The sequence below is a fragment of the Festucalex cinctus genome, chromosome 12, assembly GCF_051991245.1.
Source record: "Festucalex cinctus isolate MCC-2025b chromosome 12, RoL_Fcin_1.0, whole genome shotgun sequence".
Classification (NCBI taxonomy): Eukaryota; Metazoa; Chordata; class Actinopteri; order Syngnathiformes; family Syngnathidae; genus Festucalex; species Festucalex cinctus.
This window is the reverse complement of record NC_135422.1, coordinates 22044754-22111642: the sequence shown is the minus strand read 5'-3', so window position 1 is coordinate 22111642 and position 66889 is coordinate 22044754. Positions and strand designations below refer to the sequence as shown.

The 66889-nt window shown below is 44.1% G+C and overlaps 1 protein-coding gene across 2 annotated transcripts; it reads right to left on the bottom strand.

Annotated features, from left to right (window-relative positions):
- Positions 1–7389: 7389 nt before the first annotated feature.
- On the bottom strand, positions 7390–47351 carry LOC144031924 (uncharacterized). 2 transcript variants are annotated; one of them, XM_077539460.1, is made up of 8 exons: positions 47263–47351; positions 43618–43923; positions 43097–43390; positions 12617–12865; positions 12350–12484; positions 12138–12194; positions 9464–10008; positions 7390–8316 (listed from the first exon to the last, which is right to left on the bottom strand). In XM_077539460.1, the coding sequence occupies exons 1-8, from the start codon at positions 47318–47320 to the stop codon at positions 8071–8073; spliced, it is 1890 nt and encodes a 629-aa protein (XP_077395586.1). In that variant the 5' UTR covers positions 47321–47351; the 3' UTR covers positions 7390–8070. The 2 variants fall into 2 exon arrangements, with proteins under 2 accessions (XP_077395586.1, XP_077395587.1); XM_077539461.1 differs by lacking the exon at positions 12350–12484.
- Between the last annotated feature and the right edge of the window lie 19538 nt (positions 47352–66889).

The window sequence follows — 66889 nt, the reverse complement described above, 5'->3', positions numbered from 1 at the left end:
TGAGCAAATGTGCGTGCAGAATGTCGTCGTGATTCACGTCACCTCCAAATCCAGTCCCGGTCCAAGACTATGGTCAAGAAGATGCTTTGTCTCCCTCACGTTCCAGGAAGTGGACGGTCTGGAGTTGAGCCAAATCCCGTTGCTTGTGAAGTTCAAGGTATTGTTGTCATCGTCTGCAGGCACCAGCAGGCTGAGCGTAAACTTTGCAAACACAGACACACAAATGTCTGCTGATGGTGTTTCTCTTCTTTTTTGTGCGTTTGTGTCATACCATTCTGCCACCTGATTTGCTCGTCCTGTGATGGTGATGCTGTTGTTCACATGGAGGCCTTCCTTCAGCTCAACGATAAATCAATCAGGCTGCATATCAACAATTAAAAAAACAACTAGCAAACGCATTTTGCGAATGTGCTGTCATGACATTGACTCTTCTTTGGCATCTGCATCTTCACTGAAGACCCAAGTTGGAGGCATTTTTCACCCACGCCTGCTCCACCTTGGAACGGATGGAGACCAGTTCGGCACCAAGACCCCTGCAGGCCTGTTGAGCTTTGGCCGATGTTTTTTTGTTCTTAAAATGTTTGTAACAGAACCCTGCAAACTCCCCCCAGTCAGGTCCTGAGCATCTCGGATCTGCAGGTGAAATCACGTGTGAGTTTGTCATCAACAGTAATAACATGAAGAAAAGGTTCATAAACTCACCTCCGTCTGCGAATGTGAAGTCTTTCAAAGCTGTTGAGTCGTTACTACTGCAGATAGTAAAGTGACAATTAGTTGGACCACTTAATGGGACTTTACAGTGAAAGTTGGCCACTCACCCTATGGAGGTGATCACGTTCCTGGTCGAGCCAATGTAGACGTTTCGTTCCGGAGCTTTCATCACAATACAGTTGCCTCCGATGTCGTTCCAAATGACACCAGCGTGAATCACGGCCCCGCAGATACTTGAGTCCTGCACGCACATAAAGTCGCATTTAAAAACAAGCACTCAAGTGGCGGGTCATGCAATTGCAAACCTCATCGTAGATCACCGTTCCAAAGACTTTGTGGTTGGATTTAGCACAAGCTGGTGGACAGTGAAACCTGTGTCTTGTTAAATTGACGACAGGAAGGACTGTCAAGTGAGACTCACGTCATTGGCTTGAAGTTGAGGCTGCTGAACTTGCTGGCACAGGTCATCGAATCTGTCGGGCACAAGGTGAAATCAAAGCAATTTTTTTCCCCCAGCACAATCGAGGCGGAATGTCTTGCTTACCGTTAAGCGCACATCTTAAGACGTCAAAGCGAAGGCCAAAGCCATCATCCTCCCCCAGTGGCAGGATGCGGATGTACCGAGCTGACGAGGACGTGCTAAGCAGGTGAGTCCCTCCACCAATAAACTAACAGAAGAGAACATTTCCTTGTTTGGAATGACAAGTTTGGAAGTTGGAGTCGGGTTGACTGCTCACCTTCCCGTTCGGATGTTCAGTCCAGTTGCTCCCGTCAACACTCAGCTTCATCTCAAGTTTGCTACCCCAGAACCTAGATTCAGTTTGATGACACCCCTGGGTCACGATCCCAATCACCTTTCTCATGTGACCAAGGTCCACCTGGATCCAGCTGTCGATGGCTGGAGGAGACAGACATGAGATCGATCAGGACACCAAACTGCCATCTGGATTGCTGTCAATGTTCTACATCCAATCTTTTGACGGTATCCAGTAGGACTCCTCGTTCAGACGGGCTTTCTTGGGGGTGGCGTCATCCATTGAGGAAGAGGCTTTAAACTTTGAGTCTGTGATGCTCCCGTTGGCGATGTCCAGACTGTCAAGACACACTGAAGACAGCCAAAAGTCATTTTGTTGTGGAAAGGATGCACAAATAAACAGTAAGGAATGTCTTATTTTCAACAGACAAGTTAGCAGGAATTAATGACAAACATACTATTTTATTGTCTAGAAAATTTGATATTTCTTGCAGTTTGACTGCAAGAATACAACTGGTTTATTCTAGTCACTCAGCCAAATTCTCAACTTTGCCTGTTCTCAACAAGAAACAAAGGGACATCTGGGTCCATTTGGCTTGCCTAATTTGCACCTTTGCTCTAATGTCCCAAACAAAGGGGAGGTGTTGCACTATTGTTTTCAATGTACCACATGAACAATGGGACATCTGGTTCCATTTGGCCTGCCAAATTTGCACCTTTATTCAAGGGATGATCCTGAGGATCTGATAAGGGTGTGAATGGGAGTTTGGGGGTGTGCTGGAATAGGGGATAGGTTACAGTCAGAGACATAGTGTTTTATGATACTGGCTGGCTGACCTATTTCTCAGATGAAAATGGAATTTCTCAAAAACACTTGTCCAATTTGTACATCATCGTGTCACTTGTGCACATAAAAAAAAAATCAGTGTTCCAGTTCTTTGAACAAGTTGCAAATGCTTTATTTTGTTTTGATACAGATTCAGTCCTACATTTTCTACAAGTCACACATACATACATGTTATGCTATAGCAAATGTTTGCATACAAAGGACACACAAATAAACAATAAGGAATGTATTATTTTCAACAAACAAGTTAGCAGGAATTAATGGAAAACCATTTTATTGTCAGGAAAACTTGATATTTCTTGCAGTTTGACTGCAAGAATACAACTTGTTCATTCTAGTCACTCAGCCAAATTCTCAATTTTGCCTGTTCTCAACAAGAAACAAAAGGACACCTGGGGTCCATTTGGCCTCAGCATCAGTTGAATATTGGGGTGTGTGATACTGGGGCACATTCCAGCATAATGGCTATGTAGTGGCTGCCTTTACATATGATAGGGGGCTAACTGACTCGTTAAAAAGTGCAGGGACAAATGGACCTCATCTGGTATTCGAAGAGGGAAGGGCCAACCGCAACCTCCTTGGTATGCATTCCCAGATGATAGGTGGCGCTCGAGCAGAAAAGGTAAGAGTGAGACAGGTGGAATATATGTGTAGAGGAAGCCAGCGCCTGATGTTTTTTTTTTTTTTTAATTATTATTATTATTTTTTTACTAGCTAGCCGACAACAAATTCCACCCATGAAACTTATTTAATCACTTTGAAAAATGAAATAAAGTAATTAATTAAAAACAATAATAATCAAAGCGTTTTGTAGCATTTGTTTCTCACACTTACTCATATACTATCCAAATAAGAGTTGTGAAGCAGCTCTTCATCATTGTCCATTCACAGTTGACAGTAAAACTGACACATACAACATTCTATTGTATATTCTATTCATTGTGACTTTTGAAATATTTTAATGGACATTAAAATGTAGTATGGAACTCTTCTTTCCATGCCAGAAATGAAGGTCTTTGTTGAAGTAGCCCTTCTCGTGGCTAAGATCCTGTTCCACTGTAGACAGCAATGTAATTGAGCCAAGTTGCAGAACCACAATTTGGTGCGATTGCTTGAAGATGAGATTAATCAAGAATTAATTTCATACAATCACGGCACATTTTTGATTGATTATCCTGCCCATCCCATTAATGGGTATTTTTTTATTTTAAATGTGTTTGTGTTTATTTTGAAATGGTCCTACGCTGACAGATATTTAAATAACATGCTTAGCGGCCCCAGAAAATCTTCCCATTACCTCAACCCCACCAATCCCCTGTAAGTTACGAACCTATATGAAACCTATTACACGTTGCACCCCCTACAGCAGAGGTGTCCAAACTTGGTCCTTGAGGGCCTGAGTCCTGCAGGTTTTGGATGTTTCCCTGCTCCAACACCTGTTCGAATGAACGGGATCATTATTGTTAAATACAAATTATCAATCATTGTGTTGAATTTACTTAACACCATTATGTAGAATTTATTTAACACTGTTTTCTTGATTTACTAAAATGGTAGCGTTTAACTATGAAAGCAAATCAAGGCATGTTAAGTTTTGCTTCACGTTTACTTACTTTGTTTGGTTTGATGCCTGACTCTTGAGTGACCATGATGAAGTGTCCTTGAGACAAATATTGAGCACCCAGTTGCTCCTGATGCTTCTCCGTTAGTAAGTACTGAGAAATGTGTAGCAAAACTCAATATGCCATGATTTTTGCTTTAATAGTTGGAAAAGCACTACCATTTTAGTAAATCGAGAAAAGCAGTGTTAAAGAAATTCTACCCGTGTTCAGTAAATTCAACATAATGGAGACTGATCATTTTTATTTAACAATGTGTAGCGATAATTGGGTCGTCTTTTTGACGAATTAATCATCTGAACGTTACAGAGGTAAATTCTAATTACCTCGATAACCTCTAGGGGCACCACGTTGGCTTTGCTTTGGGTTAACAGGAGCAAACAACGACCAAAATCCTTTCTTCATCAGTCATTTATAATCTAAAATCGCCACACTCGATATTCAGTGGTTTGTTGTACTAACAAAAGAATAATAATCCACTCGGAAACACAGATGACTTAGGCGGAATAGAGTTAATAAAACATGCTTTTATTCACGATTGCTACACTAAAGAATCAAGACACTGCCTATGGCTAACTATCCTACCGTCAGAAGAAAAGAAATAAAATAAAGCTAATGAAAATAAGGAAGGAATTCGAATGAATAAGGAAACAGGAAAAGAGAAATTTAACTTGCCAGATCTGTGATATAAATGTAAGTTGCACACAGTGATATGCCGAATTGGGGAATCAAACGTGCACTTACGAGAATGGGTGCTGCGTCGAACGAGCAGAAACAGGCGGTCTTTGAAAAAGGGGGAAAAATAGTCAATGTTCGTTCAAAAAGGCAAGAAAAATAAAAAAGGGGCTATTCCATAGGTGACCAAGGGAGCCGCTCGGGGGCTGACGTAGTTCCGCGGCTCGTCCCTTGATTGGTCGGCGAGATGTTTCTCCGGCGAGGTTGGTTCTGCCGGAGAGCTGTCCGACTCCAGGTGTTGGAGCTCGGTTCGCGGCGTGCCTGCATACGGGGACGGCCAGCCGTTGGAGGTGGGCTTGTACCGCGAAGGGGCGCGACCGAATAGCAGGTGAGATGCAGTGCGGCATAGTGGCACAACCTTGTGTCCGGCGTTACGTTGCAAGTGTACCCCGGGGGCCGCGGAGCTCGCTGCTGGCGGGGCAGTCACCGATGGAAAAAAAGGGGGAAAACAAGGAAAAAGGGAGTAAAAGAGTCTCTTTGGGGTCAGCGTTGCAGTTTGCACCTGCTTTGGCGTGGCGTGGAGCGAGTGGCTGCTCTCGTGGCAATGGTTGCTGCCAGGAACAAAAGGGGGGCCACGTGCTTGACAAGTTTCTTGGGACAAAGAGTCAGTGGGAAAGCTGGGCAGCTTGCAGGCAGCAGGTGAGGATGGCGAGAGCGAAGAGGGGCAGCGTGGAAGCGGGAGAGAGAGATCGGGAAGAGAGAGAGAGCGGGGGTCCCCTCGTCTTTTTAAAGCCTATGGGCGGAGCTTCGGTAGGCGGTGGCAAACCCTTCTGCTCGCTCACGCAGACTTTAAAAAGCAAATTATAAAAGGGATTAATAATTTGGCATTAAATTTTGTCAGTTTGGCAAATCAGTTTTCCCACACAACACGTTTAGCACATATATCGCAATTAATACATCATAAACCAATTTTTGAGGTAGTTCCCACTTGCCTAATCTGACTGAACTGAAAGATATTGATTACCTTTCATTCCTTATGGAGTACAAATGGAATAGGACACACAAAGACATAACATGAATCATTCGTAGTTCAGTTATCTGTCAAGAATTATCATGGTATAAATGTGTAAAATGTGGTTACTTGTATGTATTGTCACTAAGGATAGTTCCAAGTTTCACCCCTTGACGGTGCTGTTGCTCCATCTAGACGTTCCAGGAGTGCCCCCTGGAGGGGCGACGCCAGAGAGTCCCCCCTGGTTGATAAGAAAGGTCATAAACATTCCTTTGGTCAGTCGTTTGTATATTCTAAGTAGGGGTGTCAGGCGATTAAAATTTTTAATCGTAATTAATCACATGACTTCAATAGTTAACTCGCGATTAATCACAAATGTTATATTTGTTCTAAATACAATGAAATGGACAATAAAAATAGATTTTCTAAGTTTTCATACTCTTGTTGTTAACATAAAAGTGGGAAAAAAGTTAAACTAATAGAAATACAGCAGCATCTTTTAGTCATTCAGACCGAAATTTAATAATCATTCATAAAAATTAAATAAATGTGTGATATTGATTTGTATTGAGGTAAATAATCTGCCACTAGATGGCATAATTGTATTTGTAAGACGTTGGTGACAGCTCAGTGCATTTTTCTTTTTTCTTCTTTTTTCTTTTCAGCTATCTAATCTTTAACATGAAGTCACTTGTGAAATTGTGCACATTTTTAAAATTGTAAAATACAACTTGACCCCAGTCTCCACAAATATATGCATTATTGTCATATTTAATACTGAAAAATTATGACATGGGCATGTGGACTGGAATTCCCCCATTACAGGCTTTCCAAGTAAGGGACAGTCATTGATCGCGCGTTAAAAAAATTAGTGGCGTTAAAGGAACTTTAAATTAACTCAAAATTAACGCACTAATTTTGACACCCCTAATTCTACGTCATTGAAGGTGTTTTCTGGGACCCTGGGAGGTCGGGCTTGAATAAACTCTTTCGGCAGACGCATAAATTCCTATGTCACCTAGTCAGCGGCTTCAAAAGAGCTTTGTTTGTGGTTGAGTGACCACCTGCAGACCTAACCAAGATTAGATCCTTCCTGAGCTGTGGAATGTTTATGCAACTGCAGAGAGTTTACTTTGAAAGAAGCAAACAAACAAAAAATTAGAGGGTGGCCTGGGCCATAGGCCATAGTTGTTACAAATGTCAATTCAACATAACAGCATTGTGTAAATTCAACACAACTGTATAATGTAGTCTTAAATTAAGAACATTAGCTAAATTTTACTCGCCCAACATTCATCCAATTTAAATGAAATAGATGTGTGGGAATGGTTGATGTAACCATGTAATTTAAATCTATTGAAGCATTTCTGCACGCACCCCAACAGGGGGGGGAAAAAAAAAAGAGAGAGAAAGACAAGTAAACTAAAAAGTAAAACAAAGCACATTAGCACATCATATTTTATCATGCAAATGTGGTCAAAACAGGTAACAATATATATATATATATATATATATATATATATATATATATATATATATATATATATATATATATATATATATATATATATATATAAAATCTGTGAGCCTACTGCCCAGCGCCAGCTGAGATAGGCGCCAGCACCCCCCGCGACCCTTGTGAGGAATAAGAAAATGGATGGATGGATGGATGGATAAAATCTGTGAATTAAAGGACAAAGTGAACAGTTGTGTGTTTTAAAATAGCAAGTATACAGCTTTTATTTCTAGACAACATATATGCGTTTGGGACACTGCACATTCTATGCAAATCAAACTAAATGAAAACAATTTAGCATTAGAGAAAATGAAGAAAAGTGAACACTATGCTGTTAAAAAAAAAAAGCCAGTCAGAAGATCAGCTTTCAAATCACTATTTACTTTTATAAGGACTGTTTCTGCTTCACATTTGTATTGCATGGAGTCGGTCCACTTCTGGACAGTTTCCAGAACATTCTCTAATGTCGCTGCATTTCCTTGCTTGTCCTCAGAAATAACTTTTCTGATGTCATCCCACAAGTTCTGTACTGGAGTAAGGTCAAAGAACATTGAAGAATACCTTATGTTTTTAATTTAATGTGAATACTAGGGAAAAAAAAGTAAATGTAATTATGAAACCGAAGTAATATGTACAAGGGCAAAAAGTGATTTTTATCAGTGTGTGTAAACACAGCATGAACTGTACGTCTGCCATCTAGTGGTGAATGATGATATATCCAGTTCTGCTCACGAGAACTCGTAAGTGCCCATAGTTTACATATCACGTATGGAATTATTATATTTTAATTGATATTAAAATTAATTGGCTATTAATTATTTATTTTTTTCTGTCTTCAGAATGATGAATTGATGTGTGTTTTGGTTTCTTTTTCCTGCGCTAGTGCCTTCCCTCTTCTGTTGTCATCTCGTCGGCTGTATTGTTCTTCTCAGCATCTCATTTTTTCAACATTTTATACAATTCTACAGCTGCTTCTTCATCTACTGGAGCATTCCAGCCATTTGTAATCATAATGCGGTGGAGAAGATCATAAACTGGTTTGACAAGGGGGTTATCCCTTTTAGGCATACACAACTTCAGGCAATGATCAATATCCTTTGACGGGACTGGTCGGAGTTTGTCTCTCGCAGCTTCTCTTGTCTGCTGTGAGTTCCACATTCTTAAAAGCACATTCAGTTTATCCTAAAGGCACAAAAAAAAGGCAAATTAAAACAATTTCACTTAGCTCATCAGTATGGGATTTTATCATAATTTTAATATGTATACAGTATATATTTCCATTTTTTAATGGTGCATGTTAAAAGTTAGTAACAGTCATGTTACAATATGTATATTATATAACTATATATAACTATGTTGATATGGGGCCTTATTTTTGCACCCAGTGCAAGTCTAGAGCAAAGCACAGTCTTAACAGTGCATGGGTGGGATTTTCTTTCTTTTGGTATTATTCTAGATTCTACACAGGTAGAATGCGGCGTTTGTGCCGTTGTGGGATGTAACGATAGAACGCAAGTGTGATTATACAGGTTAAGTGCAAAATCTCCCGTTGCAGACTATAGTCGTCCGTGCATGTGTTGTGGGCAATTGGAGAACACCTTGCACCACCGATTATGTGTTTGTGTGACCGCCATCCCCCACCCCGATGTGCCCCATGTTCATAGCATAGGGGTACGATTAATATATTTTTAAGATGATAATGAACATAATGCGGCACGGTGCCTGACTGGTTAGCACGTCCTCCTCCCAGTTCTGAGGACTTGGGTTCGAGTCCAGGCTCCGGCCTTCCTGGGTGGAGTTTGCATGTTCTCCCCGTGCCCGCGTGGGTCTTCTTCGGGTACTCCGGTCTCCTCCCACATTCCAAAGACATGCAGGGCAGGTTGATTGGGCGTTCCCAACTGTCCTTAGGTGTGCGTGTGAGTGTGGATGGTTGTTTGTCTCTGTGTGCGATTGGCTGGCAACCAGTTCAGGGTGTACCACGCCTACTGCCCAAAGCCAGCTGGGATAGGCTTCAACTCCCCCCGTGACCCTTGTGAGGGATAAGCGGTCAAGAAAATGGATGGATGAACATAATTATTTCAATTCATGACTGAAATAGGATGACAACCACCACTTAGACCTGTTTTTATAAGTTTAAAATCAAGTCTATTTCTCTCAAATTGCCAGATGCGCTGATGGCTTGGTTGTGCTGTCTGCCAGAATGCCAGGCAAAGTATAACGCGGTATACGAAATTCACAAACACGCTAAATTCGACTTGCCCTGGCATGAAAATGAAGATGCGCCCGTTTTTATGCGAAATAGGGCCCATGGTGTTTATTTGAAATTTACCTGGATAAGTTTGCAAAAGAAGAACTGTATAAGCTTCTTGTCCAAGTCACTCCCTGTGAAGTGTCCATCAAGTCGAAGATTTGTAAAAATGTTTGTCCAGTTGTCAACACTGTCTTCACATGTGCTCGGCAACCATGACTCAGTTTGTTGATTGGTTGTGCTACATGCATCAATGAAGCTTTGTTCCCCTCCATAGAGGTCTCTACCATTACGTCGTAAGAAAAGCTGTATTTCTTTGATTTTTTTGTTCTCCATACGTGGGTCAGCCTGCAGCCGCTGTGGACACCCTCCAATACGTTTCACCGTCTTTATGAAGGAGTCCGCAAGGTCTACAGGATCGCCGTTGACAGGTTCAGCTTCCAGCCACAATATGTGGTGACTGAATCCATCAATGCAGCCATGAATTGTAATACCATACGGCTCCAGTTTATCACATGACTTCAGATGCCATAAAGCGTGAGGATGTCTGATGATGTCGTTCTTTTTAATTTGCAGTGTGTCACTCATTTTTTGTCGTGAGACATGTTCATATGTTCTCAACGGTTCTGTGAAGAAAGACAAAATGGGTCTGTTACTAAAATATTTATCACTGATTTTTTATATTATAATCGATAAATTAACTTAGTTCTATATTTGAAATAAACTTAATGACGTCATATAAGGTGCCGTCTGGGCCATAATTCAGGATTAGCTCTCATACGTATAACTGAAAAGCACCACTGAAATGTTTGCTGCTTATACACACTAGTCAAATGTGTTCATGTTCAAATGTGTTCACTCGTCAGATGTGTTCATGTACTAGTGAAATACGCTCATAAACACCACTGAAATACTTTTATAAACAGTACTGAAACGTTTTTGCTCACACACACTAGTGAAATCCGTTCATAAATACAACTCAATTGATCTTACAAACAGAACTGAAATGCATCCACGCATACATGTGAAACATTCTCATACACGCTAATGAAATACGTCCATACATGCAAGTGAAATTCGTTCCTCCATCGCTTCGCTTTGGGACCAATCGTTTGACAGCACTAATATATATATATATATATATATATATATATACGAATTTCACTTGCATGTATGGAGGTATTTCATTAGCGTGTATGAGAATGTTTCACATGTATGCGTGTATGCATTTCAGTACTGTTTGTAAGAGCAATTAGTTGTATTTATGAACGGATTTCACTAGTGTGTGTGAGCAAAAACGTTTCAGTACTGTTTATACAAGCATTTCAGTGGTGTTTATGAGCGTATTTCACTAGTACGTATGAACACATTTGACTAGTGTGTTTAAGCAGCAAACATTTCAGTGGTGTTCATAAGAGCCTTCCAGTTATACGTGTGAGAGCTAATCAATCCTGAATTATTATGGCGTTAGATTTGTGCCACAATTCCGCAAGCGTAATGGGAAGTACCGTGTGCAAAGGGCGTGTTTCGTGCGTAACAAAAATGTGTTTCGTACGTACAAAATGTGTTTCGTGCGTACAAAATGTGTTTCGTGCGTACCAAAAATGTGTTTCATACGTACAAAATGTGTTTCGTGCGTACAAAACAGTCCTCGCGCACGCTTGCTACGTCTCTCCTCAACACGTACAAAACTTTGATTTACGCTTGCGATGCAAGGGTCGAGGCGTAATATTTGTGCCACAATTCTTAACCAATCAGGAGTCTGACAGGAGAGCAAATCCTGATTGGCTGTTTAATATCCAAACAGGCAGAACTTTGACAACGTGTCGTCACGCCGCGTTGCATCATGGGCGCTTCTTCGATTTTTCTTTTTTGTTTGTTTTGTTTACTAGCACTCGGTGCTTTCCTGTTTGTATTTTATCTGCATTTCTGCTGACTTTTATTTACTTAACAAAAGTTTTGTTATATTACGGGGTGAAGCAGCTCCCAACTGCTTTCCTGCTTAGCGGAAAACAAGTTTTAGCCCTCATGGGACCGTTGGATGACCGTTGGGGGGGGACGCTAACGACTACTTTCAACATTTTCATTACAGTAAGTAGCATAAAAGTAGCATCTTTTAACTTGGCCACTATCACACACAGGCTTCCAAGACAAGAAAAATTGTATGTGATAGTTACATACATGACATTGGCAATGCATGTGCATAGTTATGATGAAGAAAAAAATCGCCACCCCCTTTCTTTATCTTCTTGTGCATTTTTAGTGCCTAGTGCCACCAAATGTATATCGTGTAACTAACAGACAGAAAAGAAATACATGGAATGTCCAAAAGCACTGTTAACTCAATGCCATAGTTACTGATTTAAGTGCGTTAGTGATATTGATTAGTTATGAAAATCGTGGAAAATTGCATCGCAAGTGTAAATCAAAGTTTTGTACGTGTTGAGGAGAGACGTAGCAAGCGTGTGCGAGGACTGTTTTGTACGCACGAAACACATTTTGTACGTACGAAACACATTTTTGGTACGCACGAAACACATTTGGTACGTCCGAAACACATTTTTGGTACGCACGAAACACATTTTTGGTACGCACGAAACACATTTTTGTTACGCACGAAACACGCCTTTTGCACACGGTACTTCCCATTACGCTTGCGGAATTGTGGCACAAATCTAACGCCATAAATTATGGCCCAGACGGCACCTCATACGTCATTGCCTGTAGTTATACAACCAGTGTTGATTGCTCATACTTGGTTCTCTTGTACTTTGGCTTCTTGAAATCCTTTCCCTTATCTTTTTAGCTTGTGCTGCAAGAACAAAGACACGTTTTCATTTTTTTGGTGAAAAAGAGCATGTGTGTTTCACGTTCAAAACAACTATTAATAATCAACCATTGAAACATCCTACAGTAAGCATGAAGTCATTGTCTGTCAAATGTATTTGTGTATACAGTACTGTATACCTAGAAGTTCTTTTCGTAACGCCAAGCATAGAATGATGATAACGATGATGAAGATGATGTTTATGGTGATGAGGACAATTCGAACAACAGTTGTTTTGTCTGTATGGATGTCATTTTCAACATCTAATGGCTTGTCTGCACAAAAGTACAAATGTTAAACATATTCTAAGAGCTAAATATACATTAAAGTTAACATGACATTAAATTAATGTTCTAACATCATTGGAATCTTCCAGTTGTACGATTACTAAGGATTGCTACGATTACCCATGAAGCACTCGCTGGCGGCGAATGTGGCTGTTTGCTTGGTCAGAGGGTTGCTCACGTCACAACGATAAACTCCATCATCAAATTCACCCATCAGGGTTATTGTTAGATTTGGACCAGGCTGCAATTTTCCACGTGAGCTCCATTTAAACTCCAACAAATGAGGATGTTTGGAGTCTGTTGAGCACACAAGCGTCGCCTGTTTTGCGTCGTTCATCACACAGATTATGTTGGGTTTCGTTATTTTGTCTGTGAACAAACAAGCGACATTAATTGTGATTGTGAATGGACAGTTGAATAACCATGCTTCTCTCAAATTTGAGAGGTTCTGGGAGCATCTCCTTCCCTTCTTCAGGTACTTCATCTTCCTCCCACTTTCCCAAAACATATGTAGCCAGTGGCACCTTAAGGGGTCGCTGTTGTCCAATCAAATTCGGGTTAAATGAGAGCAGGTGTGCGTATGTGGTTTAGAAACACCAGATTGAGTGGAGCACCGGAGTGACTGCTGGGCTCGCACGTAGGTGCTTACGAAGTGAAACTGTTGGTGAGTGATTTAAATTTTTGTTTGTTTGTTTTGAGTGTGATGTTGTCAAGTTTTTTTATTTATTTATTATTATTATTATTTTTTTTACAGTTATTTTATGATTATAGTTCTTTTCAGAGTAATTAAAGGCTTCCTTTTTATTTTAGTCCGCCTGACCGTTGACCCGTCTTTGCTGGACTGGCAGGGCTGTGAAGGGCGGATTAAATATTTTATTTGTATTTAATTGTTATTCTCAGGTCACTTCCCTTAGGAATAGCAGTCAGTTCTGGGCCGATTCTGGCTGTCTACCGCCAGTGTTGGCTGACAGCCGGACAGATTAACTGTGTATACTCCAAACTCGGCCCAGATGAGGATACCACATATTTATAATCCTCAAGTCAAGTTGTTACTGGGCCAAGGGTATTTATACTGTTCATGGCCCATGACCGTGATGTGAGTTTTGGCCCACTGGTTTTTCTTCGTGTGACGATACACAAGTATGATGCCGTTGCCAGGCCAGAACAGACATTCATCCACCAGCCCGCCACTACACCCCCCCCCCACACACACACACACACGCACACAAAAAAAAAGCATGCGGCATATGCGCATGCTCCATGGCAAGGAATGTTGGTCTTTGGAGTACAGGTACTACTCGTATGCGCTGCGGCGCTGGATGCCGTTGGCGTTTACTCGCTGGATCCAGAAGTGACGTCGCCGGCGGCTAAATTCAATTGAACACATTCATTTTTGTGCGGCGTTTTGACGACAAGTCAGGATAGTAGTCACACAACTATTCTTTTGGAGCCATGAGGAAACCGACTGCGGTAAGTCACTTGTTTGTTTTGTTGTTGTAGTTGTTTTGGAACGGAGTTTTCTTTTACTAGCCTTACTTATTTAACGCTACTCTATGTAGGATTTCCCCCAAAAAATATCTTAACAATAGCCTTTTTATTTGACCATTTATGACTGAAACATATTGTAATTAGTAGATCAACATCTTCGCTGTTCACAATGGGGACTCCTACAAGCCTCTGGCCAATATTATTTAGGAAGTGTCCGGTCCGAATCCTTCGAATTTCCCGCCCTCTGTCTGCGGGATGTGACGTTATTCGCGTCATCGTCAGTGGTTTCCTGTCGCGCGAAGACGGAACTAGTACAGATTTTCGCTGCCCCAGACACCCGCTGTTACTCCGCGGAAGGCTGCTTAAAAAAAATGAAAACAATGTCAAGTGCCACGAAAAAAATAAATAAATCTAAACTTGATAGTGACCGACGCCGGGCAAGAACGAGAGTGAACATTGGTTTGACATTTCAGCGGTGGAGAGAGTTGAGATTGGACTTGGATTAGAAAAGTGATTCACAGCTGGCTTTCTTTCTACTCGAAAAGGTAAGAAGCGAGTATCCTGACATTTAGAAAAAAAAAATGTTGTTTTCAAATAGCAGTAACCTCAAGATCGATCACTTCTCGGTCGTAACTATTGGGGTGAAAGTGAGGTGGTGTTGTACCGTCGGCTCGGACAAGAGGCAGACGGCCGGGCCGAGATTTACGTCCCGGCGGAGGCCGTCTCCACCCTCCCGCCGGACCGACGCTCATGGGAGATATGTCGGGAAGGGGGGGGGGGGACGCGGGCGGCTGTCCTCTCCAAGAGTGATCGTATATTTTGCATCCCGGGTGTCGGAGAGTCTTCGCCTGTATTCGCTTTGAAGGAGAAGTTCCACAACTCAAAAGCTAGAAGGAAAAAGTAACAGAGTGCCGGGCCGAGATTCAAGCTGTAGACAAAGAGATTTATTTGATACAGACATACAAACAAGACATACTGTATATTCTGGCCAGAAGGGATTAAAAATCCGTCGAACAAAGGGATGCACTGGTTTTTATAGCCTTACTAGGATCCATCCCCCAAACTTTTCCTTGGGCGTAACATCTTAAGGCAGCTAACGGTATTGGACAACTACAAAATGCAGTACTGGGTGCAGTGCTATTTTTTGACCATTGGGGGCACTGTTACTCCACGTAAACTTAGGCTCGCCACCTTTGGCCTAATTTAAAGCTGACCTCTGCATGAACTTCATGGTTACGCAAGCTCATGTGTACCTTCCTGCTCATAAATCTTGCGGACAAGACATTTTTATGGGATGCAGCTGGTGTTTTGGCTCACTCACTCACATGTAGCACGTGTAGCTCACGTGTTCGGAAAACCCCTATCTCACAGAATGCCTTCAAGGCCAGCCAGAGCACGCGTGATCGGAAAGCCCCTACATATATCTGCTAGGTCAGAAGAAAGGAAAATGTGTCAGAGCAGGTTTGGGTCAAACCAGGTGGCCTTGTACAGGGATGGGGGGCATGAATCTACATAGATAACTAAAATTATATACTTCATTCCTCCCTTTCATGATGTAAACACATCATGAACAATCAATGTCAAACACGGTCCCACCTATGTGTTAATCCCAGTAAATATGCGTGCATCAAAGTTCAACAATTTCGAAAAAAATGGTTATTAAATGGGATCCACTGGTAAAACACACAGAGCATAGCTATTGTAGAATTTTCTTTTGAGGCAAAAACCTGAAAATGAGGCTAAAAATGTCCAGGTGTTGATGAGGTAGGAATGTTCAACTGCGGCGATCGGTGGGGCAGTAAGGGAAGTGCTTTCAATTTTCTTAGGGCAGGGCTCATGCTGCCCCAATCATCAGTCAAAATATTCAGGCCCAATCTGTACAGTCCGGCTGATTATGATTTTGCGCTGCCCGGGGCTTATTGTGCCCCATAAGAACAGTGTATTGTGAAAATGTGGTTGGTGATATCTGATTGTATCAGAAGAAGGGATGTGTCAGAGCAGATTTTGGGTCAAGCCTTTTATAAGGGGACTGCTGGATGGGGCATCAGGTGAGTGATCCTGGTGGGGGTTTGGGGAAAGCTCACCTGGGGGCGTGGCATTTCTGGCGGTGGAGGGTCTGGTCGTGGTCAAAAAGGTGTGCTTGGTGGTGGTCCTGTAGACGTTTGCTGTTTGGCGGCTGCTCCTGGCTGGTTGGAGTTGAACACTTCTCAGCAGGAACTGGAGGTGACGACGGTGCAGGCGCTGAAGGGAGCGCTAGTTGAGGACCTCCGCACAGGGCTGCTGGTGGTTGCGCTGGAGGTGCCTGGGGCCCACGGCTGATTGCACCTGAGTCAGTTGAGGGCTCACAATTGGTATCACGGGCTGCTATTCGGGCCATTCAGCAGCTGCTATCACCAAGTCCCCTAGACAAAAAATCAAACATGAGAACTTTTCCCAATCCGTTGAACTATGTAAAATTTTGAAAATTATATATATATAAAAAAAAAATTCCTTACTTACATTCAATTCCCCCTTTTGACACATACGTCATGTGTCAACACAAACGATACCAGAAGACTCCTGGTACTCAGACTGGAACCAACTTACCGTCCACAGCTCGGGATCGGCACTCACGAAAACACAGAAACTTAACCTGAAAGCACTTATTTACTTACTACACCAAAAACACATTACAACACAAACAAAACTACAATGGTAAATAGAAATCAAACCATAAGAAGTCATTTCAGACACAGATCAGATACACAAAGCTGTAAGGTGGTTCTAGAAGATCTCTGACCTGCAAGACCAGTCTAGCATAGGACAGCACAACATGTCGGAAAAACATTGATATCGCGATAATGGCCCATGCAATGTTTAATCTGGAATTTTACGCTTTGCAGAAATTCAACCAGTCAGACACCAACTAAAAAATGCAACAACCATCCAATAGTTGATAACTGAGAGGTAATTACCCTTAAATATACAATTAGTTCGCCTATTTTGGTGCATGAAAAGAATTCGTTTAATTCTTTCAATTCTTACATCAAATTACAAAAATGTCAGTTCTTCAGATACATGTTAAATTGCTATATTCAGCAGCCATATCGCATATCACGTTATTCCAATATCGTGCAGCCCTATTAACATCCATCATAAATAAATCAACTATCAATGACAAAAAAGCAATAAAACTGTAAGAAAATCGGGGTTAGGGAAAAAACTTCACAAATCAATCATGATGAGTCTGTTGTGCTGCAGGAAAAGGGGTTAAACAACAAAACAATATAAGTCACAGTCAGTCTGTCCCCGTCAGGTCTTCATAAAGTCAATAACACTCTTAACGTCATATAAAGTCGTAACAGCTCAGAAGTGGCACAATCATCCGAAGCCACATCATTAAAATTGGGCCTTCTCCATATGACTATTTTGTCAGTCAAATGGTGCCCTTAAATTGTCACGATCATAAACAATCCTATAATCAATATTAAAGTCAAATTTTCACTAATCCGCCATTATACTCAATTAGACTAGTCAGAAAATATACAGTTACGGGTGAGAGGCAATTACTCTCATATTGTGATCACAAACACCCTTACTTGTACTAATTATCATGGCCATATTGTGCATGCAATTGTTTCCTACTCCCATAGGCGCCTGCAGCTGCTTTCTTCTTCTCATTCTCACTCTTTTTTATTTTTTTATTTTTTTAATGTGAGTAAACAAACAAACAAACAAACAACACACTTCACAGACAAACAATCTCACAAATCACAACAGATACTCACATTCCAATACAGATAAGAATACACCCACATACAGGAGCTATAACCACAGAATTAAATCAGACATTTACACCCCACAGGTCCCCTTTCACTCATGAATATGAATACTATCCCAAATTTTTCAACATCAACCCCTTATTCATCTTCCCCACGAAGCTCTTGCAAACCTAACGTTTCACAAACTAAACTTATCCTAAGTTACTCTTTTCTAACTGTCGTCGTCACAGACTATGTAAAAAAAATCAATTAATTTAAACAAAATGTTAACAAGGATAGCTCGAATACTCCAACTTCGTTTTCATCGTGTTTCTTCTCAGAATCACTAACATCAGATTTGTCCACTGTAGTGGTTTTCAATGCTGATTCAATATCATACTACTTCAGACATCTCTTTTACCACTATTTTCTATCCAGATATAAAGTATTCACTCCAGTTTCAATTTATTATGGTCCTTTACTTATGCAACAATCTCTTCTAGCCAAATTATTTAACATATATCAAAGGTATACTCTACGACATATATCTGACTATTTTACATATCTTCTTCTTTTAACTTTTTCCTTTAGGGGCCGCTACAACGAATCAGTTGCCTCCATCTAACCCTGTCCTCTGCATCCTCTGCTCTCACGCCAACTACCTTCATATCCGCTTTAACTTCTTCCATTTGGTCTTCCTCTAGATCTCCTACCTGGCATTTAAAACCTCATATCTTCCAATATATTCAGTCTTCCTCCTCTGGACATATCCAAACTATATATAAAATTCAAACGTATTCAGGTGATTTGTTTAATCCTATGTGTCCCTTTTTTTTTTTTTTTTTGGTTCTGTTTAGCAGTAAAAATCTCACTATATTTAATATATATAGATTTAAAAAGTTCACCTTCAAATTCTAACTATTTTATCCATAGAGGTGTTAAAAGGGACTTATAACCTCAATCATTCAATTAAGTCTTTGTAATTTGACCTATTAATTTCAGCATATTTTTCGTCTAAGTTCTATAAGCTGCAAAATATTGCTATAGTTTATCTTACTCCATTAAATAGCTGCAATATATAAATATATTTAACACAGCTAAATCTGTATCTTTAATGTATATCGGAATCACCACTATCATTAATTCTAAAAATTCCAATATTTTAACAGCCAAATCTAAATATAAAATTGAATTGAGATGAATAATATATAAAAAAAAAAGTCTCTTATAGTCTAAATGATACAGCCAAATTACCTAATTAAACCAATTTTTCTTAGTTATTGCATCTCAATAAGCTACAAAAGAGTTACACGAATTTCAACACTTATATATCTTAACCATCCACATTTATTTTCTATTCATTCTAATAAATTGTCTTAAAATGATGATTGATTTGATCATTAAAAAAAAATTCCTTCAATATGGTAACACCATATAATCCATACCCACTTGTCTAATGCGTCCTCCCAGTGTCTCCCAACCATCGTTCAACAGTTTTGTCCTCTGAGCTTTCATGAGTGTGTCCATCCATGCTCGGGTTTTGTCCAGCCAGTCCAGTTTTGTTCATCCAAGCTGCTCAGGATGTAACTGTAAGTCCTTTCAAAAACAGTTAATCACACATAACAGGTGTTCATCATTGTCCTGTGTGTGACGTTGTGCCCCCCTACACAACAAAAGTCCTCCTTTGTTCCAGAGTTTTTCCAGACTGGAGTCACTCTTCCATTGTTCCATTTATGAAGAGATTTGGTCGACACCAGGATTTGCATCTTTCAATGGCCAAGGACTTGTACAATGTTCACATATAGGGACAAAAATAAAAAATTGTAGGCTTACTCTTACAATAAAACTTTTCATTATGGATGACCAAGATATACTTGTCATTAAATATTACATTATTATATATTTTTTAGCATTTCTAGTGCTGTAGGTTAAAGTGTGAACTAATTAAATAATCACAAAAAAATTATCAGATTTGTCACATTATGACAGATGTTTACGTCAAAGTTAGCGCATATTATGTTTAAATAATAAACACAACTACATGCATTAACCGTAAAGCATTTAATATATATTTTGGTATAACTTTGACATTCAGATCATTTGTTTTTGTCAAAACATTGGAGACATTTTTCTCTTTTTCATTTATTATTTTGGATTTGTAAAAATAAATCACCGAATAAAAAAATAAGCATGTATAGTGGATCAAAAAATGTTGAAGACATCCTTATAACACGAGACTTTCAAAAATTAACACATAACGGGTGCTCTTCAAATTTGGCAGGCGGAAAAAATCTAATAATAAAAAAAAAACCCTCCTTAATTAAGTGATGAATTGGGATCAATCCAAACTAAATTTAATCGATTTTATCAAAATATAATTGTTTGACAGCCCTAGTCATCTCCATCAAGTCTATCAATCTAATGCTATATTTTCTTTATATTATTTTTCCTGCTATTTAACTTAACCTCCTCTCAATTCATTTGGTTCAGCACCTATTATCTTTCAAAGCGACTCCTGTAAAATTCATCATTAATAATTTCTAAATATATATTCAAGCATAACCTATCATTTCGTTATGCAATGGCTATGTAAATATTTATTTATTTTTTTATGCCTTCTTAGTCCCCTCATATTTTTCAAACTGCTATTATATCTACACTTACTCTTCTTATAAACTTCTACACACAGCATATTCCTTCCATAGATTATATATTCATTGGATTCAAACATCCTCGTTTCCCATCTCCCACTTCTGTACCATTCCTATCACCATCAACTCTGACCTTTCACACATACACACACATACACCTTCTGCTGTCCCCCTTCCCTCCGCCTTTCTCTCTCTCTCTCTCTCTCTCTCCGCCTCTCTGCCTCTCTTTCTTTCTCCGCCTCTCTCTCTCTCTCTCCGCCTCTCTGCCTCTCTTTCTTTCTCCGCCTCTCTCTCTCTCTCTCTCTCACTCCGCCTCTCTCTCTCTCCGCCTCTCTCTCTCTCTGCCTCTCTCTCTCTCCGCCTCTCTCTCTCCGCCTCTCTCTCTCTCTCTCTCTCTCTCTCTCTCTCTCTCTCTCTCTCTCTCTCTCTCTCTCTCTCTCTCTCTCTCTCTCTCCGCCTCTCTCTCTCTCCGCCTCTCTCTCTCCGCCTCTCTCTCTCTCACATCATATCATTCCTCACTTACGTTACAAATATTACTCTTAAGATTCCCCATTTTGGACCCTATCAATATCTAAAATTTAAAAGTACATTTTTTTTTACATCTTCAATTTAATTTATACAATCAAATTAAACCATTTGGACAATCATCTATCAAAAAGACTACCACAATGGACAAATCTTTGTTTCATTTTACTTAATTTCTACAAAGCCTCTCATAAATCTTCAAAACGGCATCCAACTAACATTTCACATTATTTATCTTTCCTTTCCTATAGCTGTCCTCTCTCCCTTTTATTTTCACTGTCAACATTTTTCTTTTGTTTACCGGATAAGCCTAGAATCAAAATTACACACCAACAATCCACATCAGCGACTAATCCTCTTCCTCCTACCCACTCCCCAAAAACAGTTAGCCTACAAAAGAAAAGAAATTTAAATCAAAGGAACAAAAGCACAAACACAACAATTTAAACATCTCCATCCAACTTGCAACGCCTCCCACAAAACAATTCACAATGTGATTCACAAATCTTTTTTCGACACTATTTCCACTATCCCACATTCCTTCCTTAACATGACCTGCTCAATACCAGCTACTCAGAAAAACACGCTTCAGTCTTTCACCAACGTGGCTCACACACACACACGCATCGACCTTTTAACCTCCTCGCCCCTCACCCCGTGCCATGCACACTGATCTCACTGCATGATCTCACTGATCACTGATTCCTGGCACACTGAACGCCATTATGCAACACTATGCAACTTACTTCCAACTATCAACTTTTTACTTGATTGTCCGTCCTGGACAATTCACCTTTTATACAAAAGTCCGCTGCCTGCCAGCGGTGCATGCTTTTTAAGCACAGACCAAAAGATGCTACAACAATAGCTCATCTTGAACTTGCCTCGTCCTGAGGTGTTATAGTCAGAAATACAGCAATCTTAATGACCCAAACCTTCCTGGCTGGAGACACTGCTTAGACACGAAAAAAAATAAGGTCTTCCTCGACCTCCTGAATTGCACCAATCCTTGGTGTAATCCTTACACACAATATACTCCTTAGCCTGCTCTGAGGCCGAAAAACATAGGGTCACCTTAACCCGATTATCACAGAGAGTCCACCTAGGGCTAACAAATATAACAATATAACTTTTTCTGGCCACCCTTTGGCCTTTAACGTCCGCCTTGGACGACCCTTCTTGGGATTTTAGAACAATAAATAGCCCATCCTGGACCACCCCTTCTTGGGGCACACACAACTGCAACAACGTACGTTCACCTGGACGACCCGTCCTGGGATTTTTAAAACAACACATAAAAAAAAACGGTCCGTCGTGGACTTACCCTTTGCGTCCTGCAAACGATCCACACTATCGGCTCATCTTAAACAGTTTTATCTGTTCATCTTGAACAGAACATTCACACTGTCGACTTATCTTAAGCCGTGCTCGTAACAAGAGCATAAATTGCCCTCCCTGGGCACTTCGTCTAAAAAAAAAAGTTTTTCCTAAACCCTTTTTATGACGGGAGACCTCTAACAACACGAAGACAAACAATATAGCCATTCATCCACTAAAGCTTTTAGACAAAATATGCATGCATTGTGTACATCTTAAATCCGGCCCTACACATTACTTAATTTAATACAGTCAATGCATAACTCTAACTATTAAAATTTTATATATATATATATATATTCTTTTTTTTTTTTTTTTAATCTAATTATACTCATCTTTAATCCTGTTCTTTTCCGGTTCTTTTAAATCCGGGTCACGGCACCAAAATGTTGTACCGTCGGCTCGGACAAGAGGCAGACGGCCGGGCCGAGATTTACGTCCCGGCGGAGGCCGTCTCCACCCTCCCGCCGGACCGACGCTCATGGGAGATATGTCGGGAAGGGGGGGGGGGGGGGGACGCGGGCGGCTGTCCTCTCCAAGAGTGATCGTATATTTTGCATCCCGGGTGTCGGAGAGTCTTCGCCTGTATTCGCTTTGAAGGAGAAGTTCCACAACTCAAAAGCTAGAAGGAAAAAGTAACAGAGTGCCGGGCCGAGATTCAAGCTGTAGACAAAGAGATTTATTTGACACAGACATACAAACAAGACATATATTCTGGCCAGAAGGGATTAAAAATCCGTAGAACAAAGGGATGCACTGGTTTTTATAGCCTTACTAGGATCCATCCCCCAAACTTTTCCTTGGGCGTAACATCTTAAGGCAGCTAACGGTATTGGACAACTACAAAATGCAGTACTGGGTGCAGTGCTATTTTTTGACCATTGGGGGCACTGTTACTCCACGTAAACTTAGGCTCGCCACCTTTGGCCTAATTTAAAGCTGACCTCTGCATGAACTTCATGGTTACGCAAGCTCATGTGTACCTTCCTGCTCATAAATCTTGCGGACAAGACATTTTTATGGGCTGCAGCTGGTGTTTTGGCTCACTCACTCACATGTAGCACGTGTAGCTCACGTGTTCGGAAAACCCCTATCTCACAGAATGCCTTCAAGGCCAGCCAGAGCACGCGTGATCGGAAAGCCCCTACATATATCTGCTAGGTCAGAAGAAAGGAAAATGTGTCAGAGCAGGTTTGGGTCAAACCAGGTGGCCTTGTACAGGGATGGGGGGCATGAATCTACATAGATAACTAAAATTATATACTTCAGTGGACGGCAACATTTAGCATGAAAGGGGCGGCAAAGTTGAATGTAATAGAACAGAATGACTTTATGAAGAACAGACGTTCCATTCCGCGGCGTTTCAATCAGGCTAAATATCGCCTTATTTTCCTCCGTGAAAACAGCCTATTGTAGCTACATTATGCTAACGGAATGTGAATGGTACTACTGAATGGCGATAATATTCGCGGCCGTATCACACTAAGTAGTGAATGGGTCGATATGTTTTTCACAATCGTCAATTCCATAAATGACAGCCCACCTTTCGGCTCATGCACAATGACGCTGGCCTGGGGGCGACATACACTAATAATGACTAGAATCAGGTTGACGTCCGTCGAGCGGGGTGACTACAATATGTAACTGCATATTAACATCGGAATGAGGCCCAATTAATTGACGTAATTTGCACATCGTTTTGGAGTACAGCACAGGACTAGACTTCGACCAACTAAAGCAATATGATCTGCACGTCCCGTGGACATAAATTGTTTAGTGGGGATCGAGAGTCTCATTCCGTGAAGTGGCCAGCTTTGCATAACATTATAAAACTTCTTACCTCTGAAAACATTTAATGTGAAAACGTTTAATTGGATATGAAGAGCCCAGTCTTCAGTATTGAGGTCGTGCACGTACGAGTGCGCGCAGCGTGTACGAGCGTGCAGTTTGTTTTCGGCCACAGGTGGCAGTAGAGATTTGAAATTTAAAATCTTACATAGAGCTGCTTTAACGTTTCATTGACTGCCCGTGCAGGACACGCTGTATTGCACCGAGCGACACCGAGCACTCCTCTCTCAACTGTTAAAAAAAATAAATAAATAAAAGAAACCGCCATCCACTTGACTACTGGACCACGTTGAAGTGGGTCGCTATTAGGTGAGCGTGTTTTCACATTTTGTTTTGTTTCGTGTAACAACTATTGCCTAGGTCCATTCCACCCTCTAATTTTTTTTTTAGTTTGCTTCTCTTGAAGCAAATTCTCTGCAGTGCATGAATATGCCAATGCCCAGACAGGATCCAGCCTGGTCAGCTCTACAGGTGGTCCTTGCCACCAACAAAACTCTTTTGAAGCCGCTGACCAGGTGACAAAGGAATTTATGCGTCTGCCAAAGGAGTGTATTTCCAGCAGTCTGCTCGGAGCCCGAACAAATGGCTCCAATGGTTTGGAATACACAAATGACCGATCAAAGGAATGTTCATGACTTCTTATCAATCACAAAAGGATACTCTGGCGCCTCGCCCTTCCTGGAACGTCTAGATGGAGCAACAACACCTCCAAGTGGCGAAACTTGGAACTATCCTTAGTGACAATTCACATAAGTAACCGCATTTTACACATTTATATCATAATAATTCTTGACAGACAACTGAACTACGAATGATTCATGTTATATCTTTGTGTGTATGAACATCCTATTTCATGTGTACTCCATAAAGAATGAAAGATAATCAATGTCTCTCAGTTCAGTCAGATTAGACAAGTAGAAGTTACCTCACAAGTTAGTTTATGATGCATTAATTACAATGTGTGTTAAACGGGTTGTGTGGGAAAACTGATTTGCCAGACTGACCAAATTTAATGCCAAATTATTAATCTTTTTAATAATTTTCCTCTGAGAGTCTGCGCGAGCGAACAGAAGGGTGTGCCTTCACCTGCTCGCCCCACCCAGAGACTATAAAAACACGAGCAGACCACTGCCCGTTCTCTCTTCTCTTTTGCCCTCCTGCTCTCACAAGCCTCTTCCAAAAACTCTGGCCCGACTTGCAAGTGGGCCAGCCAGGCTGCTCGAACTCTTTTGTCTAAGAAACTTGCAAACCACGTGGCTTTTTCTTTCCTGGCAGGATCCGTTAACGAGATCGGATCCTCGCGCCACGCCACGCCAAAGCAAGTGCAAACTGCAACGCTGACTAAAGACTCTTTTGTTTTTTTTGTTTATTTTTTTTGTTCCACTATCGGTGCTTACCCGCCCGACCTTCGCGGCCCCGGGGTACACTTGCAACGTACCCCGGACTCAAGGTTGCGCACCTCAGCCGCTCAGCACCTCAACTGCTAGTCGGTGGTGCCCCGCCGCGGTGCTAGCTCACCTCCAACGGCTGGCCTTCCCCGTACGCAGGCGCGTACTGACCGAGCTGCAACACCTGAGCTCGGACAGCTGCCCAGCAGAACCAACCTCGCCAAGTCGACCAACCAATCAAGGGACGAGCCGCGCAACTACGTCAGGCCCCTGGCGCGGCTCCCTCGCTAACCTGTGGAATAAACTTTTTTTTTCCTTGCATTTTTCAACGAACATTGACTCTTTTTTCCCCCTTGTCAAAAGGGCCGCCACTTCTGTTCGTTGCTACGCAACTCCAGGGCTCGTAAGTGCGCTTGATTTCTACCTCGGCGTATCCACTGTGTGCCACTTACGTTTGAAACATCACAAATCTGGCAGGTCAAATTTTCTCTTTTCCCTGTTTCTTTATTCATTCGCATTCCTTCCTTATTTTCATTCGCTTTATTTTATTTCTTTTCTTCTGACGGTAGAATAGTTAGATAGGCAGTATTTTGATTCTGTAGTGTAGCAATCGTGAATAAATGCATGTTTTATAAACTTTATTCCGCCTAAGTCATCTGTGTTTCCGAGTGGATTATTATTCTTTTGTTAGTACAACGAACCACTGAATATCGAGTGTGGCGACTTTAGATTATCAATGACTGATGAAAGAAGGATTTTGGTCGTTGTTTGCTCCTGTTAATACAAAGCAAAAACAAACGTGGTGCCCCAGAGGTTATTGAGGTAAATACAATTTACCTCTGTAACGTCCAGATTATTAATTCGTCCAAAAGACGACCCAATTATCGCTACATAATGGTGCCGGCCGTGTGAGGCTACAAAACATAAGAAGATCCACTCGAAAACACAAGACTTTGGACGTGAAAAGTAAAACGCATTTCACGTAGTGTACCTAATCATTTGTCTCTGTGCAAAAAGGTAAACATTTCTTCTTACATAGAACTGCACTGACTTTCCCCTTCAGCTTTGAATCGAGCGTCTGGTTAGCCGCCATCTTGCGTGTGTTACCACGGAGTGACGTGCTATAAGTAAACGAGAGTAACGGGATTGATTGTTGGAATAAAAGTAAGAGCCGGTCACCGTTTGAAAAAATAGTGGCTTGTATTTGAAAACGTACGTGATAGAACTCGAGTTGTGCAACTTTTAAATTTCAGCTGGCTGAATTTGAAGTTGTTTGTCTTTGTGTTGTTGTGTTTCCGGAAATTGTGGGAAGTCACGTGACAGCCTACGTGCGTCGCGTTGACCCGACTCGAGTTACGTGCTTCGGAGTAGCTAACCGCGAGCAACGTAAACGACGTCCGAGTCACTTTCCCCGTGTTCCTCCTACACCTAGCTTGTGGGAGAAGTTTGAGTCGTGACTGAGCTTTTGTAGCCGCCGACTCAAAGTTTCAGCTCGTGGCGAGCGGATTAACAGAGCGCTAAGACGTTAGCTGCTTACCTGTACCGTGTACGCATTTCCACAAGGTGGCGCCATAGTCCTTGTGAAGAGCTGTGTGGCTCGTGGAGGCGTGGTTGAGTACCTCCCCTCCCTTCTCATTGGCGAGTTTGAGCCACGCCTGTAGACGCCCCGAAAGGGAGCGGGTCTCGCAGGTTGTCAGCTGTCAGACAGCGTTTGAGCTGTCAATAGACAACTGACCCCCCCACTGCTGCTTTAACGCCGGTGGTCCTTGCTCCGCGATAATTCTGATTCAATGTCACTTCACATTGCTTTTTGAATTGTTTTCCGTGTCGAGCGTTGTACTTAGTGAGTGTCGTCACCGTTAGTACACAAGGATAATAAAATTTTTTTTATCCACGTCCGATTAAACGCAGTTGTAGGCTTAATTGACTGTTTGCGTTTAAGGATTATAGTAATAGCTGACCGCATTCTAGCCTTTTACGCTGCCTAGCGTGAGAGTAATTACGGGTGCATCAACAAAACATACTGCTGGGTCAAATTAATACAAAGGAACTATTTACACTATTGTGTTTTTCTTTTTTTCCTCTTTTTTTTTCGTATTCCCTTTTATCCAGTTTCATACTAGGCTAACTAGCTATATTCTTGACTTAACATTCCACTTAATTTCAGGTTTTGTGTTTGTTTAGTTGGTTTGGTAGACCTAGTACTATTATTATTATTTTCTTCCCTTTTATTTGTTTTCTTCTCATTTTTATCCATTATTTTTAACTTTGTTGTTTTTGTCTGTTCTTTTGTTTTTGTTTTTCGGTTATGTCTAGTTAATAAGAAGGTGTGAGTTCGAATGAGCTATTATTAGAGAGGCAGCTCTAATATTTCTGTATAGTTCTGCAGTTTTTGTGTCCCAAAAACCCCGTCCACAGGACATTTGCATGAAACTGTACTGACACTGTAACCAGTCATTTGACTAAGACTATTAACCCCTTTTAAGTTTATTTCCCCCTTTTTCTGTTTTATTGTTTATTTAATTTAATTTTAATTTCAACTTTTAACTCGACTTCCAAAAAAAAAAAAAAAATTTTTTTGTTTGAATTTTTTTTTTTGATTTGGCTTTTGGGATTGACCGCTGTAACATTTTAGAGTTACCCTGTCCCTCGTTTAAGCTATTCTTTGCTGAGTGAGTCAAGTTGAAGTTAGTATTATTATTATTTTATTTTATTTTATTTTATTTTGCTTTATTTATTATTTTATTTTTTGTTGCCGTTTGTTTTTGTTTGTTTTGATAACTGGAATTGATTTCTCCCAACTATAGTGTAAGCTGTGGGTTGCATAGCCCACTACAAATCTTTTGCTTTTGTGGCAATTCCCCTTTTGATAATTTGAACCCAGTGTGTATTGTTGACGATAATACTTGATAGCGGTAGTTAGCTAACTGCGTACGCTGATTAACTAACTATTAAACGCTAGTACAAGTGTGATCGTTTAAAAAGCTATTGACAATATGGCATCACTCCGAGAGACTCCCAGCCCCTGTGAGAACCTAGATACCTTGGCTCAACTGGTGCAGAAGCTGACCAAGGACTTCTTACCTGGATACGCTGAGTCTATTAGGGATGCGGATGTCAATACGCTAAATGATAACCTCGCGCAGCTCATGAGTGACGCTGAGACCAAAGCCCCAAAGGACAAGTCACTCATTCGAATGCTCGGATGTCTGACTTTGAACCTTGCCGCACACTTGAAGCTGAGCGATGCCGAGGACTGTCAAGTGAAACACCAACTTGACATGGCACAACAGCAGAGCCGTGATGCCACGGCACAGCTTGAAGCCGCCCACGACCGAGTGAAGGTCATGGAGACCCAGCTGGATGACGTTAAAGCGCAGCTGGATGAGGCAGAAGCCCGCGCAGATGCGGCGCTAGCCGAAAATCTGGGCAGTGATGCAGATGAGTCTGCTTTCACTCCCGACTCCCATCAAAAGATTGGTGAGTTAACCCAAGCTCTCGCGACCGTCGAAGAGACAAATCGAGAGCAAGAAAAACTGCTGAGATCCGCGGCAAATGAAATTCACAAACTAAAAGCAGAGGTGACTGACTTGACTGAACGACCGTCAAAAGACCAACTTCGGCTAGCAGAAGCTAATTACTTTCGGGTTAGTTCGTCGCTAGCTCAGTCAACCGATGAAGTGAAGCGCCTCCAAGTTCAGGTACAGGCCTTTAGGGAGGAACGTAATGCCGAAGTGGACCGCTCATATGACCTGCGAACCAAATTAGCATTGACTGAAGCCGAGGTTACCCGCCTCCGACAATGCCAGCAGGAATATGAGACAGAGTTAGCTCATATTAAACATGAGTTACAACGCGCGCAGCAGTTGCATGAGGTCTCCCGAGGAGCCTCCCGGCCGGGAGCTCCACCCCCACACAGACCTCCTGATCCCAGAGCCACAGCACCACAGCTCAAACTGCCACCTGAGTCCGGAACCGCCTGGAGGACGCCGCCAGTGACCACCGCCGCTTTAGGCCTGGCACCTCCAATGGCCGCCTCCCCACACGCTTTCGGGCCATCAGGTGATGACAGTTTCCAACGTGGACCCATGTCGACTCCCCCGTTGGAGGGACAAATGGGCGTGGCCTGGAAAGATTTGGACAAGCTGGCTCGAAATATAACCAAATTCGAACCGAAACCAGGGGGGTCCCACAACACAACAGAGTACTTGAAAGACATCAACTATCATCTTCAGCGGTTCCCAATGGCAACCGTGGAAGATAAGTTGTACTTGATCAAAATGACGTCCAGCCGAGCAGTCAACAGACTGCTGGAACGGCAGCCCGCTGATGTGTTGTCTGACCCCTTGGCACTGCACCAAGCCATCTCACGCGAGTTTGACGGTTCTCCTGGGTTGTCGGGCATGGAAGTCGCCATGTTCGTCAAACAGGGAAAGCAGGAGGCTCCTCAGGCTTTCTATAGTCGTCTTCGCGATGCCTATTTTGGGACTCGTAACGAGCCCAACATGGAGGAAGATCCTGGTTTTAAAACATTGTTTGTCCGAAACCTCCAACAAAACCTTAACCACTATTTGGGACTGGCTTTGTGTCCTGAGACACTGAATAGCTCGCAGCTACGTGACTTAGCAGCTAGGGGCTATGCAAAGCTAAAATTATCCGCCCCCAAGGCAGGCGACGCAGGAATTTATAAAGTGGACGTGGGTCCTCCTTCAGAGCTGGAGGGAGCTTGCTCCTTTGCTCCGAGGGAAGACCAGACTAAATCCAAAAAGTCAAAACAGTCCCGCGCCCCGCGAAACCGGAAACCGCGCTCCAAAACCGACTACTCGCGTGACGAGAAAGCGGACGGAGAAAAGCAAGCTGACGACCGCCGGCGCTCCAAAGTTGCTAAAGGAAAGCCCGATTCGCGCTATCATCCAAAACGTGATAAAGTCGAACGCGTACCAGCAACCGATTCCTGCCGCGAGTCCCGGAACCGCCAAGCCGACTCCGAGACTGACCACCACGCAGTTGCCAGCGGCATATTGAAGGCACTCCTGAAATTGTCAAAAGACTCGTCAAAAGACCCGCCTTTATGACTAACCGACGGCCGGATGCCCACTGAAGTGACCCACCAGCAGAGGTCACCAGAGGGGCCTCCAGTAGCCGACACTCAGACACCTACTAAACTGCCTTCTGACTCAACAATATTGGTACTGCAGGCTGATCCAAATACAGCAGACCCGCATGTATCGCGATCAACCGATGACGTGAGACCGTTCCAACAGCTTTTAGGTGACCTCACCACCAGGGGGATGGCTCGTAAATTCTATCTGAGCGTCACCCTGGAGCGAGCTCTAACCTACGAAGCCCTTGTAGATCCCGCCGCGGACATCACGGTGATGTCCAACACGGTGTTCGAACAACTCCGCGCCGCGTCACAAGCTAACAGTCGACCGCTCCGCCTACGGCGGTGCCCACTCACCGTTAGCGCTTTCTCACCTACTAACACAAAGCTGGAATCTGTCGCGATGGTACACTGGTCCATTGGCCCCATGGAATTCATTTATCCAGTCTATGTGGGACCCATTGAGTCAGTCCCCCTTCTTATTGGCCAAGACCTGTTGTTCCGCTTCCAACCCATCATAGACTACCAGAGACTCCAGATTTGGGCCCAGGTGCGGCAGGCCCTGCCGACATTTCCTTCGGGCCCTGACCAGGCTCAGCTCTGCACTGTGACTCGGGCGCAGCCACCCCACGGGGAAGCAGACGCCCCCACAGGGAGCTGGGACACGACACAGTCCAAGGCAGGACCCCTCGCGTCCCCGACAAAGGACCGGCTGAGAAGCCACGACACCTTTCTTTGTGACCTTGACCCACCCCCACCTAATGCAGGGTACGCCCCGCGCATCATCGGAGGTGTCCACGTGCAAGGTGCACCTGTTCTTGACGCTGTCCTCGCCTTGTGGGCTGACAAATCAGCCATTTCTGCAGCATTCGCTGACAACTTGCGAGATCTCGACCCGAACATGCTTTTCGTCTCCAAGTCTTGCCGGTTTCCGTTGAACACGGAACCCCCTCTCACAATAACTGCAGTGGGCGTGTGCGCCTTAAACCTTCAGTGGAAGCAGCACTCACTGACCCACTACTTCTTGGTTGTCCCGGACGCGCCTCACACCCTCTTCGTGGGTGCAGATTTGCTTGTTCGTCTTGCCGTCCAGGTGGACACCATCAACAACGTGCTTTGGTCCCTCACCAACTCGGAATCTCTAGCTTGTGTTCCCAGTCTTCCAAACATGAAGTCCGGACAGACCATCCCAGATGCTTGCGAAGTCTTTAACGAGGATGAAGTGATCGCTCCGGCGACCACGATCAACATTCCGGTTCGCTTGGTGGCGCGAGCTAACCAGGTCTTGAATGCTAACTCCGCTTTCTTTCAACCTTCACCGGAATTCATGAACCTGTCGTTACTCTTGGAGGCCACGCCCATCGTGGACGCCTCCCTCACCACTCAGATCTTGGGTCACAACCCCCTTTCGTACGACGTTCGCATACCAAAAGCGACCCGTCTGGGCCTGCTCATCCGTTCCGACTTCCACGACTTCACTCTAACGGTGCCTGTGGTTGGACACATCCCATCTGACTTGTTCTTGACTGAAGACACCGGTGGCCGAAGACTCACCAGGCCATCTCAGCTTGTTACGGTCAACCCTGCCGGTCCCACCAACGATGAAGACATCGTCCGAGTGGACCTGGGGACAGACCAACAACTGGTGATTTATGCCTTGAGCGCGTTGCCTCCAACGCCCTCGAGCATTCCCTCTGGAAACCCAGAGAAACCTCAACCAACCACGACTCCAAATGGGGACCTTCAACCGTACCCAGAGTTCGAGGAGCACCTCCAAGAAGTTCTGCACCGCGCCGACGCGCTCCGGTCCGAACAGGACCGCGAACGGTTGCGCACCGTGTTAATGAAATACACACCCTCTTTTGCCAAGGACTCTTTGGATTGCGGGTTGACGGCACTACATGTAGTCCGCATCCCGACTCAGCCCGGCGCTCCTCCAACTTTCGTGCGCCAGTACAAGATTCCGATAGCTTCTTACGAACCAGTACAGAAGACTATCGACGCCATGCTGGAAAAGGGCATCATTCGCCCCTGTAACAGCACCTATTCGGCTCCATTGTGGCCAGTCTTGAAGCCAAACGGCACATGGAGACCAACTATTGACTATCGCAAACTGAACCAACAGGTTCCTCTTTCGCGATGGCCCATGACACAACTTGAACAGGAACTTCCCAAGGTTCGAGATGCCAAATTCTTCACCACCATCGATGTGGCTTCGGGGTTCTGGACGATCCCAGTAGATCCCAGGGATCAATACAAGTTGGCATTCACCTTTGGCAACAAACAGTATACTTTCAACCGGTGTCCATTCGGCTACGCCAACTCGCCAGCCGAATTTAACATCTTCCTCAACAAGGCGTGCCCTGATGCCGCCGCCAGGGGCAACCTCATTTATGTCGATGACATTATGATGAGGAGCTCCTCTTTGGATGACCATTTGATGGAAATCGACCACGTTCTTGGACAGCTGTCTTCTGCAGGTGCCAAACTGTCCCTCCTGAAAGGTCAGTGGTGTCGCACGAAGGTCAACTACGTGGGGATCTTGGTTGGGCCGAACGGGATTGAACCACAATCCAGCCGTATTCAAGGCCTTCTTGACATCAAAACCCCCACCGATGTGTCAAAATTGCGCAGCTTCCTTGGCGTGTGCAACTATTTGCGCCAGTTCATTGAACACTTTGCTGACATAGCACGCCCTCTTACTAACCTGCTGAAGAAAGACACGCCCTTCGATTGGGGTGACGAACAAAGCAACGCGATGAATATGCTAAAACAAAAGCTGGGCTCCGCCCCCTGTCTCGCGTACCCCGATAGCAACAAGGAATTTTTCTTGGAAGCAGGATTCTCCGACCATTGTTTGAGTGCGGGTCTATACCAAATGTACGACCAGGATAAACGCGTCGTGGCGTACGCCAGTAAAACGTTGAACGGCCCCGAGTTGAAATACTCCGACTGCGAAAAAGCCCTGCTTTCCACAGTATGGGCAATTAAACATTTCTCAAACTACATTGGATGTCAAAAAGTAACGATTGATACTAACCATCATCCGGTTACTTTTCTTAACAACCAACGCATTCGAGACGGTGTCGTAACGAACGCGCGCATTGCCGGCTGGCTTATGGCGTTACAAAGTTACGATGTTCGAGTCCGGTACGCGAAAAACGCAAAGTTACCGCTGGGTACCGATCTAGCGATTTGCCAGAACTGTGTGTCAACTTCCCCGACCCCGCCGACAGACGTCGCCGTGGCACCGATGCCGGAATTCACGCGTCACCGCTATTTTGAGGAACATGTCTGCAAAGACATGCCTACAGCTTACGTGGATGGCTGCTCTTACCACCACCAAACCCAGCTGCAGGCTGGGGTGGGCATCGCTTGGGTCGACGACACACCGTGCAAACCACTGCTATTCCAATTGGGCCCCCACTCTTCTCAATATGCGGAAATCGCTGGCATCCTGATTACACTCAAATTAGCAGTTGAACACGGTGTCACGGTGCTGGTTATCTGCACTGACTCAAACTATGCCCGCCTCGCCTTCACCTGTCATCTACCGGTGTGGCGTCGAAATGGTTTCCTTACGTCAGCGAAGAAACCCGTTAAACACCGCGACCTCATTTTGACATGCGACCATTTGGTTTCCTCCAATGATATGCATGTCTATTGGAAAAAGGTCCGGGGACACTCAAAAGTCCCAGGACCTGACAAACATTTTAACGACCTAACGGACACGTTAGCCAAACAAGGGGCCCTCAACGGGACTCCTTGGACATTTGATACAGCTTGGCTGCCCACCCAGCCCACCCTGGAGGTCCACGTTCTCACGCGCCGCCGCGCTGCGGCCGCCGCTGAGTCTCGCGACGCCCCCACACGGACCCCTACGGGGCCCGTGACGTACGTACCGCCCGTCCGAACCTCCGACTTGGTCGCCCAACAGGCCGGCGACCCCGCGCTTTTCAAAATAATTCAGCACCTTTCTGATCCTGTCGCCAACCCCGTGTCGCCTGACGCGTTGAGTGACGACAGCGACCTCAAAGACTTGCTCTCCGTGCTGCAAAGGCTGCGTCTCGTTAAAGGCCTTCTGGTTTATGACTCCGCGTCTCCGCCTGCCCTGCGGTTGGTGGTTCCACGGAGCCAAAGGGGGGTCTTGCTAACATACGCCCACGACGCGCCTTATGCAGGCCACCGCGGATTCAAGGCCACTCTCACCGCACTACAACAGGTGGCATACTGGCCGCGCATGCATAATGATGTAGCAACCTACATCAAAGGATGCCTGGTTTGCTGCCAGTTTCAGCCAGCAAACCCGAGTCACCGAGCACCACTCCAACAGAAAGGAGTCAACTTCCCATGGTCTGATCTCCAAATTGATTGGGTGGGACCACTGGTCAGATCTCTGAGAGGGAACAAATACTTTCTTACAGTAGTTTGCGCGTTCACCAAGTGGGTAGAATGCCTGCCTGCTCCAAACGACACCGCACACACCACTGCATGCCTGCTGATGAACCACGTGTTCTCCCGTTTTGGGTTGCCCTCACGGGTTAACTCAGACAGGGGAACCCACTTCACAGCCGAGGTGATGCAACAACTTTGGCAAATGCTCGGAATCAAGGCCCAGTTGCATATTAGCCATCACCCGCAGTCATCAGGACAGGTGGAGCGGACTAATCGCACCGTGGTAAATTTGCTGAAAAAGTTTGTTGTTTCCAACCATCGGGACTGGGACACCCGACTCCCACTGATCCTCATGGCAATTCGAGCCACCCCTCACGAATCCACAGGGGTGGCCCCTTTTGAAATGATGACCGGACGGCGAATGACGCTCCCCCTGCACCTGATGTACCAGCCAGGCGAAACAAACCTAGCCACGGCATACACGGCCTCCCAGTACGTGGAGGACTTGCAAGCCCACCTCCGAGCCACGTTTGCATTTGCCCAACAACGGCTTAAGCAAAGTGCAGAAGGTCAGAAAACCTACTACGATAGGAAAGCCTCACAAACCGAGTTTGAAATAGGTGATCGAGTATGGTATTACTTGTTCGCGCAACCAAATGCTAATACTCCGCGTGCCCAGAGGGGCATCGCCCGAAAATTTCTTCCCCGGTGGTCAGGACCACATGAAATCGTCGACAAACTGTCACCCGTCGCCTATCAAATTAGGATGAATAAAGGACGTCAGGGGGACCAACTGAGGTGGGTCCACCGAAACCAGATCAAAAGTCACTGCGGGTTTGAACGTCTGAGAACGCGATCGAGCGAATCTCAGGACCAGCATACGTGCGGAACTGACAAAGGGGGGTCACCAGCCGACTCCGAGTCAGCGACCCAACCGCCACCTTCGACAGACGTGCCAAATTCCGCCGACCGACCTCGCTGACTACGATGTTTGAAAGTATCACACGTGCAAAAGGGGGGTCAACACCCCGCTGCACCTACCGAACCCCTCAGTGATACCATACCGAGCGACGCTAATCCGCTTGTCTTTGTTGATTGCGAGAGGTTAGCATACTGTGTTTTGCTACTTATTTGCAGACGCTTGGTGCAACACTTAAGGATACGGTCCTAGCTGTAACACCGATAGCATTATGCAGAACTAGACTAGACAACTACAAAATGATTTGCAACTCAAATTCAAAAGATTATGTACACTCAAGGTGTTATGATACTTATGAATGGTATGCTGCGTGAAATCAGTTTTTGCTAGCCATGAAAAGCTCCCCCGTACTTAAGGCCTTCAAAAGCAGGTCAGAGTACTCTTTTTAAAGCGTTAGTGAGTCTAGCTAATCTAACTAAGCCCCTTTGCCTTCCTTCCCTTAGTCTAGCGCAACTGCCAAGGATACTCTGATTTTTTTTTTTTTCCTTCCTTTTGCTCCCTTTTCTCCCCTCCTCCCTTTCTTTCCCTTTTCCCTTCAGTTATTCTTGGATAACGCACGACTTTTTGGGTGTTTAATTACGCCATAGGAAGACGCGATAGCTAAGTACCTAGCAACGATAGTGTCGCGCTAACCGACCTAAGACTTTTTTTTTTTTTGACGAACACCCCCAGGGGTGGAGATTTGCACCGACACGCAGGTGCCTGAGACAACCTCCCCGTCTTTATAAGAGAGTTATGGCCTGAGTATAGTCCCGGGTTTTTGAGTTTTAGAAGGCGACAGCCTCTTTTCTCGTTCTCTCTCTCTTTTCTTTAATTTGCTGTTCGTTTCCCCTAGTTACTCATAATATGATACTAGCCTTATAGCCTTAGGAAAAGTTTTCTTCCTTTTCTTTTGTTTGGAATTTCGCGTCTTGCGTCTTTCCCAGGCCCGCGCCTGTTTTGGGACCCGAGTCCCTCAGTTAGCTGACACAGTACCAAGTTAGACACACTGTTAACTGAATACACATAGAGACACATTGAAAACACACAGACGTACCCTGCATACACATAACCAGGCAGAGGTTAGGGAAAAGTGGCACCAGTGGTATGTCTTGAGTGTTGCAGCAGAGCGTGAGTGGGACTCCGGCCGTCTGACCGTGGCCTGGACCCTGGCCACGCATCATCTGGACCCGCCAACCTGGACATCCTGAAGATTCATCCCGCTTGACGAAGGGGGGTCTGTAACAACTATTGCCTAGGTCCATTCCACCCTCTAATTTTTTTTTTAGTTTGCTTCTCTTGAAGCAAATTCTCTGCAGTGCATGAATATGCCAATGCCCAGACAGGATCCAGCCTGGTCAGCTCTACAGGTGGTCCTTGCCACCAACAAAACTCTTTTGAAGCCGCTGACCAGGTGACAAAGGAATTTATGCGTCTGCCAAAGGAGTGTATTTCCAGCAGTCTGCTCGGAGCCCGAACAAATGGCTCCAATGGTTTGGAATACACAAATGACCGATCAAAGGAATGTTCATGACTTCTTATCAATCACAAAAGGATACTCTGGCGCCTCGCCCTTCCTGGAACGTCTAGATGGAGCAACAACACCTCCAAGTGGCGAAACTTGGAACTATCCTTAGTGACAATTCACATAAGTAACCGCATTTTACACATTTATATCATAATAATTCTTGACAGACAACTGAACTACGAATGATTCATGTTATATCTTTGTGTGTATGAACATCCTATTTCATGTGTACTCCATAAAGAATGAAAGATAATCAATGTCTCTCAGTTCAGTCAGATTAGACAAGTAGAAGTTACCTCACAAGTTAGTTTATGATGCATTAATTACAATGTGTGTTAAACGGGTTGTGTGGGAAAACTGATTTGCCAGACTGACCAAATTTAATGCCAAATTATTAATCTTTTTAATAATTTTCCTCTGAGAGTCTGCGCGAGCGAACAGAAGGGTGTGCCTTCACCTGCTCGCCCCACCCAGAGACTATAAAAACACGAGCAGACCACTGCCCGTTCTCTCTTCTCTTTTGCCCTCCTGCTCTCACAAGCCTCTTCCAAAAACTCTGGCCCGACTTGCAAGTGGGCCAGCCAGGCTGCTCGAACTCTTTTGTCTAAGAAACTTGCAAACCACGTGGCTTTTTCTTTCCTGGCAGGATCCGTTAACGAGATCGGATCCTCGCGCCACGCCACGCCAAAGCAAGTGCAAACTGCAACGCTGACTAAAGACTCTTTTGTTTTTTTTGTTTATTTTTTTTGTTCCACTATCGGTGCTTACCCGCCCGACCTTCGCGGCCCCGGGGTACACTTGCAACGTACCCCGGACTCAAGGTTGCGCACCTCAGCCGCTCAGCACCTCAACTGCTAGTCGGTGGTGCCCCGCCGCGGTGCTAGCTCACCTCCAACGGCTGGCCTTCCCCGTACGCAGGCGCGTACTGACCGAGCTGCAACACCTGAGCTCGGACAGCTGCCCAGCAGAACCAACCTCGCCAAGTCGACCAACCAATCAAGGGACGAGCCGCGCAACTACGTCAGGCCCCTGGCGCGGCTCCCTCGCTAACCTGTGGAATAAACTTTTTTTTTCCTTGCATTTTTCAACGAACATTGACTCTTTTTTCCCCCTTGTCAAAAGGGCCGCCACTTCTGTTCGTTGCTACGCAACTCCAGGGCTCGTAAGTGCGCTTGATTTCTACCTCGGCGTATCCACTGTGTGCCACTTACGTTTGAAACATCACAAATCTGGCAGGTCAAATTTTCTCTTTTCCCTGTTTCTTTATTCATTCGCATTCCTTCCTTATTTTCATTCGCTTTATTTTATTTCTTTTCTTCTGACGGTAGAATAGTTAGATAGGCAGTATTTTGATTCTGTAGTGTAGCAATCGTGAATAAATGCATGTTTTATAAACTTTATTCCGCCTAAGTCATCTGTGTTTCCGAGTGGATTATTATTCTTTTGTTAGTACAACGAACCACTGAATATCGAGTGTGGCGACTTTAGATTATCAATGACTGATGAAAGAAGGATTTTGGTCGTTGTTTGCTCCTGTTAATACAAAGCAAAAACAAACGTGGTGCCCCAGAGGTTATTGAGGTAAATACAATTTACCTCTGTAACGTCCAGATTATTAATTCGTCCAAAAGACGACCCAATTATCGCTACATTCGTATCATTGAAATGTTGTCACGGATGTTTGTGAAATACCGGGCGTGTGGTTGAACACTTTTTTTTATGAGCTAAAATAGCATCTGTTCCGGTGTGGTAAAGTTAGCTAGCTAGCTAGAGTAATAAATAAGATACCGAAGTTCCTCTGTTGGGATTATCCACCCCCACCAAAAAACAAAAAAACAAAAATGCCATTCACTTCACTAGACCACACCGTGATTAAATCAAGCACTTACAAAACTATCGAAATGTAGCTTAATGGGACAAACTGCCTAGAACTCTAGAGAATTGTAAATCATATTTCAAATGTTCTAACTTGTGCAAGCTATTTCAATTGGCGGGCAGCCGCAGGTGCACTTCTGTAACCTACGTGAGTGACATTACGGTACATCGCCCATATGTGAGTTTGCTGAGTAAATTGAGATGAGGTGGGACAGTTGCGGAAAGATGTGAACTCACGTGAATTCTGCATAACATTAGGTGATTAATTTGCAGGTTATTTTGTATGGAAACTAGCCCAAAGACATCAGGGATGATAAAGGATGATAAGGAGTTCAGATAATGTATGGATGGCTGCTATATTGTGTGATTTTTAGATGGTCTATACTAGCCCAATCACAAAACATTTTTAAGGAAATTTCTGTTTTGAATTTATGGCATCGCGTTTTCATATTGGTTATGTCATAAATGTTTCCTGTTCATTTAATTCATTTTTTAAAATCATTTGCCCATGTTTTTTATGTCATTTTTAAAAATTATTTTTATGCTAAAATCTAAATTTCTTTCAAGATAATCCTAACCCATGGTCCCAGCCAATGCACACATCAACAAGGACTCCTCAAGAATCCTTAACTACAACCTGTAAGTGATTCTTTGTTACATGTAGTTTTAAAGGGTATGCATTGTGATATTTTAAGGTATTTAAGAGGATTTTCCTCAAAATTGAAGGATACAAATACTTGATCCAAGGACTTTTTTGTTTTTATCATACTAACACACATTTCCATATGACATAGCACAAAAAATAAAATAAATACGATAATAAAGATGATAATGCAATGCTTATATTTGAAATGAATGAAATTGCAAGAAGCTTTAATTTCATATATTTATAAGGTTAGGTTGTTGTACTTGACAAAAAGAAATTGATGAATAATTATTTGATTAATTGTGATTTCAATCTCAATCAGAAATAGATGATCGTTTTCCATAATCATCCAGCCCTAGTAACTAATGCAGCACATGCACATATACACTGAACTTACTCAAACATATTTGCGTACCGTCCTGTATATCATTTTTAGCAATTCTCAATTTTTTAGCTTTCTGGCCACATTGACCCAAATTTCAGATAATAATATACAGTATGTTGCGGTACCCTTGACTTAACTCTCTCAACCTAATCATTTTGTCTTCTCACACTCAAATAAACTACTTTATCCTTTTAGATAAACCACTTGAGTCTTATCGGGGATGTGACGTGAAAGAGTGGTGTTTAATGAAGCAGACGATCTCAAACAGCCTGGAGACGAATTGGAGAGGAGTAAATGGGAAAACATCAATGTCATCTCTGCAATTAAAGGCTGTCCTAATTGGTAAATATTCAGATTTTTCAATCTGTTTAAAATTCTGCAGGGTCAAATAATTTTGCCACATTGTATTTGCATTGTACTAACAAAATGTTTCTTTATTAAATGGTTGTCTATTTCAGCTGGTGTCAGAAAGAGCCCCCTCACAACAACAGCCTCACAAGACGAAATAGAGAGCCATATGAAGAGATGGTTGCAGCTCGCAGAAGACAGAGAAGGGGGGAAAAACGGCGACTCAGATTGAGTGACAGTTAAATTGGGGTTTGTCTGTAAATTAGCATATTTTGTTGCGTTGTTGAACAGTAACTTGTTGTTGTGGATGTTTTAAGTAATAAATTAGCTCCTGTTGTTGCTGTGTTTAGTAATAAATTGATCACCTTTGGTCACTTTTGGTGTATTCATGTACTTGTATATTTTTAATCGTCACAGAAACATTCATGTACATATACAGATATCAGGTCTTGTGTTGCACTAACTAGTGTTTACTATATGTATTGCTGCATTTTTCACTGGTGTTTCTGAAATGCTGAAATACTACTCAAGAGTATTTTATTAATATCAATAATATCAAAGCAAGGGACCACTTGCCATTTTAGCACTTTTAAATGGGCTTTATCTAAATTTTTAACGTCAATCTGGAGTGTCATGTTTCAGTATTTCAGAAATACTAAAAAAAAAAAAGACTGCACTCTTAAAACAGAATTGTTGAACGAATTTAAGATTATGAATTGAATTGTTGACCAACTTAAAAAATTGCTTCAACTGGTAACACTCAATTGAAGTTAGTCCAAAGTGAATATTAAGTTTAATTAGTTATGAGTTCATTAAATTAAATATATTAATCTAAAAAATGACTCTAATTCAAAGTATTAAATTTAATGAACTTATAATCAATTAAACTTAATATATTCACTTTGGACTAACTTAATTCAGTAATACGTTAACAATTGAAGCATTTTTTTAATTGGTCAACAGTTCAATTTGTAATCTTTAATTAGTTCAACAATTCTCTTTTTAGAGTGTGGATGGGACACAAGATCTCCATGACAACACAATCTTTCATGCAGTGCATGGGCCAGGTTTGGGCCGGCAGCACATCTTAAATTGATCGGTTTATAGTGTATGGGCCAGACCTGGGCCAACAGTAGAGTTTTCAGTTAATATCGGTATGCCGTGTGTGGGCCAGAGGTGGGCCAATTTATTATAGGCTACCTAAAGTAAGACAGCATGTGGGCCAGAAGTGAGCCACAGCCTTTTTCTGTTATTAAAAATACACTGGCCCATGTCAGGCCCATTCATGTTGAACCGGAACGTCTTGCCGTGTGTGGGCCGGTCTTGGCCCAGGGACCCAGCCGTATACTGGGCCAGAACAAACGCAAGCATGTGGCCCATATATGAGCCTGAGGAATTTTGCTAGCTGGGCAGCTGATGCCCGATTGGCCACGGTGGGGCCACCAAAGGGTTTTAGTGCTATATCAGGTGTTGTTTGCAGTGCTATGTTTTGATATTACATTTGTTTTTATTGGTGTGCTGTGAAGATTTGCGGGTTTCGTTTGCCACACATATTTTTGAGACCTATGTGGCTCAGTATGTAAATTAAGGGAAAATCTTTTTACATGTTATTTGTTAAATAAATGATATGAATATATAATCTGACACCAAGCTCATTATATGAAACACGGCACTACAACACATGCGTGTTAGGTTCATTGAAGACTGTGTGAATTATTGAAACGTGCCCTGCAATTAACTGCTGATCAGTCCGGTGTGTACTCCACTCCTTCCTCAAAGTTGTCTGACATTTATTCCAGCCCATAACAAAATGTGCTTCCCTCTTTAGAACTGGAGTATAAAATACAATGCGCTCAAAGAAATAGCACATCATGAGAAAGACCCAAGATGTTATTTTCGACCCCCCTCACTCCCTATTTTATAATAATTGTACACTTTATTTTATATACAAAATGTAGTGAACGACTGGGCAGAGTATACCGAATTTGAGGAAAACGTCACTAAATAATAAATGATTAGACTCTATGGCACAAACGCAAGGCCCTAATGCTTTTCTTGTCGCAGAGAAATTTTGAACATGTTCAACTCAAACGGTTTGAGAGTGTCTTTGCAACATTGAATGAAGCCTTCCGAAAAAGTAACACTCGCTACATGCGCACACGCTCTCAAGCATGTGCCTCTCAGTGAGATACAGGCTCAAAGGCAGATGTATTACTTCAAAATAAAAAGGATCGAATGTGCAAACGTACCATCACACAACAATATGCCCTGTTTACATTGATGAGTCTGATTGCACAATACTGTTTTTGTGTTAATCCAAGCATGGCAAGAAGCATAAACTTACCTATAACCTCAATTCTATACTTGACACGATGATGCTCATTGTTTATCATCAACTTTAAGTCATAGTTTCCACTGTCTTCATATGTTGCATTTTTGATGGTCAGTTCTGCTGTGTTGTGGTCCAGAGTGACCCTGTTCTTGTATTCAGGGGATATTAACACTCTCATGAGGTCAAACACAACCACATGTCTGCCATCATAACGGACCCAAATAATCAAATGGGGTTGTCCAAAAATGGGTGGCACCAAGTGTATCTCTTGTCCCTTGAGTACATATTTAAGAACTTGTGCAGAATCTGGGAAAGAGGCAGGATGGATAGACAGACAGATGGATAAAAGCAGCATTCATATATATACAAAGTACAATATTGCACAGTATAGCATATAACTGAATAACAAACAAGTTTGAGACAATAATATGCCCACATCGATGACTAATAATAGACCCAAATTCAACAAAAGCATTTGATTGCACTATTCTGTTTTTGTGTTAATCAAAGCATGGATGGAAAGACAAACTTACCTGTAACCTCAATTTTGTACTTTAAACGATGATCCTTATTGTTTATCTTCAACTTCAAGTCATAGTTTCCACTGTCTTCATATGTGGCATCTTTGATGGTGAGTTCTGCCGTGTTGTGGTCCAGAGTGATCCTGTTCTTGTATTCAGGGAACTTTAACTCCCCCAATTCGTCAAGGAATGCCACACTTCTGCCATCACCACGTGTCCACATAATTACTTGAGGTTGTCCACGGATGGTTGGCACCAAGTGTATCGCGTCACCCTTGAGCACGTATTTCAGAACTCGTTCAGAATCTGGGGGGGCAGCTGGATGGATAGACAGACACAGATAGATAAAAGCAGCATTAATATAAATGCAAAGTACAATATTGCACAGTGTAGCATAGAACTGAATAACAAACAAGTTTGACTGATAGATTTACTTTCCAATTTTAATATCTTGACGCTGTTAAATGGCAATAAAACAGGAGCGGACTGGCCTATGGTGTGGGCGGCTTTGCGTGATTTCCCTCAGTGGGGTGGTTGGTTGGACTAGACCCGGCCACCAGCCATGAGATATAATGATAATAATAATTGAAAATGGGTGTTTGAATCTCTTCTACCTTTTAATAAACAAACAGTAAGGTTGCAAAAATAATTATCTCTTCCTCTCAATTTTCTTCATTCATCCAGTTCTTAGCAGTGGCACTGCAGGAAGTAGTTTCTATTTTTATAATGCAGAAGAATATCTTACATCTGATGTATGCATGTTTGTTTGCAGTCTCATTGTTTGCATTTTCCTCATCTCACATAAAGACCCAAGTAACAGTACATGACGCCTATGGGTCGATGAGGCGTCATGTACCGTTTCGACACATAGCAAAACTGTATTGATACTATGTCAATACTCTGTCACTGAATACTGACATATGCTGCATCTTAAAAAATCACGACAGGAAACGAGCCGTCACTCACCTGACACTGATTTGACAACCTCAAATACAATAATTTAAGTCGTTGCGTGTATACTATTCATTTCTTCATTTAAATTCAAAATGCATGGATGCAGTTAATAAATATTGCGAACGTGTCCATTTGAAAATCAGACATGAGGACTCATAATGGAGATTTGTCTAATCCAATGCATGGAAGTTTGGTTTTAAAAATGAAAAAGCCAACAAAATACACAAACGAAAGACATCGTGTAAATCAGCGGTGCCCAATTTCGGTCTTCGAGAGCCCCTATCCAATATAATCAATACGTTGTTATACTGCATGGGGGACGAGGCGGATGACACCACTGGTGTAAAAAATTTAGCGGCCATGATGGTTGATTATTGTTGGACTCTGAAGAGAGGCATCCTTGCTGTTGAACATTCAAGTGGTACGAAGAGACCGACGGTTTACACAATGATAACATAATGTTCAATTTTTTTCATTTCAAGATTGTACCATTTAATTAATACATTCTATTTTAAAAGGATTTTGTTCCCCCTTCCTAAACAATTTTAGGATGAAAAATATTAATGAAAACCAAAAGATAATGTCACATAATTCTACTGGTAAACAATTTAGTCAGAAGATTGGATTTTTGGCTAACATTTTTTGATTCAGCAGTGAAAAATGGTACATAGCCCCTAAGGTGACGTGCCCTCGCAAAAAACTTTGCGATCCCTCGCAAAACATCTTTGCGTCTTTGCGAGGGAACGCAAAGATTGCGTTCCCTTCCAAAACAACTTTGCGTTCCCTCCCAAAGATTGCGAGAGAACGCCAAGTTTTTTGCGAGGGTACGCAATCTTTGCGTGCCTTCGCAATCTTTGCGAGGGAACACAAAGTTTTTTTTGTTTTTTTTCCTACCATGTCACTTTAGGGGCTCCGTAAAATGGTCCTATTCCAGTTGAAAAAACATAGACAATGTACAAATTTATTTATTTATTTATTTATTTATTTATTTATGGGAAACCAAGTGTTATGTATGGAGTAAGCATTGCCAGCGTCAGAAAATATTTAACAATTATTGTGTGTTTATTTTTGAGTTGGTAATTAAGTGATAATCAAAGCTTCAGACTGAGCCAGGACTCGGTACCTTTTCTGTCATGTAGCTATACAGGATTGTCTCAGAAAAGTAGAATATTGTGATAAAGTCCATTATTTTCTGTAATGCAATTAAATAAGCAAAAATGCCATACATTCTGGATTCATTACAAAACAACTGAAATATTGCAAGCCTTTTATTGTTTTAATATTGCTGATTATGACTTTTTTTTTTTTTACTTGGTCTGAGGAAATATTCTAATATTTTGAGATACGATATTTGAGTTTTCTTAAGCTGTAAGCCATAATCAGAAATATTAAAATAATAAAAAGTTTGCAATATTTCAGTTGCTTTGTAATGAATCCAGAATGTATGCCATTTTTGCTTATTTAATTGCATTACAGAAAATAATGGACTTTACCACAATATTCTAATTTTCTGGGACAGTCCTGTATATGCACACCTCCCATTTACGATATGCTCTTTCGATCCCTTTAACCTTTAACTCCCTCTTTTTAAAGGGCTGCATAAACGCATATCTCACAAGCAGGGTTTGACATTGAATTTTTACTCAGCAGCCATATATTTTCACCAACTGCAATTTTGTTGCTGGGCTACGTGCAACTCATTTTAGCAAAGGTAAAACAGAAAACCTTGGACAAATGTGCAGCTTTTCTTGCTTTTACTTTAACAATATTTCAGTATAATTCTCTCTTCATGCTTATGTTTATAGAGTTGTGAGAGTGGTTTTCTACAAGACATGGACAAAAAAGGACTAGTCAATGCACACATAGGATAAAAATGTACAGTGTACAAAGCATTTTTATCAAAACAATGTTCAAACAGCAACATTTCATCAGCTGACAGCATTTCCGGTTAACACATTTATTTTGACTCTCAGTAGTCTGGTGCACTACTCATGCTAACTTATGATCATAACAACAGATTCAAAATGAACGTCACAGCAAACATGACTCCGGTAAAACAGACTATGGCTATTCATAATGTTTTCATGCACATGTATTTGAAATAATAGTTTACTATTTATGGATCACTGATGCACACTGCTGGACAAACTCAAATCTGTGCACATACCGTACCCAATACTCAGACTTTATTTATTTGTAATTTTTTTTTTAATACTCAAACTTCTGACAACATCAAATACAGTACTCCACTTGACTGCTTCTTTGGGTCACACCCACCATGTGTGCACGCCCAGAATTTAATAGATGTTGAAGGTACTTCACGGATAAATACCATAGCATAGTTCCTTAAACAATAAAATACTTTTGGGATTTTTATTTTTATTTACGCTACAGTTAAATACAATGTACACATAAAATTCAACCATGTATATATTTTCCCTGTAAGTAATGGATTGATGTCTATTTTCTTTATAAAAGTGTTCAGGATTGCCCCCGCCAATTGGGATACAATTAGATATGATTATATTTCCCAGGACAACAAAACAGGAAGGTGAAGAACGAAGGCACAGAATCATGGACTTACAGAAACAATATAACAAACTTTACACTCTTGACTCTATTAAAGAACAGCGAATAGAACAAACATTGTAATTAACACAAATATAAATAAAACATTTTTAAAAAAGTAATGACAGAACTTACCAAAAGCAAGATTAACCAAAAAATAAACCAATAGATGCCGGTTGGCCATGATAAACATGAAATGGAACCATCCAGTAGGTCTATTTGAAATGAAACCAATTTTTTGCTTGTCAGGTGACAGTGTAAAGTTCCAATCTTTATCTTTATTGTCATTGCATCCAATAGTTAATGTTTAGTTAGTGTGTAAAGGCGGAGGTGCCCAAAAGGACAAACTGCACAGCGCCTGAGATGTTATTTTTTTGATGAGCTAGCCAACAACAAATTCCACCCATGAAACGTATTTAAACACTTTTAAAAAATGAGATAAACTAATTAATTAAAAACAATAATGATAATCAAAGTATTTTGTAACATTTTTTTCTCACACTTGCTCACATAGCTATCCAAATAAGAGTTTTGAAGCAGCTCTTCTTCATTGTCCATTCACAGTTGACAGTAAAACTGACACATACAACATCGTTCTGTATATTGTATTAATTGTGATTTTTGAAATATATTTTAATGGACATTAAAATGTAATATGGAACTCTTGTTTCCACGCCAGAACTGAAGGTCTTTCTAAGGCCTTGGCATCTCGATTAGAGACGGTAATCTCGACAATTATTCATAGTGATCAAACAGGTTTTATTAAAGGTCGTCATTCTACTAATAATATTAGGAGACTCTTTAACTTGATTAGTATGTCACAGCGGTATGATAAAAAGGCAGTTGTTATTTCGCTGGATGCAGAAAAAGCATTCGATAAAGTTAACTGGTCCTTCCTCTTTGCTGTCTTAAATAAATTCGGCTTCGGGGAGTCATTCATTCAATGGGTCTCAATATTATATGATTCTCCTAAAGCTACAGTTACTACTAATGGGATTACATCACAGAGTTTTACTTTACAAAGGGGAACAAGACAAGGGTGCCCAATTTCTCCTTTATTATTTGCTATATTTATTGAGCCGCTTGCATTAGCTATACGTCAGGATAGACGGATCCAAGGAATCCACTCCGGGACAATAGAACATAAAATTAATCTATATGCCGATGATATATTACTCTATTTAGAAGAACCTGCTATCTCGCTAGGGGAAGCATTTAAATTAATAACTAAATTCTCTCACTTATCAGATTACTCTATTAACTGGACAAAATCAACATTATTACCTATTACAGAAAATTCATGGAATCCTACAAGTCAGGATCCACACTACTCCTTTCCTACAGGTAATTTAAAATACTTAGGTGTTAAAATTTCACCTAAGTTAACTGAATTAACTTCTTTAAATTTTTCACCATTATTGGATAGTATCCGTAGTGACCTGGAGCGCTGGAATAATCTTCCGATCTCTTTAATAGGACGGATAGCTACTATAAAAATGAAAGTTTTACCAAAGATTAATTATTTATTTTCAATGATTCCATTTAAACCTACGTCTAACTGGTTCCAATCGCTGGACTCTGCTATCATAAAATTCTATTGGAATAAAAAAAAAAGCCAAAATTAGTCTATCTACTCTTCAGGAAAGTAAATCTAAAGGAGGTTTAGAGGCACCAAACTTTATGTACTATTATTTAGCTAATCAACTACAATATCTTGTGCTATGGACACAACCCAACAGAGATACTAACTGTTGGTTGGAATTGGAGCAGAAGGATTGTAATAATCTTAGACTGTCAGATTTACTCTTTATTACAAAATCAATAAGACGACATAATTGTTTTAAAAACCCAATGATAGCCGCCACCCTGACTGCCTGGTGGAAGGCATTAGAAATTACAAACTCCCAATTGGCGCCCTGTGGGCTCTCTCCCATTTGGCATAACCCCGACTTTCAACTTAATAATCAGTCGTTCCATTTAAGCCTATGGGAGCAGAAAGGAATTACACACCTTCATCATCTTTTCTCAGATAATAAGTTTATATCGTATACAAACTTGGTCCAGAAATATGAAATAAAAAAGGGAAATTTCTTACATTATCTGCAAGTTAAAAATATGGTTAAGAAACAAATCCCAACACTTCAGGATACGCTCCAACTGCCTGTCTTAGCTAAAGATATTATAAAGCTTTCTCCAACAACAATAAAGAAAATATCAAAAATATATAAGTTATTTTTATACACAAATAAAACATATTTACCGACTTTAAAATGGGAAAAAGACTTGTCTATAGTTCCGGAACCAGACTTTTGGACCCAAATCTGTGAAAATGTATTTAAAATGACCAAACAGACAAATTTGCAACTTATCCAATATAAGATACTTCATAGAACATATATTACACAATATATGATGAAAAAAATGGGACTCTCTGACTCCGACATTTGTCTCCAGTGCTCACAAAACACTGCCGATACTTATCTTCATGCTTTATGGTCATGTACTCCAGTGCTGCATTTCTGGACTAAAATCTTGGGAAAGCTCGCTGATATATTAAACTGTAGGCTTCCTTTATCTCCAAGATTGTGTTTACTAGGTGACTTAACAATAACTGAGCTACCATGTAAACAATCTCAATCTATATTTATAGCCCTTACTATTGCTAAAAAAATAATCCTTGTCAATTGGAAAAATAAACAATCTCTAAATATCGACCACTGGTTAAACTTACTAATAAATTATATCTCAATGGAAAAAATCTCTGCCTTAAATAAAAATCAAGTATCAAGATTTAAACAAATATGGTCTATGTACATAGAATATTTTAATCTCAATTTGGCAACTTAATCCTGCCAAGATTCTGCCTGTTAACGAGAGCCACCACATCGTTACAACTTCTGTTTTCGCTGCTCCTGTATTTGGTATTTTGTATCTGATTGTTTTTATTTTTATATAGTCAGGAACCTAGTTGCTGCTAGTGGGCTCGAGCATACCACACTATACGACACTATACTCAATAACTCCTTAAGATCTATTTCTAGTGGGCACTAAGCATCAACACTTGGTGTTACTGCATGCTAATTAGTCAATTTTCTTGACGCCGTCCCCTGTGGTCGGGCGGGGGTGGTTCTGCCCCAACCCCCCCCCCCCCCGTTGTCTGCTCGGTGGCGGTTGCGTCTTGGCCGCTCCCTGGGCCCCCTGTGGGGTGCGGTGTTGGGGTGCTTCCCCTGGTGCCCGGGGCGGTGCCGTCCCGGCGCGGTCCGCTGCTCCGTGCCCGGCGGCGCGGTTCGGGGTGGGTGGGCCTCCGGTGTGCCCCGTGGTTCCCTCTCCCCTCCCCCTTCCTCCCCCCCGTCGCCTCTCCCTCCTCGCCTCCTCCCGCCCATCCTCCTCTGCCTCCCGGTCCCTTTTCCCTTGTCGCCCTCCCTCCTCCTCTCCCCCCCCGCCTCCTGCCCTGCAGCCGCCCTTTCGCCTTCTTGTCGTCTTCTCCCCGCTTCCCCCGCCCCCCCCCTTCCCTGTCTGCCCTGCGGCCCCTCCCCCTCCCTCTCCCTGGGCCTGGGGCTCCCTCCCCGGCCCGGGCGTCGGGCTCCGGGGGCCGGGCGAGGGTTTGGGGCCTGCCCCACTCCGGTATAACTCCTGGCGCCCCGGGCGGGCTCCGGTGGCCGGTGGGCTGTCCGGTAGCCCTGCTGCGCTGGCTGTCCGCCCATTGTGGTGCCGGGTGGATGAGGTGGGGGGCGGCGGGGGGTGGGGGTGCTGGGGGGCGGGCGTGCCACCTACACCCGCCGGGTTGGGTGAGGCCCCGCTGGTCGCTCCTCTTACTCACTTCACTAGCTTGCACTATACACTTTGTAAATATACACATAGGGCACACAACACATTTCTTGGTGGGGTGGGGAAGGGTGGAAACACCGTCTTCACCCTTCAACTCCCCTCCAATTTTAATGCACCTCACGTCCAAGGGGAGGGGTGAGTTGGGGCGGGGAGCCATCAGAGGGGATGGACTGCAGTGCCTGGCAGCGCTGTGGTCCCCCCCATTTGTGTCCCTGCCCCACCACTTTGTCCCTCCATTCCCTTTTTTAATGCACCACACATATACATATTCATTTTTTTGGGGGGGATACGGGTGTGTCGGAGTAGGGGAAATTTTTTCCCTCTGCTCCGACTCACCTGCTCCCAATTTTAATGCACCACACGCACACACTTGTATATACACTGGGTGGGGCCACATTCACGGTGTAAGGGTAGAGCTCGCCAGTCGGCGAGCTGGCGGACTCAGTAACAGGGTTAGGTGTCACTAGTACTCTGGCGTGACGACCGGGGCCTCTCCCCACCGGGCTCGGTGTTCTGGTGTTCCGCCTTCTCCCCTGGTGCTTCCTCCTCTGCTTCCCCCCTCCCGCCGCTGTGCAAATCTCGCGCGGCTGGAGGTGGGGTGGGGTGGGCACATCTTCCCTCTCTGCGCTGCTGCCCGGTGCCGGTTTCCGGGGGGGGGTTCTCGCGGGGGGCCGGGTTCGCGGGGGGGGGTGGCGGCCGTCGGGGGGGGGGCGGCTTGTTTGGGGGGGGGGTGGAGGTATGGGTGGGTGGGGGGTTGGGTGCTGGGGGTCGGGGTGTGTTCGGGGGTTTGGGGGTCGGGGTGGTGGGGCCTGGGTCGTGGTGGATGGCGGGTTTGGGTGGGGTGCGGGGGGGTCGTGGGGGGATGGGGGCTGGGGACCGGTGGGGCGCTGTGGGGGCCCGCTGGGCCTCGTTCTGCGGCCTTGGGCTCGGGGGTGTGGGCCGGGGCTGGGGCGGGGGTGTTCCGGGTGTCTGGGTCGGCTCGCCGACCGGTGTCCGCTCGGGTGGCTTGGGGGTGGCCTTGGTGCTGCCGCGGCCTGGGGATTCCGGGGGGGGGGGGGGGGGGGGGGGTGCTCGCTTTGCTGGACCGCGGTTGACGGCTTCTTTCTTTGGTGGTGGTCCTTATGCATGCCAGATCCGTCGCACCAGCATCTACTGAAACTCAACAGAAGTACCCTCTCCCTCCCACAGCCCCTTGAATCAGTTGGTGCTGGTGTCTGTGGTTCTCACTTTGCTTTATCTATCCTTCCCTCCTTCCTCTCTTTAGTTTTTCCTCTGGTCACTTGAGATCTTAATTTATTGAGGTTTATTTTATGAGGTTTCTGGGGTTGGCATAAGACTCCGGTTTTGTAACCACGCAGGAGGGGTCTTGTTGGTGCTGGACTTCACTTTGATGGATTGGATGTACTGGCTTCTATTGATCTCACTCTGCCTTATCGATCCTTCCCTCCTTCCTCTCTTTAGTTTTTCCTCTGGGCTCTTGAGATCTCGCTAAATTTGCTGGAATTTAGAGGCTTCCGGGGTTGGCGTAAGACTTTGATTTTGTAATCATGGGGAAGGCAGGAAGTGTTTGGTCGGTGCTGGATGTCACTTTGATTTACCTTTCTTTTCTCTTTATTTCTTTTTTTTTCTGACCTTTTCTCTGGTCTCCTGACCATTTAAATCTCACGACTCTGGCAAGATTCTGAAGTACCTGGTTAAGGCGAAGGATAATGGGATATTTATAAGGTTTTAGGTGAATGAATGAGTATAAATTTATACGTATTTGCACGCACGCACACGCACGCACGCAAACACACGCAAACGCACACACGCAAACGCACGCACGCAAACGCACGCACACATACACACACAAAAAAAAAAAAAAAAAAAAAAAAAAGAGCAATGATGACAAGACGTTGAATCGGTAAGACTACCGAATGAACAATTCTGAGCTCTTAAAAAAAAAAAAAAAAAAAAAAAAAAAAAAAAGAACTGAAGGTCTTTGTTGAAGTAGCCCTTCTCGTGACTAAGTTCATGTTCTACTGTAGACAATAGCAGAACCACAATTTAGTGTAATTGCTTGAAGATGAGATTAATCAAGAATTAATTTCATACAATCACGGAAAATTTTTGATTGATTATTCTGCCCATTCCATTATTGACCATTTTTATTTTAAATGTGTTTGTGTTTATTTTGATATGGTCCTACGCTGACAGATATTTAAACAACATGCTTGGCAGCCCGAGAAAATCTTGCCATTACCCCAACCCCACCAATCCCCTGTAAATTACTAACCTTGCTCTTGCAAGATGAATTGTCACGGTATTTGTGAGTTCACAAACTCCAGTGTATATATAGTATAAAAGTGATATAATCATACCGTATATAATTTCTTCATCCGGCATGGTGGATGCCTGGTTAGCACATCCGCCTCCCAGTTCTGAGGACTCGGGTTCGAGCCCAGGCTCTGGCCTTCCTGGGTGGAGTTCGCCTGTAATCCCCGTGCCTACGTGGGTCTTCTCCGGGTACTCCGGTCTCCTCTCACATTCCAAAGACATGCATGGCAGGTTAATTGGGCGCTCCGAATTGTCCCTAGGTATGCTTGTGAGTGTGGATGCATGTTCGTCTCTGTGTGCCCTGCGATTGGCTGGCAACCAGTTCAGGGTGTACCCCACCTGCTGCCCAAAGCCAGCTGAGATAGGCTTCAGCACCCACGTCCTCCCTGGTGAGGGATAAACGGTCAAGAAAATGGATGGATGGATAATTTCTTGAATTTTGTTCAATTGTGATTTAGAAACACCTGTGTAAAATTCTCATTTTCTGTGTTATTGGAAAATATGAACTGAAACCAAATGTGAATACTTTTTCTTCGTCCTTGACGAAAGCAAACAAGTTATCTTTCCCTTGGCTGTGCAGTTTTTCACATCAGAGAATGGGGTTGTCAACAAGTAATAGGTTTTGTTGAAAATCCTGATGAATCTGCAGAGGGAATAGTGAAAACAATTCAGAGGTCTCTTGAAAACGTGGGTCTCTCTATTTATGATTTGGGTTGGGTTTTTGGTTAGTCTATTTGCTTCTGTCATGTTTTGGGTTTTGTTTGAGTTTATCATGTTACTTTAGTTTCGGTTATGATCTGTGTTTTGTTATGTTCTTCTTGTGTGCCTCCCTTGTCTCGTCAAGCATGATCATGTCCACCTGCCTGCCCTTCCTTGTGTGTCAACCAATCTGGTGATCAGGTGAGTTGGAGGTGAGTATGAAACCAAACACGAAAAATGAGTTCGATATAACTGCAGCATTTGTGGAAGCGCACATAATGCAGGCACCCGGAGACGCAACATACAAATGTAAGTACAAGTCTTAACTCACTTAAATGGCGAGATGGCTGTAAAACTTGCCAGTTCGCATGCCCGCAACTTTTATTTATTTGGTTATTTATTTTATTTATTTAATGTATTAATTTTCTGTCTCCTTTCTCCGTGTATTATAGGGAGCAACGAGATGACTGCGCGCTTCATTAAACTGCGGGCGGAGCACGACAGCCTGTTCACAGGGGCTAAATTCTCCGCATCCACGGCGTGGAGGTAAGAACCAATGAGCTATTTTAGGGACCCAAACATTTGAGAAGGGATGGCTATGGAAGATTTGCCATTTGCTTAAGATTCTATAAAGCAGTGGTTTCCAAGCTTTATTGTATTGTCCCATACCCAGACGTGTGATTCTTCAAAAATATGAAGTAAAAACTGATACATTTATGTATTGGCAACCTCCAATTACAGTGCTTAAATATTAATTCATTACCCATTGTGAAAAAAATTACGTTTTCAAAAATGTACACAAATGGGGTGGGGGCGCATTATGTGTAAAACATTAAATATACCACAAAGCTGGAGCTCCTTTTGATTAATTCTATTCTAGAAAAGCTATTTGTTTATTTTAAAAAATCAGTAATAAAACACTTAATCCACAGTTCCACAATATATCAAATGTGATCCTATTCATAAGCCATCCGCGTATTAGACTTGAGCTGGCACATGATTGTTGTGATGTTGGAGATTGTGCCACTGGTTATTGGACTTGTGAAGACATGAAGTGTTGTTTTGGTTGGGGCAACTCCTGTATTACAATGTTTTAATAGGACTGGGCAATATTGAAAAATATCTACTGGGCCATGCAGAATTTCTTTTTTAATTGTATCTGACAATGCAACTTAAATGTGCCTCACCCTCCAATAGTTGAACATTTGTAGGGTAATTACAATTAATACATTTAGCAACATGAAATGTCATCCTTTCATTAAATACAAATTGTATATTTTTAGGTGAATGTTAAATATTGCAATATTCCGTAGTTGAAGAGCTATATGAAAAGCAGTCCATATCGCATGTTCTTCCAAAATCGTGCAGCCCTAAATGTATATTATATTGTTATAACACATGTATTACATTGTTATAACACGTGTATTATATTGTTATAACGTGTATATATCATGTATCACAATCATGTCAGAGGACTAACTCAATTATAAATTAGGCTGCGACTCACTCCTCTGTCCACATGAAATGGCAAAGCTAATAGAAACTATCATAGATAGATAGATACTTTATTTGTCATTCTTGTACAAGTACAGAACGAAATATCGTGTCATCTGACCCGCCCAGCTTCCCAAAGATAAGAATCTATACAATTTAAAAAGTAGTGATAAAAAACGGATTTTTCTCACAGTAAAGTGCTATACCAAAGTGCAAAGGGATGTGCAAACTAAAACCTGAGAAGGATCACAGAATGTACAAAAAATAAATACACAATAATAAATACTCTAGCTATTAAATACTTACAGTAGTGCAAAGAGAATCAGTAAAAACTGCGTGCAAAATGACTGAAGTGTGTAACATGCATGTTTCCAATAATACCAGGTTTCCTAACCATTTTCCCCATGCATTGTCATTTAACACAGGATTATCTTGGTGAAATTGGGCCTGCAGGGGAAGGTCACGACCCTACAGGCTAAAAAGAAATGGGGCAATTTAAAAAAGAAATATAAAGTATGTCCACATTTTTCCTTTGTTTTGTAACTTTTCATTTTGTGAGCATGAAGATTTGATCGTGTCTGTTGACTTTTTTTTTTTTTTCCCCCCCCTTATAAAGGATTGCAAGTGCCCAGGGACTGGTGAAGGTGTGGCAGGCAAATCAACTGCAGAAACCTGGCCCTGGTTTGACCTCATGGATGGGGTGTTGGGACAGAGGCCGAGCTGTCTTGACTCAATACCATCTGGCTTTTTCAAAACCATTGTGAAATCTGTTTAGATCGATTTACAACAAATAATTAATTGCTCACTTCAATCAGGTGAGCTTCCTAAATCTCTGAAAGTAGCCACCGTCAAGCCCATTCTAAAAAAGAGAACACTGGATGTCTCCCTGCTAGCAAATTATAGGCCAATCGCAAACCTTCCCTTTGTAACTAAAATAGATGAAAAAGTGGTTTTTAATCAACTCAGCAATTTCTTGAGCTTAAACAGACTTTTTGATAAATTCCAGTCTGACACGACGAGGTAAGGTAGGACTCAGACGCAGGCGTAAGGTAAGCCACCAAGGCAGCAGGTTTATTTCCGGCCAACAGGTGTCTCCTCTCAAGCTGAGAGGAGAACAGGGAAGCAAAAAAGTGGAGAACAAAAAGCGCTCCACTAGGGAGGAAAAAACAGGCAAAAGGTACTGGGGACAACGAAAAGCGCTCCGCTAGGGAGGAAAAAGGGCACAAGGCAAAAGGGGTAACAAAAGGCGCTCCACTGGGGAGGAAAAGGCACAAAAACAAGGCAAAAAACACTTGGCAACATGAACGAGGACATAAGGACTGTGGGACGCTTCCATGCACTGACTGTGACACTTTGGCACTGAGGGGAGAATGCAGATGGCTTTTATTGTGAGTCTTGATTGGTGGCAGGTGTTGGTAATCATGGGCGGGGACCGGTAATTATGGAGCGGCAGGAAGGGCAAGTGACCTGGGGTGAGATGAGAGTTAGGGTTTTCAAAGTAAAACAGGAAACATGGATAACAAAACAAAAGCATGGGCCGTCACGCCGGAGGCGGCGTGACAGTACCGACTCTTGACGGCCCAGGAATGTCAGGGTGTTCAGAGTAAAAATCATCAACTAACGAGGGGTCAACAATGAACCGGGAGGGGACCCATTGTCTTTCCTCCGGGCCGTATCCCTCCCAGTCTACTAGGTATTGTCTTCCGCGGCCCCGATTACGCACATCTAAGAGTTTCCTGACCTTGTAAACGGGGCCGCCTTCAATCATCTCTGGTGGGGGGTGGGTCGGGTTCGGAGGGCACAAGTGGGCTTTCGTGGACCGGCTTGACTTGACTGACGTGGAATGTTGGATGAACTCTGAGGGATCTTGGTAGGCGAAGTCGAACGGCGGCAGGACCTATGGACTTGGTTACTGGAAAAGGCCCCACAAATCGCGGGGCCAGTTTTGGACATGGTACCTTGAGTCTGAGGTGTTTGGCTGATAGCCAAACTCGCTGGCCTGGGCGGTATTCGGGTGCCGGTCTCCTCTTCCGGTCGGCGGCCCTCTTCACCCGGTCTCCCTGGCGTTGAAGCGCCGTCCGGGCCGCCGACCAGACTTTGTGGCACCGATGAACCATGGCCTGGACCGAGGGAACCGTCGCCTCCTCTTCCAGGTCGGCGAAAAATGGAGGATCGTAGCCGTGGACGCATTTGAACGGGGTGAGACCTGTGGCAGATGTGGGCAAAGAGTTGTGTGCGAGCTCGACCCATACCAGGTAAGTGCTCCAGGTAGTCGGGTTCTGGGAGACGAGGCATCGCAGTCCGGTTTCGAGTTGCTGATTTAGTCCTTCTGCCTGTCCATTGGCCTCGGGTGTGTCACGACGAGGTAAGGTAGGACTCAGACGCAGGCGTAAGGTAAGCCACCAAGGCAGCAGGTTTATTTCCGGCCAACAGGTGTCTCCTCTCAAGCTGAGAGGAGAACAGGGAAGCAAAAAAGTGGAGAACAAAAAGCGCTCCACTAGGGAGGAAAAAACAGGCAAAAGGTACTGGGGACAACGAAAAGCGCTCCGCTAGGGAGGAAAAAGGGCACAAGGCAAAAGGGGTAACAAAAGGCGCTCCACTGGGGAGGAAAAAGCACAAAAACAAGGCAAAAACACTTGGCAACGTGAACGAGGACATAAGGACTGTGGGACGCTTCCATGCACTGACTGTGTGTGACACTTCGGCAACGGAGGGGAGAATGCAGGTGGCTTTTATTGTGGCTTGATTGGTGGCAGGTGGTGGTAATCATGGGCGGGGACCGGTAATTAGCAAGCAGCAGGAAGGGTAAGTGACCTGAGGTGAGAGGGGAATCATTATTTCACAATAAAACAGGAAACATGAACACAAAAATAAAAGCATGGGCCGTCACACCGGTGGCGGCGTGACAGTACCCCCCCCTCAATGGCCGGCTCCTGACGGCCATCCGACTCAAAGAGTCCAAAAACAAGGGCGGGCGGAAGGGGGCACGGAGGTGGGAACACGGCCCACCCCTCCGTCCCAGACCAAAGGCAGTTCAGGAGGGCGTCCACGACGCCCGACGAGAGAGTCCCAGCGGGGCCAGTCAGGTGGGCGTCCTCGACGCCCGACGAGAGGTGAAGGCAGCCGCAGGGCTTGCGCCGCCGGGACTTTGGGCGGCGCCTGGCGAGGTTCCGGGACTTTGGGCGGCGCCTGGCGAGGTTCCGGGACCTTGGGCGGCGCCTGGCGAGGTTCCGGGACTTTGAGCGGCGCCTGGCGAGGCTCCCGGACTTTCGGCGGCGCCTGGCGAGGCTCCGGGACTTTGGGCGGCGTCTGGTGAGGCTCCGGGACTTTGGGCGGCGCCTGGCGAGGCTCAGGGTCTTTGGGCGGCGCCTGGCGAGGCTCAGGGTCTTTGGGCGGCGCCTGGCGAGGCTCAGGGTCTTTGGGCGGCGCCTGGCGAGGCTCAGGGTCTTTGGGCGGCGCCTGGCGAGGTTCCTGGACTTTGAGCGGCGCCTGGCGAGGCTCCCGGACTTTGGGCGGCGCCTGGCGAGGCTCCCGGACTTTGGGCGGCGCCTGGCGAGGCTCCCGGACTTTGGGCGGCGCCTGGCGAGGCTCAGGGACTTTGGGCGGCGCCTGGCGAGGCTCAGGGACTTTGGGCGGCGCCCGGCGAGGCTCAGGGTCTTTGGGCGGCGCCCGGCGAGGCTCAGGGTCTTTGGGCGCCGCCCGGCGAGGCTCAGGGTCTTTGGGCGGCGCCCGGCGAGGTTCAGGGGCGAGAGGCTGCAGCAGGCGAGGTTCAGGGGCGAGAGGCGGCAGCAGGCGAGGTTCAGGGGCGAGAGGCTGCAGCAGGCGAGGTTCAGGGGCGAGAGGCTGCAGCAGGCGAGGTTCAGGGGCGAGAGGCTGCAGCAGGCGAGGTTCAGGGGCGAGAGGCTGCAGCAGGCGAGGTTCAGGGGCGAGAGGCTGCAGCAGGCGAGGTTCAGGGGCGAGAGGCTGCAGCAGGCGAGGTTCAGGGGCGAGAGGCTTCAGCAGGCGAGGTTCAGGGGCGAGAGGCCGCATGTGGCTCACCAGTTCATGGACCTGGCTTGACAGCTCCTCCAGCTGCGAAATCACGGCTTGCTGAACCTTTTCCCGGTTGGAAAGCCGGACCTCCAGGCTCTGTAGCCTAGCCTCGACCCTTCCTGCTGGGTCCATGCTGGCCGAAGTGTAATGACACGACGAGGTAAGGTAGGACTCAGACGCAGGCGTAAGGTAAGCCACCAAGGCAGCAGGTTTATTTCCGGCCAACAGGTGTCTCCTCTCAAGCTGAGAGGAGAACAGGGAAGCAAAAAAGTGGAGAACAAAAAGCCTCCACTAGGGAGGAAAAAACAGGCAAAAGGTACTGGGGACAACGAAAAGCGCTCCGCTAGGGAGGAAAAAGGGCACAAGGCAAAAGGGGTAACAAAAGGCGCTCCACTGGGGAGGAAAAAGCACAAAAACAAGGCAAAAACACTTGGGAACGTGAACGAGGACATAAGGACTGTGGGACGCTTCCATGCACTGACTGTGTGTGACACTTCGGCAACGGAGGGGAGAATGCAGGTGGCTTTTATTGTGGCTTGATTGGTGGCAGGTGGTGGTAATCATGGGCGGGGACCGGTAATTAGCAAGCAGCAGGAAGGGTAAGTGACCTGAGGTGAGAGGGGAATCATTATTTCACAATAAAACAGGAAACATGAACACAAAAATAAAAGCATGGGCCGTCACGCCGGTGGCGGCGTGACAGGGTGGTATCCAGACGTCAGGTTGACTTTGGCACCTAGGGCTTTACAAAACTGAGTCCAGAAGCGGGAGATGAACTGTGGTCCACGGTCGGAGACGATGTGCAGAGGGAAACCATAAAACCGGAATATGTGGTGGATCATGAAACCGGCTGTAGCTTTGGCGGATGGGAGCTTGGATAGTGGAATAAAGTGAACCATCTTGGAGAACCTGTCGACAACGGTGAGAATTGTGGTTTTACCAATTGATAGGGGTAGTCCGGTCACAAAGTCCAATGATATTTCTGCCCATGGTCTGGATGGGATTGGTAGCGGTTGGAGAAGGCCCATCCGGGACTGATTTGAAGTCTTGTTGCGGGCACAAGTGGGACAGGCAGCGACGTACTCTTTTATCATGGTTTCCATTGCCGGCCACCAGAATCTCCGGGCAACAGCATACATGGTCCTGCGGACTCCAGGATGACAAAAAAGCTGGGATGTGTGAGCCCAGTGTATCACCCGAGACCTTAGCTCCTCAGGCACGAACAGTCGACGTGGTGGACAAGATGTGGGGGAAGTGACGTTGAGTAGTGCCTCCTTGACATCGTCCTCAATTTGCCATCTCATGGCTCCAACTATGCAATCCCGGGGCAGGATGGTCTCAGGCTAGGCTTCCAATGGTTCGGATTCGTGGACTCTTGACAACGCATCCGCCTTGACATTCTTGCTGCCTGGTCTGTAAGTCAGGGAGAACACAAAGCGGTTAAAGAACAAGGACCATCTGGCCTGTCGAGGATTGAGTCTTTTGGCCTGGCGTAAGTACTCCAAATTTCGGTGATCGGTCCAGATCACAAAAGGAAGTTCGGCGCCTTCCAGCCAGTGTCTCCATTCTTCTAGGGCCACTTTTACCGCGAGAAGCTCCCGATCTCCGACTGAGTAATTGCGTTCAGCCTTGGATAATTACGTGAGAGGAATGCGCAGGGATGTGTCTTGCCGTCCTCTTGACAACGCTGGGACAGTACCGCCCCAATTCCAATACTGGAGGCGTCTACCTCCACAACGAACTGGCGTTTGGGGTCAGGGACTCTGAGGATTGGGGCATTGGTGAAGCGTGCTTTTAAATCTTTGAAGGCCGTTTCGGCTTCCGGGTTCCATAAAAAACGAACTTGTGGGGATGTCAAGGCGTGTAGGGGAGCGGCAATGGTGCTGAAGTTTCTTATGAATCTAGGTAGAAGTTGGCGAATCCGAGGAACTGTTGAACCTTCTTCCGAGAGTCCGGCGTGGGCCACTCTCGTACGGCGCTGACCTTGTCCGAGTCCATTTCCACCTTCCCTGGTGAAACGATAAATCCCAGGAAGGAGATGGTGTTAACGTGAAACAGGCTCTTCTCAGCTTTCACGTACAGATGATGATCCAGAAGACGTTGCAGTACTCGGTTTACGTGGTCTCGATGGCTCATTAGGTCAGGAGAGTAAATCAGAATGTCGTCCAAGTAAACGTACACAAAGTGATCTATGAAGTCCTTGAGTACCTCATTTATCATGGCCTGGAAGACGGCTGGAGCATTCGTGAGGCCAAATGGCATGACCAGGTACTCATAATGTCCCCGAGGAGTGTTGAAGCCCGTCTTCCATTCATCTCCCTCGCGGATCCGAATGAGGTGATATGCGTTCCGGAGATCGAGCTTGGTGAAGATCTTAGCCTGTTGCAGCTGATCGAACACCGAGGACATCAAGGGCAAGGGGTACCGGTTCTTAACAGTGATGTCATTCAAAGGACTGTAATCGATGCATGGGCGTAGGGATCCATCCTTTTTGCTCACAAAGAAAAAGCCTGCGCCCGCAGGTGAGGAAGACGGTCGGATGAGGCCGGCCTTCAAGGAGTCGTCAATGTAATTGTTCATGGCTTGGCGTTCGGGTACTGAGACCGAATACAGTCTCCCCTTGGGAATGGTTGAACCGGGAATCAAATCGATCGGGCAGTCATATGGTCGGTGTGGAGGGAGAGTCATGGCCTTGGTTTTGCTGAAGACCTCCCGCAGGTGGTGGTAGCAGGAGGGAACAGTGTGCAGGTTCGGGTACTCTTCTTGAGCCGGTGGGACGAGAGTCACCTGGTGAACCTGGGCTGTGGAGTTTCGGGGTGCAGGTTGTTCCAACCCGTGAGAGATGCAGTCCGTTCCCCCACTCCAGAACGACTCCCGAGTTCCAGTCGATTCTGGGATTATGTAGACGCAACCAAGGATGGCCCAGAACCAACGTGGGGAGAGTCTCGAAGTGAGGTCCGATTCGGACTTCCAGAGGTTCAGTGATGTGGGTGATTTTGAAGAGCTCCTTGCCATTCAGCGCACTAGCCTGGATGGTCGGTGGAGGCCCGTATTTGCCTTACGAGCCCCCAGTCCATGAGACTTTCGTCGGATCCGGAGTCGATGAGGGCTGACAGATCGGTGGTGACATTGTGGTGGGTTATCTGAATTTGCGTGAGTCTGTGGTTCTTGGCGGGTCGGGGTGACGGAGAACTCACCGGTGAGCTGCCCTTCGTGGTGCAGGATCCCACAAAGTGTCCAAGACCACCACAATAGTAGCAACGGCCCTCTCGGCGGCGGCGCTGTCTCTCCTCAGGCGTAAGCCGAGCCCTTCCTAGTTGCATGGGTTCCTCTCTGGCGGGGTCCACCTCTCCTGGTTCAGGTCGGGAAGGAAGGATGGGTTGCGGCCTTCCGGCCTCCGGTGGCCGTGACCAGGGGGTGGGTTCCTCCCTCCTTCGTGGTCCGCCGATCTTAGCCAGCTCCTGGCGACGATGATCTGTGCGGATGGCGAGGGAAATCAAAGCGTCCAAGTCCGTGGGGAGTTCTACGGGGATCAGAAGTTCTTGAATGGCAGGTGAGAGTCCTTTCAAGAAATGGTCATGTAGAGCTATGGCGTTCCAGCCACTGTTCGTTGCCAATGTTCGAAAACGGACAGCGTAATCGCTGACAGGTTCCTTGCCTTGTTGAAGCCGGCTCAATGCTCGTGCCTTCTCTCGGTCGTTGTTCTCTGGATCAAAGACTTGGCGCAAAGCGATTTGAAAGTCCTGTACGCTTTGGCAGACCGAGGATCCCCTGGCCCATTCCGCGGTCGCCCAGGTTTTGGCACGTCCCGTCAGGTGAGAAACCATGAAGGCCACTCGGGACCGGGCTGTGGGAAATGCCTGTGGTAAGTGTTCAAAATGTATGTCACACTCCGTGAGTAAAGTCTGACAGCGCCCGGGTTCACCGGAGTATCGTTCTGGGGAGGCCAGTCTTAATCCTACCCCGGTGACTGGCGTGATCGGGACGAGGAACTCAGGATGAGGAAGTTGTCCGGTGGGAGCTGGCGCTCGACGCCGTGAGAGGCTCACCAGCTCGTGGACCTTGCTGGACAATTCCCCAATCTGTGACATCATGGCTTGCTGGATCCGGTCCTGGTTGTCAAGCCGGGCCTCCTGGCTCTGCAGTGCAGCCTCGACCTTGCCTGCTGGGTCCATGCTGGCCGAAGTGTACTGACGCGACGAGGTAAGGTAGGACTCAGACGCAGGCGTAAGGTAAGCCACCAAGGCAGCAGGTTTATTTCCAGCCAACAGGTGTCTCCTCTCAAGCTGAGAGGAGAACAGGGAAGCAAAAAAGTGGAGAACAAAAAGCGCTCCACTAGGGAGGAAAAAACAGGCAAAAGGTACTGGGGACAACGAAAAGCGCTCCGCTAGGGAGGAAAAGGGCACAAGGCAAAAGGGGTAACAAAAGGCGCTCCACTGGGGAGGAAAAGGCACAAAAACAAGGCAAAAACACTTGGCAACATGAACGAGGACATAAGGACTGTGGGACGCTTCCATGCACTGACTGTGACACTTTGGCACTGAGGGGAGAATGCAGATGGCTTTTATTGTGAGTCTTGATTGGTGGCAGGTGTTGGTAATCATGGGCGGGGACCGGTAATTATGGAGCGGCAGGAAGGGCAAGTGACCTGGGGTGAGATGAGAGTTAGGGTTTTCAAAGTAAAACAGGAAACATGTATAACAAAACAAAAGCATGGGCCGTCACGCCGGTGGCGGCGTGACACAGTCAGCTTTCCGACCTCATCACAGTACAGAAACAGCTCTGATTAAAGTACTGAACAATATAAGATTGAGCACTGATGCAGGGAAGGTATCGGTGCTCGTCTTGTTGGACCTCAGTGCAGCATCTGACACGATTGATCATAATATACTGTTAGACAGGCTGGAAACTTGGGTGGGGTTAAATGGAACAGTCCTTAAATGGTTCAGGTCCTATTGGAGGAAAGGAGTTACTTTGTGACTATTGGAAATTTTGAATCTGATCGAAAGGCCATGACATGTGGGGTCCCTCAAGGGTCAGTCCTTGGACCTCTGTTGTTCAGTCTGTATATGTTACCTTTGGGTCAAATGCTTCAGAACGCCGATGTTGACTATCATAGTTATGCAGATGACACACAACTGTATTTATCAATGTCCCCAAATGACAGCAGTTCTATTAACGCATTGTGCCATTCTCTAGAGCAAATTAACAACTGGATGAACCAAAATTTCCTTCAGCTGAACGAAAACAAAACGGAGCTCATTGTTTTCGGCAATAAAGAAAAGAGGATTGCTGCTAAAAAAAAACAGCTTGAGTCACTATCTTTAGAAACTAAAGACCAAGTTCGAAATCTTGGGGTACTAATAGACTCAGACCTGACCTTCAGCAATCATGTTAAATTCATCACTAAAACAGCCTTTTACCAGCTGAAAAACATCCAGACTGAAGGACTGCATGCTTCAAGCAGACCAAGAGAAGCTTATCCATGCTTTTATCTCCAGCAGAATAGATTACTGGAACGGTCTTCTGACTGGACTCTCTCAAAAGAACATGAGACAATTGCAGCTCATTCAGAATGCTGCAGCTCGAGTTCTGACCAAAACAAAAAGATCAGAACATATTACTCCAGTACTTAAGGATTTACACTGGCTCCCAGTCAGCTGTAGAATCGATTTTAGACTTCTGCTACTCGTCTATAAATCACTAAATGGTTTGGGTCCTGAATATATCCAAGAAATGCTGATTGAGTACAAACCCAGCAGGGCTCTGAGATCTACAGACTTGGGCCAACTAGTGGAACCCAGAGTTCGAAGCAAACATGGTGAAGCTGCATTTAGCTATTATGCTGCACACAGATGGAATAGGCTACCAACAGAAGTGAAGTCAGCCACACACAACCCAACAGAGATACTAACTGTTGGTTGGAATTGGAGCAGAAGGATTGTAATAATCTTAGACTGTTAGATTTACTCTTTATTACAAAATCAATAAAACGACATAATTGTTTTAAAAACCCAATGATAGCCGCCACCCTGACTGCCTGGTGGAAGGCATTAGAAATTACAAACTCCCAATTGGCGCCCTGTGGGCTCTCTCCCATTTGGCATAACCCCGACTTTCAACTTAATAATCAGTCGTTCCATTTAAGCTTATGGGAGCAGAAAGGAATTACACACCTTCATCATCTTTTCTCAGATAAGTTTATATCGTATACAAACTTGGTCCAGAAATATGAAATAAAAAATGGAAATTTCTTACATTATCTGCAAGTTAAAAATATGGTTAAGAAACAAATCCCAACACTTCAGGATACGCTCCAACTGCCTGTCTTAGCTAAAGATATTATAAAGCTTTCTCCAACAACAATAAAGAAAATATCAAAAATATATAAGTTATTTTTATACACAAATAAAACGTATTTACCGACTTTAAAATGGGAAAAAGACTTGTCTATAGTTCCGGAACCAGACTTTTGGAACCAAATCTGTGAAAATGCATTTAAAATGACCAAACAGACAAATTTGCAACTTATCCAATATAAGATACTTCATAGAACATATATTACACAATATATGATGAAAAAAATGGGACTCTCTGACTCCGACATTTGTCTCCAGTGCTCACAAAACACTGCCGATACTTATCTTCATGCTTTATGGTCATGTACTCCAGTGCTGCATTTCTGGACTAAAATCTTGGAAAAGCTCGCTGATATATTAAACTGTAGGCTTCCTTTATCTCCAAGATTGTATTTACTAGGTGACTTAACAATAACTGAGCTACCATGTAAACAATCCCAATCTATATTTATAGCCCTTACTATTGCTAAAAAAATAATCCTTGTCAATTGGAAAAATAAACAATCTCTAAATATCGACCACTGGTTAAACTTACTAATAAATTATATCTCAATGGAAAAAATCTCTGCCTTAAATAAAAATCAAGTATCAACATTTAAACAAATATGGTCTATGTACATAGAATATTTTAATCTTAATTTGGCAACTTAATCCTGCCAAGATTCTGCCGGTTAACGAGAGCCACCACATCGTTACAACTTCTGTTTTCGCTGCTTCTGTATTTGGTATCTGATTGTTTTTATTTTTATATAGTCAGGAACCTAGTTGCTGCTAGTGGGCTCGAGCATACCACACTATACGACACTATACTCACTAACTCCTTAAGATTTATTTCTAGTGGGCACTAAGCATCAACACTTGGTGTTACTGCATGCTAATTTGTCAATTTTCTTGACGCCGTCCCCCGTGGTCGGGCGGGGGTGGTATTTGAACCCATACTGAAGGACTCCAGTCTAATGCCTTATCCACCAGGCCACATTACAAGTGAAGGTACCAGGACTACGTGCACTTTTGTCTTTTCCTTTACCTGGCCC

What these genes read in the sequence shown, in the direction of transcription:
- LOC144031924 (XM_077539460.1), bottom strand. Translation starts at nt 47,320, where the DNA reads ATGTTTATCATGGCCAACCGGCATCTATTGGTTTATTTTTTGGTTAAT. An exon ending in GTATAGAATTGAGGTTATAG is followed by an intron (nt 12,866 to 43,096) that starts GTAAGTTTATGC and finishes GTTTGTTCACAG; the next exon opens with ACAAAATAACGAAACCCAAC. An exon ending in GTTACGAAAAGAACTTCTAG is followed by an intron (nt 12,195 to 12,349) that starts GTATACAGTACT and finishes TTGTTCTTGCAG; the next exon opens with CACAAGCTAAAAAGATAAGG.